The sequence below is a fragment of the Hippocampus guttulatus genome, chromosome 20, assembly GCF_054856545.1.
Source record: "Hippocampus guttulatus isolate MCC_2025c chromosome 20, RoL_Hgut_1.0, whole genome shotgun sequence".
In the NCBI taxonomy this organism is placed as follows: domain Eukaryota; kingdom Metazoa; phylum Chordata; class Actinopteri; order Syngnathiformes; family Syngnathidae; genus Hippocampus; species Hippocampus guttulatus.
In genome coordinates, this window is record NC_141280.1 from 11,225,466 (window position 1) to 11,297,554 (window position 72,089).

General features: G+C 43.8%; 1 protein-coding gene and 1 long non-coding RNA gene across 4 annotated transcripts in view; one reads left to right on the forward strand and one right to left on the reverse strand.

The window, feature by feature from the left end:
• LOC147188047 (uncharacterized) overlaps nucleotides 1–1,488 on the forward strand; it is a 2,489-nt gene extending 1,001 nt beyond the window's left edge. For both annotated transcript variants that reach the window (XR_015097676.1, XR_015097675.1), the window contains exon 2: nucleotides 198–1,488. This is a non-coding gene — a long non-coding RNA (uncharacterized LOC147188047). The remainder of the gene's footprint in view (nucleotides 1–197) is intronic.
• A 14,706-nt stretch (nucleotides 1,489–16,194) lies between these two features.
• Nucleotides 16,195–48,094, reverse strand: LOC147188048 (uncharacterized). 2 transcript variants are annotated; one of them, XR_015097672.1, is made up of 3 exons: nucleotides 47,665–48,094; nucleotides 18,650–21,438; nucleotides 16,195–18,330 (listed from the first exon to the last, which is right to left on the reverse strand). XR_015097672.1 is itself a non-coding variant. In XM_086100516.1 (2 exons), exons 1-2 carry the CDS (start codon nucleotides 47,789–47,791, stop codon nucleotides 20,414–20,416), a joined length of 1,152 nt encoding a protein of 383 aa, XP_085956642.1. In that variant the 5' UTR covers nucleotides 47,792–48,094; the 3' UTR covers nucleotides 16,195–20,413. The 2 variants fall into 2 exon arrangements, 1 of the variants encoding a protein (XP_085956642.1); XM_086100516.1 differs by having other exon boundaries at nucleotides 16,195–21,438.
• Between the last annotated feature and the right edge of the window lie 23,995 nt (nucleotides 48,095–72,089).

Genomic DNA, 72,089 nt, shown 5'->3' on the forward strand with positions numbered 1-72,089 from the left:
CCTCTCCTTATTTCAAAAGATTCTTGAAAATGAATTTTAGTGATCCCTCAATCAAACCAGATTTGCAGGACACTAGAGCACTGCAGGTGTCCCACAAGACCATTCGGATCTGATGTCGGCCTCTGAAAAGTGACAAGATGGCCTCCGTTCTGACATGACTTACATTCTAACATGTTGATCTTTTCGCCCATTTATAGAACATCCTAAAGGAATCCAGCACCCCGGCTCTCCACCCAGACCACCCTCGTCCGGATCGGAGTTTGCATTTTGAAACAAAAGGCTTCTGAAAACTGTCATGTTGACCTGATTTCTGACAAGTTGGCCTGAACGCCTAACATGTTGACATTTTCGACCGTTTTGAAAAAAAATCCTAAAAATTTAGTTTTCGTTATCCTGTGAGGGCTGTAGGTCTGGGGATAACTACAGCACTCCGGCTTTCCAACGCGACCACTCCCGTCCGAATCTGATGTTGCATTTGGGAATAAGAGGTCTCTGAAATGTGGCAAGATGAGTTTATTTCCGACAAGGTGGCCTGAACGCCTAACATGTTGACATTTTTGACCGTTTTGAAAAAAATCCTAAAAATTGAAACTTTGTTATCCCGTGAGGGCTGTAGGTCAGGGGATAACTACAGCACTTCGGCTATCCTACCCGACCACTTTCGTTTGAATCCGATGTTGCATTTGGGAATAAAAGGCCTCTCAAAAGAGAAAATATGACCTGGGTCCCGACAAGTTGGCCTATAACGCCTAACATGTGAACTACAATAAAGCCCACCAGAAATAAAAGATTAATTTGTCGCTAGTCATTTTCAACAAAGAGAGTGCCGCTAAGATGATGAGAAGAAGTCTCCAGTTCAACTCAGAACAGAATGAGAATTGAAAAATGCACCCACTGATGCCGACACCAAAAGATCGGTGATTGGCTCAATTCGCTGTCAATCAAAAAGAGATTCAGCCGCAGACAGATCATCAGAAAAGCTGAGCGTCTGGGTCAGCCGATTAACACCCACTGTCCATAGACTCCCAGAGACGCTTAGCGTCCAATGGGCAGGACAAAACCAGCATTTATCCAATGACTCGTCTCATTTCAATGCATTAGAACAACCTATGTGAACTCTCCCGACGCCCTGTGTCCGTGCGGTCGACGCTCAGCATCAACACGTTTTAAATCACAGTGAAGCTGCAGGAATGAATGAGAAGACAGTCGCATCGTAACCAGTAATAAGCGGCTTCGGAACAAAAGTTGAGTGCGTTGTAGCGCGTATTAAGTCAATGACATGGGCACACGATTGTATGTACACACGTATAGTTGATCACTTATTTTTAGACATTTTAGGGGAAGCTTTGTCCATTAAATATTGTCCGTATATTTGTCAGTTGTATGTTCAGTTACTTGATGTGCTTGTGTAACTGAGACACACATTGGATAGAGGGAATGGTGTATTTTATTGATTTTTTGTTCAGGAATAAAATCATTTTGACTGTGTTGGGGCTCAGTCGATTCCTTTTTTTGGATATGATTTCCCCTGCCTTTGAGAAAACCCTCTCGCAGTGTTGGGAGATATCTGTTCGAAATGCTCCCAAACTGGTGAAGTCCTTCGCTTTTTGGGTGGCTCCATTCTCAAGCAGTCGAAGGAGCGCAGCAATGATCCAAGACTCACGTCAGACGGTCATGCGGGGGACTCTTCCTGGGTTTTCCGCGCCTATTTATGGAGCGCGAATCACGAGGTGAGTCAGTCACGTGATCACTGAAAACGGGGTCTCGTTTGCCTTCGGTCACGTGATACGAGGAAAAAACGAGACGGGCCTCGATACGGGCTCCATTTAACCACGCCCCCTTTGTGCGGGTCATGACTCACGACTCCAGTTCCATTTGTAACATCAGTAGTGATTGGCTCATTTCGCTGTCAATCAAAAAGAGATTCCACCTCAGACAGATCATCCAAGCATCATTCAGAAAGGCTCAGCGTCCGGGCCAGCCCACAATTGAACGGTGTACATTGAAACTTATTTTGTGATTGCAAACACTTTTGTTTTTCTTTTTTCTTCTTTCTACCCACAATCTTGCTGCTGTAGACTGTAAATTTCCCCAGTGTGGAACAAATAAAGGATATCTTAAACGCCCACTGTCCATAGACTCCCAGAGACGCTGAGCGTCCATGGGCGAGACAAAACACAGCATTTATCCAATGACTCGTCTTGTTTCAATGTATTGGGACAACCTACCCTGAACTCTCTCGACGCTCAGCGTCCACACAGTTTAAAGCACAGTGAAGATGCGGGAATGAATGAGAAGAGAGTGGCGTTGTAACTAATAATAAAAAGTTGATTCGGAACAAAAGTTGAGCGCGTTGTAGCGCATATTTAGTCAATGACATGTACACACAATTGTATGTACATACAGTACATATATTTGATCACTTATCTTGTGACATTTTAGGGGAAGCTGAGCTTCCCTTGCAGTCTTAAAGCAATCGCCTCTGGTTCAAAGGAGTAGGAAGAAGTAAAAACATATATAGTCCGACCCCATGTTATGTATTTATATATAAATAGATCATATTTTATTGCCAAACAGAAAAGAAAAGGAAAGGTCTGCAGATTAAAAAATGCTTTTACACGTATCTGTGCTGTACTTATCTATTTTGACAACTTTTGGTTTGAACAGGGATTATATACATACACACTCGAGCACGTTTATATGTCAATTTTCTCTTGTAATTATAATGGAAATTGCATTACATTACTACATTTCTCAACCTAATTTTGATTTATTCTTAAATTGAATGAAAGTTTCAAATTCTTCACCTTAACTCTGATTGATGTAGTTTTTTGGACTATTCTCTTGAATTCGTTTTTGAGCTCAGCAAGCAATTTACTCATTTTCACGTCCAGAGCAAATTATTGTGTGCTTTGAACATTAACTGGGCGATTAAGGTGTTGTAATTTTCGTGTGAACATGTGCGCAAGAAGGACAGCAGAGTACGAGGAGGAACTATGTGCGGAAAAAGAGCACCATGAGCGATGTCAACGACTGGACGCCATTGGCAGGACGCAGCCAAGATTTGTTCAAAACAGAGCAGGTTGGGTTAGAGAGTAGACAAACACAATGTTCTCATGTTTTAAAGTTTCATTTTGCTACATGCTTGATTGGCCTCGAACGCATGTGTTCACACATATTGCACACAATGGAGCAAAGAGAATTAGGGGTCAATTTGAGGTGAAGGGACCCAAAGGTGCATGGTACCTGACCACATCTCAGAAAGGAAGATTTAACTCTCGTGAGTAAACACAGAGATGCCTGTTAACTGACAAAGATTGAACTTTGGATGAAAAGGAGTACTCGGTACTTCATGAGAAAGGGTCACTAGAGTCTTTGTCCGTCTCCGTGCCTTCTCTTCCGTTCAACTCGAGAGGTGTTCATGACCGCCTCCGAAAAATGCATTGGCATTTCCTTGATCATAGCTCTAACTACAGAACGATCAGATGTCAGTCGTGGTGATTTATTCCTTTGTTGTGTGTTCACAAATGATGAAATCACAATATAAATTCTGTAGGGGGGGGGGGCTATAGAATTTATTTTGTGATATCCTCGCTTGCTTTTCAGTTCTGATGTATTATTTTCAATTTTCGTAGTTTCATTGAAGTAATAGTGAGTTTACGTTTTTCGGAGGCGGTCTTGAACGCCTCTCGACTGAAGAACAGAAGGCACGGAGACGGACAAAGACTTACCTGCATTTGTTGAGACGGTTTAAAAAAAACCACCACAGCTCTCCTTTTCTCAGAGCCGCAACAAAAACGTATTTAATAAAGCAGCGACACAGTTCACTGAACCAACAGCAAGTTATAACATTGGAAGCATCTCTCCAAGAAGGAGCCATCTTGGAGTCGATGTATGACCGTAAGGACCATACACAAGGTGCACCGGATTTTAAGGCGCTCGGTGAGCTTTTAAGAAAATGGAAGACTTTTTGGTGCGCCCTATAGTGCGGAAAATACGGTACTTGTAATTTGCATACACAATCAATAAAAAAGCCGGCAGACTTCGTTGTAGTGAATGTCTTTGCGAGGCTGGAGCAGAGAAAATGATTTCGTATAACGCAACAGGGTTTCTTTTTCGTCGTATGGGGGGCAGGAGAATGGGAATGGTGTTAATGCATGAAGATTTTTTCACATTAGGGGGTATTTTCGCCCATGTAGGTTTCTTTCTAGAGGAGTTTCACTGTAGTGAATATTTAATTCGGCGCGGGTACGTAGCATTTTATTTTGAAAAACACATACCGGAACGTGATTGCGACTTCCTGTAAATTCCTGTGAATGCTTTTGGTCGTTGCTAGGCACCAACATGGAGATGCGGAAGTCTTCCCATCTCTGGCGACGAATTAAAACACACCAGACGGCAGCACGTCACGATGAAGAAGCATTTGTTGAAAAAACACGATTGGCTGAGATAGACTATCTAGGGCCGACACAGTTTGTGAAAAAATGGAAAAATGAATACGGATTTTCAGGCGATGTAAATGATTGTGATGAATTAGAAGTGTTGAAAGCAAATTGTCGCTGAAAAACAAAGAAAAGCGGAAAATTAATGAACACGGGAAACAATGGTTTAAGTGTAAAATCCTCATTGACAGGGCCAGACAAAAACAAGTTAATAAAACGGCAGGAAAAAACAAAAAGCTGGATGAGGATTCAATTACAGCCGCGACTGCAGCTTCGGCCGGATCTCTCGCGGGTCCCCCGCAGCTCCCGGCAGCTCCCCAGCCCCCTCCGAGAGGAGCGCTGTATCCAACTTTACCTCCGTATTCGCAAATAATGAAAGAACAAAATTAATTCTCCACTCCGTCTTGGGGAACAAGTCAAACCAATGTAACGTCCTCCGATCAGAATTCCGGAAATAATTTTAACACTACAATCATACGGCAAAAGACTGTAGGCAACTGAGGAAGGATAGGCGTGTGCGCAAGTGCACTGACGGTGGTGTGACCTCCTTGGATGATGAGGCATAACTAAAACGAAAGAACACAAAGGTGTCGCCCAGAGGGCGGAGTGCTTTTGAAGTCCACAGTTATCACGTCAAAGCATTTGGATGCAGCGATGGCTGTTTGAAAGTGCTCTATTTATACAGTTGAGTTAAATGTGCGGAGTCATTTGTTTAACTTTGTCCGAGATAAACTCTGACGAATTGTTACTTGAATCTAATGAGTGGGATATACTTGAAATATGAGCAGTGAAATTTACTCACTTAGAGTGAGTGCAAATACTTTTTTTTTTTTAAAGTAAATGTGACTAGTCGTTTTTTTCAGTGTAAGGTCAAATGCATATAGTCCTTGTACGATACTGCTGACTATACCAACTGCTATCAAGATAGCAAAAACAGGAACTTGGATACACCTTCCACATTGTAAGATCTTCTCGAAAAAGGCACCCAATGAGGAAGGTGTGCTCAAGTCTGGTGTCGAGATGGGCGCAGTATTTTAGTTCCTGAAGCATCATACGGCCAGCAGAAGACCTTACAAGACATCGACCCCACTGAGAGTGTGCTTCTGTCGACATGACAGCGTACAAATGGTTACGTGCCCCCATTTCCTGTTGCGCAGCTATAACCGTAACTGGACTGATTCTTCACCTCCTTTGGCACACGTGGGATCCTTTGGCACCAGAGGAAAAGAATGACTCTAAAAATGGGAACCTAAACGCTGAAGTTCACGTTAAGCGATCTTATTCAATGAACAAGATAAAAATAGACACAGACATATTGTAAGCTTAAGATTGGGTCAAGTACTCTACTCTCTGTTTGTCATGCCTTGTTAGTGGTGATGTAAGAAGAAGCTGACAAAGTGAAGGTTTGTTGTTGTCACGTGTTGGAACGGAAAAGTCAATAAACGGGCGGCGCTTCCAAGTCGGTTCAAAAATCTGATTATTGTTGGAGACATTTATAAAGCCTCTAAACTCGGACGTTCTAATATCATTGCATCCTGACCACAATTTCAAAACATGAACGCTGCCTTCTGCTAGTCAGAGTTGGTCATTGCAAACTTCTGCAAGAATACCATGATTTCTTCTTACCCTCGAAAAATAAGCGATAACATAAATATCCACTCTGTGAACATAAGCTGCACTCGAAACTAAAACCAAATACAGGTGAAAGCAAAAATAATCTAAATACACCAATTTTCAAGAGAATGAATGCTACCTCTCCATTACACTTTTTTTTGCATCGACACGGCTTGAAATCTGCCTCACATGATTGTTTTTTTTCTTAATTTGCAACTTTAGACAGTTATTTGGGGGGATATTGGGACAGATACATTATACAAAAACATGTATAATGTATTCACAATGTTCGCTCTTCAGCTATATTCATACCTGTCAACTTTTCGGAGCGCCAACCTGTATAAACTACCAAAAAAATCCTTATAAAGAGCAAAAAATCCTTATAACATACCAAAGCATTTTATATGTCAAAATAACGGCACAGAAAAAAACCCCACGAAATGTTCAATGATATTTATTGTAGATCTGCATAATACAATGTCTGGTTAATGTCTAATCATCATTCTACTTAGTGGCATTATTACTGTGTTCAGAGTTGTATTCCGGAAATGAAAGCATTCGAGTAGACGAGCACCATTCTGGGCAAAAGCAAACGGAACTACCTGTTAGTGGGGAAAAAAAACAAAAAACGGAAATTTTCAGAATCCGTATGATTTGTGCAATATGGCCATATACGTACGATTCACCACAAAATCCGTATGAACTATGGCTAAACCGTATGAGTTGACAGGTACGTATATTTCCACCTGATGGATGCGTCTCAGCTCTGCAATCGGCAATAGCTGACCTCTGCTGGTCAGCGTTGATCATTGCAACATTCTGAAAGAATCCCATACCTGTATTTCTTTTGACCCTCTAAAAATCAGCAATAACATATCGAGAACACCGTGTGAACATACGCTGCACTATAAACCAAAACATAATACCGGTGGAAGCAATAAAATTCCGAATAAACCAGTTGTGAAGATAAATGAACGCCGAAATAGTTTGTTGCGCAGGCATTTTCTTATTGTACGGGACCGAGTGCGAATGTTTACTTCTTTTCAGTTATGATGTAGCTAGTTGTTCATGTTGCTATTTTTCATTTAGTCGTTGTATTTTTAGTGGGAACCCGCTGTTCATCGTGGCCACCATTTACATTTGTCGTCTCGGCGGCGTGTGGTGTGTTCAAAGACACTTCGTAAATGAGTTTTTCTTTTTCTCTTTTGCTGGATATAGTTGTAAAATTTGATTACCGGGATTATCATTACAGTATTCTATCATCACAATTTAGTTCAAATTCAAAGTACAAATACACAAATTTTGAAGATAAATGAATGCCACGTTTCCATCACACTTGCATCTTTTTTTTTTTTTTTTTTTTGCATCGACATGGCTCAAAATTCGCCTCACGAGAGCGTTTTGTATTTCTTAATCTTAATCTTTTTTTTTTTTGGAACACAAAAACATTACTATGTACTGTATTCGCAACGTTGGCTCTTCAGCTCAGTTTCCACCTGGTGGATGCCTCAACTTGGCTCTGAAATACGAGAGTCTTCTTTGGTCGAGCACGGCAATCGGCAATAGCTGCCCTCAAGTATATATTCAAGTACAGTATATATATATTTTTGTCTGATATATGATGATCACAACAAACTATATGAATGATGATGATGTGATATATGATGATAATGTTGTCCTTTTTGAAGGGATTTTCATTCACAGTACAGGCTTTCATATGGCTGTATTGCGGGTTTTCATACAGTGACAAAATACTTGCGTTTGTTTCAGTGTGGCCTTTCATGGTTATAGATGATTCGGGTGAAGGTTTGGAATGAGTGACTACAAATAATGATGTTTTTCTGAGTGTAAATGAGAGACTTTTTGCATTTGGGTGTGATTAAGGAAGGGGGGGTGCCAAGGTGCCACGAGCAAGGGGGGACGCCGGCCGAACCCCTGGACTGGAGATCACAATCGGCACTGAAAAAGGCCCCCACAGCAGGACGGTCACTTCCAACAACAAAAGATGGCCAAATGTGTAAGACCATATCCACATCAAAGGAAGATTCACCATACAAGGACAAGTCACACCTAATCTGACAGGTCTCCATGGCGCCTGAATACCTGGTCAGTCTCACCTTGCACACGGTATGACACTGGTCCAGTCTGTTGTGTCACTACTCCAGGGATCCATTTGGGGTGCTCTCCTGCTGTGTTGCGTAGATAGACGGGGTCATCCACATCAAACTGTCTTTCGGCAGCCTGACGATCATGTTCCTCCTTCTGCTGATACTGTCTCCTCCTCACCGTCTCAGAGATGCTCGGTTTAAGGATATCCAACCGTGTTCACACGTGTCTCTTTAAGAACAAGTCTTCTGGCGACTCTCCAGTTGTACTGCTTGGTGTTGTGCGATAACGCAGCAAGAAGTGTGAAATCTTATCCTCAACACTCAGGATCTCTCTTGCGAGCTTCCTCGTGCCTGCCTTGAAGGTCGGAATGCATCACTCAGCTAGTCCATTCGTAGCAGGATGTTTCGGTGCTCCAGTCGTGTGTAAGATTCCGTTCCTTTTCATGAAGAGTTGGAACTCATCCGACGTGAAGGTTGTGGCGTTGTCAGTGACGATTTGTTCTGGTACTCCTTGTGCTGCAAACAGTCTTTTAAGCCTTGTGATGGTGGCTGCTGAGGTTATCTGTGACATTTTGAAGACCTCTAGCCACTTGGAGTACGCATCAACCACTATCAGCCGCAGGTCCATTCATGTGACTCATGAATGGACCTGCAAAATCAATGGGAATCCTTCTCCGCACCCCTCCAGGAAACTCCCATGGGTGCAGTGGGACATGGGTGCATGTGCTGTTCTAGCTGGCACGTCTCACACTGCCTGCAGACCTTCTCGATGTTCATGTAAATATTTGGCCACCAGACATATTGTCGTGTAATTGTCTTCATTTTCACTATAACAGGGTGTCCTTCGTGGATCTCTTTTAACACTGCTCTTCTCATTTTCTCTGGCAGCACTGCTCTTGTTCCCCACAGAACACATCCCTGTTCTATAGAAAGTTCGTCTTTCTTTTTGTGATATACCCTGAAATTTTCGAGAATTTCTGTTGGCCACCCTATCTGGATGTATCTGTGTCGGAGTGAGAGCTCGGTGTCTTTGCGTGTTGCCTTTGATATTTGTTTTGCACTTAATGGCGCCTCCTCCAGTTGCTCACAAATCAGTGCGTTTAGACATGCTGATGACACACAATGTTCCATTGTCTGTCATCTCAGGCAGGAGGACACGGGACAGTCCATCTGCATTACCGTGCTCCTCTGATTGCCTGTAGGTTATGCCCTAATCATAGGCAGACAATATGATTGCCCATCTTTGTACGTGTGCTGCTGCCATTGTTGGTAGTCCCTTGTGTTCAACGAACAGCGCAAGCAGAGGCTTGTGGTCGGTCACCAATTCGAACTTCCGCCCCCAAAGGTATTGGTGGAATTTCTTTACTCCGTACACCAGACTCAAAGCCTCCTTTTCTATCTGTGAGTAGTTCTTTTCCGCTGGGGAGAGCGTTAGAGAAGCAAAAGCGATGGGATGTTCTTTCCCATCAGGTGTTGTGTGCTGAATGACAGCTCCGATCACATGCGAGTGTTAAGTGGCAGGCGCGGGTTGTAGGGTGAATACATTGTTACTTGTCAACAGTTCTTTAGATTTGTCAAACGTGCTCTGCTCCTCCTTACTCCATTTCCATGTTGATTTCTCCTTCAGCAGTCTATAAAGTGAGGCTAAAACTGTACTTTGGCGTGATACAAAGCGTCCATAGTAGTTCACGAGACCTAAGAAGGCTCTTAGCTCTTTAGCGTTTGTGGGTGCTGGAGCATCATGAATGGCCCTGACCTTATGTTTGGACGGGTAGACTCCTTTTCCATCCAGCACGTGCCCCAGGTACTCGATCTGCATCTTACCAAAGTCACACTTGGTCTTCTTCACTCTCAGAATATTCTCTTTCAGCCGCTGAAGAACTCTGTCCAGGTTCGTTAGGTGCTCTGATTCATCTCGGCCCATAATGAGAAAGTCATCTAGGTAGACCACCACGTTGAGGTCATTCATCAGGTTCTCCATGACCCATTGAAAAATTCAGATGGCAGAATTGAGACCAAAACAAAGCCGATTGTACGCAAACAGTCCTTTGTGTGTATTGATTGTAGTATACTTTTTTGAGACGTCATCGAGAAGAATTTGTTGATAAGCTGCAGCCAAATCTATTTTTGAGAATATTTTCTCACCACATAGTGTGGCTAACACCTCCTCGATGCGTGGTAGTGGATATGTCTCTGTGTTAGCTTGTCATAGCTTCACTGTTATCTTGTCACGTTTCGGTTTTGCGGTCTGGCCAGCAGGTGGCATGAGCGGACTTTCTGGCGCACCTGCTGCCAATCTGTAATTAATAGATTCAGTATTTAAGGACTCCTCCGCCATACACCTGTTGTGGGAGTATTGTCTATTGCATTGCTGTTTCGCTGTTCTTTGACTAGTTGGCTTTTGACCTCGTCGTGATTTCGCGTTGTATTTCTCGGTAACCATTATAGAGTAAGTACTGGTTTGTTTTGGTGATTTGGCTTTCGTGCGTGTATTTGTGATACATTGTTTTTCGTTTGTATTTACGGTCTTTATTTTTCTTCCTTGCTCTTTTTTGCAAGCGCTTTTTGTTACTCGTTTGGATTTGCCTTCTGGTCCTTATTGTGGACCAGCGCTTTATGTTCTCGCCTTATTCGGTGCGATTGATACATTAAACGTAATTTTTTTCCTACGGAGACCTTGTTTTCGTCTACGCTTTTTGGATCCCCCTAAACTCGGGTTATCCGAGACGTAACATATCTTGGGCAAAACACGGGCTTTGTGGAATTTAGGGACTGCATCAGGCTTTACGGATATTGTTGCCTTAATGTCCTTTAATGTCCCTAACTCATCTTTGAAAACATCATTATGTTTTGCGAGTACTTCTTGGATTGACTTGGCTCTTGGAGGTGCTTGCATTTTGTTTTCCATGACTGTTTTGATCATTTCCCAGTTTCATTTTATCTAGCCACTCTCGTCCACAGAGTGATGGTCCCTCAACTCCCACAACTGTCAGTGGTAAATCAGCTGTCTGATTTTCATACTTCACTTTAGCCATGAACTGTCCTTTTACAGCAGGGGTATCAAAGTCAAATGGACGGAGGGCCAAATAAATAAAATTGCTGCAACCCGAGGGCCGGACTGATTGAATGTTCATTGAAAAATGTTAAAATAACCACTTATAGTTTATTGAACCAAATTTAACCGACTGAAAACCTAACAAATACATTCCAATATGATCAGATAAATAAAGCAACATTTTCTCATGGCTTTGTGTTAGAGGAATCTATGAGCAAAATTGTATCATGTTTAAAGTTTCATTTTAATTTGGGTACATCGAAACGTTTGGGTTTCGATGCACCCCCAAATCCTGTGCATAAAGGCGGAGGGCTGTTGAAGTCCACAATTAGCACGTCAATGCAGGTGGGCGATCACGGGGGAGAGGGCGAAACTCGGTCACAAAAGGGGAATGAATAATTCGGGAACAGCGGTTGAACAACAAAAGACGAGTTGAGAACACCCGTCGCGCCCAGGCGACATTGGCCATCCGCAAAGTCTGCAACATGTTAATTCAATGTAGACCAGACAGAAAAGGCGCCAACGTACTGGTGGTTCAATGTTTAAAACAGGTAACCAATCACTATCGGGGGGCAGTGTTTTCCTTGTATGTTACAATAAAAGTCTGAATTGGCGGGAAGGGAGCTCGAGTGTGATCACGGAGCAACTAACCGTCGTTTGCTCTCAGAGATCCGCTTCCGCCGATATTGAAGACAATTTTCCTGTGTGCCGAGTCATTTCTTTAACTTTGTCCGAGAAAATCTCTGACACTTTGTCAGTAAACTTTAATTTTCAACAGGCACAAAAGACAAATTTGCTTTGTATAAAAATACCCATAAAATGAATGAAAGAAGTCGATATTATTCAAGGCACCATCAATAGCCAATATTTTCGTTTTTAGCAAAAGTAGGCTAAATTTACTTCAAAGAAAAACAAATAATAGCAATTTTCGATCATTGACTCAAATAAAATATTTTAAAAACATAATTGGTTTGAAATACAAAAAAATAAAGTGCAAACATTTATGAACCAAAAACAACACTTTCTTCAATAAGTAACGTGCAGTGAAAGCAAATATTTGAACAGAGTAAAAACTCTTAATATGTGACTGCACAGTAATATTCACTTCTTTGGGGCTGAGGATGATACTTGGTGGTGTCTCATCTTTTCTAAAAGTTCATCAATATTTGGGGTCAGGCTCTGAGCTGAGCAAATTCTCAAAATGGAGTGAAGGTGTTCAGCAGTACGTCGACTTCTGTGTGATATTTTATTATGCTTCAAAGAAAATAGTTGTTCACGCAGGTAAGTGCTGCCAAACATCGACAACGTTTGAGCAGCCTGGACCATTGTGTCGGGGAGGAAACGGGCAAACTCCGCAGCACCCACAGTGGCATGTTTTGCCCTCAGTCCATCATTGCATTGGAGGTCTATCATCTCCATTTGGAGGTTAGGTGGTGAGCTTTCTACGTCAACAGCAGATGGACGTCGGAAGTCAGCGGCGGGCATCCTAATTTTATAAGCAAACTGTGCCTTGGGGAACACACAGGTAGAGAGCTTCTCTTTAATTGTCTGGTAGCTAGGAAAGTGTCCCGAGTTTTCTTCCTGCATCTGTGCCTCCCACAGAGTCATTTTGGTTTTAAACACCTTAACTGTAAAGTACATGTCAGAGATGAGACGAACCCGACCCTGCAGCTGCAAGTTCATTGCATTCAGATGAAATGAAAGCCATTCCACACAAAAACCTTTCATCTCTGAGTTGTGTTGTGTCTTTCCCCTTGCTGTCAAAGAACAGACAAATCTCACCTTTCCCTGGCTTAGCCCTCGCACCTCAGTGTGATAGGGCAAATCACCATGCTCAGTTTCGAACTCTGTCAGAAATGCCTTGAACTGGCGGTGATTTAAACCATGGGCTCTGATAAAGTTAACGGCGCACGTGATGGTGGTCATTGCATGTTCCATTTTCAAGGCTTAACCACACAACGATTCCTGGTGTACGATGCAATGGTAAGCTGTCAATTCACATGTGGCGTTTTCCTCCAGCATTTTTTCCCCGTGTCCTTGCCACCAGTCCGCTCCTCTGTCCACACATCGCAGGGGCTCAGTCAGTTGTCAAACTCTCGAGTTTTTCCCAAGGCAGCCCCATCTCATTGACACATCTTGACACCACTTCAAATAAATCATGCCCTGTAGTTGTGCCATGCATAGGACGTAAAGCCAAAAACTCCTCTGTCACGCTTAGGCTGGAATCCACTCCGCGGATGAAAATTGACAATTGGGCAACTTCAGAAATGTCGGTGCTCTCATCCACAGCCAAGGAGTATGCGATGAAATGTTTTCCCCTTTTCACAAGCTGCTCTTTTAGATAAATGGTCAACTGCTCTACTCGCTCGCCAATGGTGTTTTAATGAAATTCCACTCCATAAATGGCCGGGCTGATTTAGCGATCTCTTCTTTTTTGAACAGAGCTGTCATGATTTGGTTTGGGACCAACAGGTGGCAGTGTAGGGCTCCCCTGCAGTTGCAAACCTGTTGGTCATTCTGTAATTATTAGTTGTATAAAAGGACTCCTGCCCGAACACTCAGTGTCGGGTCATTTTTGCTTTTTGCTGCTGTCATGTTTGTTTGTGGCTATTGGTATGCTACTGTCATGTTTGTTTCAGTCATGTTTTTGTTATTGAGAGTTTTTAGTTTCTGCCATGGTTTTTGTTTGTTACTTTGTATTCGTTTTGTTTTGGATTTAGTTTTCTGTGTTTTATCAATACACTTCTTCAAATAAGTTATTTGGGTCCATGAGGCCTCATGAGGTGTGTCGACACAATGACACACTGTGTTGATACTGTGTTGCTGACCACTGCCACCTGCTGGACCTTCAAAATCCCTGCAGCCAACCCACTTGACAGGCTGAACAAACTGATTTGATGATGAAGTGTATACAATGCACTACCTCACTCTACCCACAATAGCCACAAGCACCATTGCTTATGTTGTTGTTTATGCCGTTTATATTGTTTATATTGTCTGTACTGTTCAGATTACATGTCTTTTTTATACAGTGTAGCTGCTATCCTTTCTTAGCTGTGTGTGTTTAATGCACAGCATGTTTGCATGCATATATGCACTGAGGATTGAGAGGAAGAAATATCTTAAAAAAACATATATTTTTATTCAAGCGAGGGTGAGGTCTGGCTTGTTTCGGCAGTCGGCATCGTGTCACCAGATGCACTTCCTATTTAGAGACACTGTGCGGGCTTTTGATGCGTCAACGCCCCCTGCACTGAGTCGACGCACCCTGGACTAAGTGGCGCAAACTGGACTGTGCCAAGCAGCCGATGCAGTCTAAACTGCGCCGTCTTCTCAGATTATACTCTTGCAATACTGCCACACTTTCTCCGCACAGAAGACACACAGGTTTTCCAGCTATGTCCATGAACATGTACTCCCACCTTGTTTGAAACCCCCGGTTGTCGGTGTCCACCTTCCGTTTTGCCATTTTTGATGGGTATCTGAAAGTTAACGTCACAGTTATGCGAACGACTGCTGCACTTATACATATTGAAATAAGGCGCGTCACCGTTGCATTGTGAGAAATTATGCGTGTAAAAGATTTGCGGGCTACCTGCTTGCTGCTGTCAGCGGGCCGATTATAAAATAAATCAATATCATCCCAGGGGCCGCTGAAAACCTTCTCGCGTGCCGTATCTGGCCTGCAGGCCGGGACTGTCACGTTTGCGTGGTGGTGGTGGACCCCAAAAAGCAGGCAGGAGGGAGGAGCAGGGTGTACTTGAAAGATTGTATTAAAACTCAGAAAAAATATCCAAAACAAAGTCCAAAGTATCAAACAAAACACATGACTGAAGATAAAACATAATGACCAAAACCTAACTGAAACAAACATGACAGCAGCCAACAAACAAAAAATGACCCGACCATGAGTGCTCGGGCTGGGAGTCCTTTTAAAGCACGAATTACATAACAACCAACAGGTGTGCAGCTGCAGGGAGAGCCCTACAGTGCCACCTGTTGGTCCCAAACCAATAACATGACAGTACCCCTACCACAAGGGACGGATCCCAGATGTCCCAAAGTTGTCCAAAAGGCTTGCCTCGTCGGGGAACAGGAACTAAAAGCGACGGCGACCTTCGCCTCGCTGGAGAACAGGAACAAAAGCGACAGCGACCTTTTGGCTGGGCTTGACCTGATGTGGACGGAGCTTGACGTAGCGGGGGACATGGGACAGCCGGACGTGAATAGGGGCTCGGCCTGACATGGGCGTGGACGTGGCACGGCTCGTCGTGGACGTGAATGTAACTCAGTTCGAACAGACACGTGACGAGCCTCGGCTCAACGTGGACGCGGACGGGGCTCGGCCCACGGTTGACGTGGCTTGATGAGACGAAAACATGGGACAGCCGCATCACCCGCGCTGCCTGAAGGGGGAACATGGGACAGCCGCATCACCAGCTCCGCCAGGCACATGGTGGAATAGGGACCAGTCCTTAGTACCTGCGGGATTCGGGTGGTCAGGTCATTCTGTCACGTTTGCGTGGTGGTGGTGGACCCCAAAAATCAGACAGGAGGGAGGAGCAGGGTGTACTTAAAAGATTGTATTAAAACTCAGAAAACTAAATCCAAAACAAAGTCCAAAGTAGTGAGTGATGGGTCCAGTGACACCGACGCGTTGACGCATGCGCCGGGCTCACAGAGCAAACCACGTGCATATGCTGCTTCATTACGTCACGTGATTGACACGTGAACTGCACCGGCGCAGTTTAGACTGCATCTGAGCTTGGACCTCCCAGTTCAAAGGGGCGTTAAAAAATTCCATTCTGACCATATTTGAGACATGTTATAATGAAGGTCAACATTTAATTACAGTAAATCCTTTTATTTTTGGGCTATTGTTTTTATATCTCACTGCAAGGAAATGGTGCCTCACCAGTCATGAACCGCACCAATATTGAGGTAGAGATTTAAAGAAGACTCGGCTGATCCAAGCTTTTTGAGCAGAGAACTTTATTGGCCAGCAAGCAACACACAACAATCAAACAATACAACTGGCTCCATCACACATTTCATGACAAAATGGAAAATGTCCATTTTATTCAGGATCACATCCAATAAAAGGCAACACCTCGCAACACGCGGGTTGCTGTATAGTCAAGGACGTTTCAGTAAAAAAAACAAAAAACTAAGAACTAAATCAAACAACCAAACCGCCTCTGAAAATGAGTTAAAACAAACTCATTTTTTCGACCAAATCGGCTTTCGACCAAAAATTGAGTTTTTTATGCCTCGAATTATGACTGAAATTTGGTTCTCAACCAAACTGAGTGCACTTGAATGCACCACTCGACTTCCTTACACGAGGAAGTGACGCTTCCTCGGGTGGACGAAGAAGCAACGCCTCCGTAGTGAGCAGACCTATTCAATAAAGTAGGGGTCCCCAACCTTTTTTGCCCCACGGACCGGTTTATGTCAGACAATATTTTCAGGGACCGGCATTTAAGGTGTGGCGGAAATAATACGACAAAATAATATAGTATGAGCTGCATGAAATCGGTGCTGTTTTCGAACAATAATAATAAACACAAGGAGCGTCTAATCTGGCCGCAACACTCTGATCGTCCGGCAGAGGAAAGCCGCGAGGGCGAGGCCGCGACGAGTAGGAAGGCCGCCGCGGTGAGCACGGAAGCCTCGGGCGCGTGGAGCCGCCGCGGGTGCAGATCTTGGTGGTAGTAGCAAATATTCAAATGAGAGCTTTGAAGGCCGAAGTGGAGAAGGGTTCCATGTGAACAGCAGTTGAACATGGGTCAGTCGGTCCTAAGGGATGGGCGATGGCCTACGTCGCCCCCGGTCGATCGAAAGGGAGTCGGGTTCAGATCCCCGAAGCTGGAGGGGCGGAGAGGGGCGCGCGGCTGCGGCGCCGTCGGTCCGGCGCTTATCCCTGCCCACCCGCGAGCTCCCCGCTTGATTTTCTGCAACCAGACGGTCCCATCTCGTGGTAATAGGAGACAATGACACCTCAAGTGTGGGTTTTATGTCCAGTCTACTTCGTAATTTTGTTTTAGTCGCCGTTGCTGCAGAAAACCCCGCCTGACACAGGTAGCATGTCTGAAATAGCAACAGTGCTATTGTGGCGATCTCAGAATATTCAGCCATAACTTTAATCCAGTTGTCTTGAACGTACTTTTAAGGTCGCCGTCATTTTCGATCTCCAGCAGTTTTTAACTCATTGTGTTTTTAGCGTAATCGGTCACGTGACGCAGAAGCGTGGCTTGACGTGTGTCAAGCGTGACACAGAAGGATGTAACGGAGAATCCGGTAATTTTTCAAAATAAAACATCTTTCGTATTCCGAAATAAATAAAACGGAATTAAGGCAAGTTCTTTCTGTGCAGCCCGGTACCAAATGCCCTGCGGACCGGTACCGGTTAGGGACCCCTGCAATAAAGATTTAAAAAAAAAAAAAAAAATGAAGCGCATCTATTGTGAGCAGATGTGTTCAAACATTAAAAAAAAAAAGAGCGTCCATTGTGAGCAGACGTGTTCAAGTCTCTATCTTTGGGCTTTTGTGTCCTGAATTGGTTTTCAGTCCTCTCCAGACACCAGTAACATTTCTGGTCTGTAGCTAGTCCTCCATTTTCAACCTGTAGGCCTTTTTTCCTTCTCTGATTCTTCTCCTCAGCTGGGTCCTTCAGCTACTCTCTATTTTTTGACACAAAAGCCCTCTTTTTCTGCTTCAGGAGGCCCTTTATGTCGGGAGTACTCCACGGTTTGTTGCTGGAAAAACACTGCACAGTCCTGGTGGGGACAGTGTTCTCCTCACAAAAGTTTATGTCGTCTGTGATGGTGGCGGTGAGTGAATCAATGTCCTCCCCATGAACCTCACTGAAGAGCTCCCACCTGGTTTAGTCGAAGGAGTCTAGCAGAGCCTCTTCAGCCTCCGTGCACCATTAATGACCATGCTGGTCATAGATGGCTACCTGTGTTCAAGGGGTTTGTACACAGGCTGGAGATGCACCATGATGTGGTCTGCTCTTCCAAGAGGGGGCAGGGGGTGGTGTGTATGCCTCCTTGGTGTTGGCATAATACAAGTCCAAAATGTTATTGTCTCTGGTGGCACAGGTTACATACTTGGCGAAGGTAGAGAAAACGACAGAAGTCACGTTTGTGAGCGGGGTCTCCAGACACAGTAAATGTAAGAGTTCAGTGAAACTCCTCTACAACAAAATCATGATTGCAGCAAGAAATTTTTCACAACAGGGGACTTTTCACGATAGCAAATTACCTCGGATGTAAACACACACACACAAACGTATGTGTACTCTTTTTATTCCAATAGTGCATAAGTATGAGCCTACACTTATTTGACACTTCATATAGCTAGCGTAGAAAAGAAAAAAAATGGGAGAGAAATTGCTAAATTTATGATCAGCATTCACTTTCACTTACCGTATTTTCACGACCATTCGGCGCACCGTATGGTTGGGCGCAGTCTCATTAATGGGTGCTATTTCTGTATTTGACACATAGACAAAGCGCACTGTATTATTGGGCGCAGTTTTACAGTGGTAAAACATACGGCAGCTTAAACATACGGCATGCATGCGCGAGGCAAATCAGAATTGATCAATTGTGCAAGTACCGGTAATCCGTGTTCCCTTTCGTTGTCAGAGTCACTCTCATTGCCATGTGGCTCCACAGAAATGATGAGTTTTTGCCAAAAACTCGAACAACAGTGCAAGCAGACACGTTCGTCCAAGCAGCCACAATCCATTCGCAAATTGTGGCGTAACTCGCCCGGCGCTGCCTCTCACTCTTTGTAAAGTTGTGTTTGCCATCGATCATCCATTGTTCCCATGCCGCTCGCAACTTTACTTTGAACGCCCGATTGATGCCGATGTCCAGCGGTTGGAGTTCTTTAGTCAAGCCTCCGGGAATAACGGCAAGCTCAGAGTTCATTTGCTTGACTCGGTTTTTCACTGCTGCTGTGAGATGCACGCATGCCAAAAGCATAACCGATGGCTTGAAGTTTGAACTGAGCTTCATAGGCGTGTCTCTTTGTAGAATTTATTTTCGGGGGTTCTTAGAAACCAAAACCGAAGTTGTTTTGCAACAATGCACATAGGCACACTCTATACAGGTGTTGGTACCTGCTTTAGCGTCCACTTACACACCCACCCTTCACTCATTGGCGGACTTCTTCGCCGCATGCCTGTCCTCACTCACGTCTGCCTTTTCTCTCTCTCTCCATATATGTATATATATATATACACGCCCACCCTTCACTGATTGGCCGACTTCTTTGCCGCATGCCTGTCCACAGTCACTTCCGCCGTTTCTCTATATAAACAGCGTGTCGGCTGTCAGTCAGGTTTGGAACTCAGCGCATAGACAAGACGCTCCGCATCATAAGTCGTCCGTCCATTTTGGAGAAAATTTGAGACTTTCAATGGCGCCTTATAGTCGTAAAAATACGGTACATCAATTTCCTGCGTAATGTCTTTTACTTTGCTCCCTCCATCTTTCATTTTTACTATTTTTATCATGTCTTCAAGCTTTAGAGCTTATCTTTTCTTCACCTCTTGGTCTGTAAAGGTCTGTCTTTGTAGCCATTTTAACAATGCAACGTTCGTGCTATGTCTGAAACGAACAATAACAAATACTTCCTGTACCACTGCACATGTGTAAACCACTGTGTGTTTGCTGTTGCCATTTCCGAGCGAAGCAGTAGGTAGGAGTCACTGTCAGCTGAGGTTGGATTAGACTTTTGCAGAAGGCTTGTTTTCATTGTAGTGAATATCGTTCCGAGGCAAGGTCAGAGGAAAAGATTTGGTATAACGCAACAGGGGGATTTTTCATTGTAGGGGGAGCAAAAGAGTGGGAATAGTTTTAATGCATGAAGATTTATTCACACTAGGGGATATTTTCACCCATGTAGGTTTCGTTGTAGAAGAGTTTAATTGTAAAAGAAAATAGAAAAAGATTCCCATGTCGCCCCCCCCACGATTTAGGGTACAAAAGGACACAAAACTAAATCGGAAGAGTAAATGAAAAAAATTAAATGACGAAAAGACACTCAAGCGGGGATAGGCGCTGCTGTACAGGCAGCCATTCTTGCAGGTCCATCTTGAAAAAAGAAAACATCAGCATCCCAAGAAGGTACATAAAACACAATCAAGGTGATGAAGCCTGCTCAGATAAGAGGTGAAAATTTCATTGATAAATATTCATCTCATTATGACACTTGTGATTCTTAATTTGATAATTCCACAAGAATCTATGGCCACATTCTGAGCAGGAAAAAGGTTTCTCACCGGTGTGGGTTCTTTCATGCATTTTTAAGTGTACCTTCTGAGAGAATCTTTGGCCACAATCTGAACAGGCAAAAGGTTTCTCCCCTGTGTGTATTCTTGTGTGTGTTTTTAAGTTTGCTCCCTGAGAGAATCTTTGGCCACAATCTAAACAGGCAAACGGTTTCTCACCTGTGTGTATTCTCATGTGACTTTTTAAGGGTCCCTTCCCTGAGAAACTTTGGCCACAATCTGAACAGGCAAAAGGTTTCTCACCAATGTGGGTTCTTACATGCCTTTTTAAGCATCCCTTCCAAGAGAATCTTTGACCACAATCTAAACAGACAAAAGGTTTCTCACCAGTATGGGTTCTTTGGTGCGCATTTAAGTTACTCTTACGAGAGAATCTTTGGCCACAAGCTAAGCAGGCAAATGGTTTCTCACCAGTGTGTATTCTCATGTGAATTTTTAAGTGCCCCTTCTCTGAGAAACTTTGGCTACAATCTGAACAGGAGAAAGGTTTCTCACCAGTGTGATTTCTGGAGTGTAATTTTAAGTGATACTTCCGAGAGAATCTTTGGCCACAAACTAAGCAGGAAAAAGATTTCTCCCCAGTGTGGGTTCTCGCATGTCTTTTCAAAGCCCTCCTACAAGTAAACATCATCCAACACTGAGAACATTTCCAGGGTTTGTTGTCAGTGTGACATGTCAGATCACCATCAGACTCTTCATCCTCGTCCTCCTCATCAGCAACATCATTCACAACGTTCGATGACATGTTGTCACTATCTTTCGTGCAAGGGTGCACTGGCTCCTCCTCTTTTTGAATGTGGAGGACCTGCTCCTCCTCTTCCTCCTTAAAGTGGGAGACTTCTTTGTTCTCCACTTCCTCTTTAAAGTGAGAGGGGTCTGCAACAAGTCGCTCAGGAGAAGCATCTTTGCTGATGTCTACAAGACACAAGGAGACAAACACACTTGGAATTCTGGTTTATAATTACAATGAAGGTTACTCAGAGAGCAAGATGAGTTCAGATTACAACTCAACTACAACTCACACTGTAGTGGTGAATGTTTCTTTCTTGGATTATTTTTATCCATTGGTGGTTGGTTATTTAATTATTTTTTTATCCTTGGTTATTTGTGAAAAGACTTGTACAGAGTATGACATTGCACATTTTAGAGTGGTGGATAAATCCAGAGCGCAAATTCTACCTCGTGCTGTTTGCGCAGCATTTCTGAACCGCGAAAAAAGTGAGAGATACAGTGATCCCTCGCGATATGGCGCTTCATTGATCGTGGTTTCAGTACATTGCATTTTTTTTTTCCAAAGTAATGGGTTCAGAAAAAAATGCTTAACGACTCAGAGGTTTTGTCCATGCCTGGACTGAATCGGCAACAAGCACTCATTCAAGGCGCATGATTGGTTTCGGGTACGACGTCGACCAATGACAGTACGAGTGGATTTATCCTGTGAGCTGATTGGTTGTGCATCTTTGCAGCCCCACCCAGCACGACGAGAAAGTCTTGTCTCACGTCACGCTGTTGATTCTCTGGCACACTGTCTCTTCTATTTGCTCCGTGCGCAGCCGTGTGTGTGTGTGTATATGTATATAGACAGTAAGTATTCCCATCTACGGATTTCTTTCAATTCAGAAATACAGAGGCACCTGGCTGCTCAGGAGCATGCCCGGAGCTCCTGAGCCATAGAGGCCCAGATATACCACACCAGACAAGACCCAAGGTGTAGGTTGTGCAAAGAGGCACCTGAGACGATCCAACACAAAACTGCAAGGTGTAAGATGCTGGCAGGAAAAGCCTACATGGAGCGCCATAACCAGGTGGCTGGCATAGTCTCCCAAAACATCTGTGCGGAGTAGGGACTGGAAACCCCAAGGTCAAAATGGGAAACACCTCCAAAAGTGGTGGACAAAGACCGAGCGAAGATCCCGTGGGACTTCCAGATACAGACTGACAAGATGGTAATGGCGAACCAACCAGATATCATGATCAGAGGAAAGAGGAAAGCCGTGATCGTGGATGTAGCGTCCCAAGTTATGTAAACATCAGAAAGAAGGAACACGAGAAACTAGAGAAATACCAAGGGCTCAGAGAGGAGCTGGAGAGAGCCTGGAAGGTAAAGGTGACAGTCGTGCCTGTGGTGATCACAGCACTTGGGGCAGTGACCCCCAAACTGGATGAATGGTTGCAACAGATCCCGGGAACTACATCGGACATCTCAGTCCAGAAAAGCGCAGTGCTGGGAACAGCGAGGATACTGCGCAGAACCCACAAGCCTCCTGGCCTCTGCAAGAGGACCTGAGCTGAATATATATATATATGACATCGTGATCATAGATAAAGGGCAGAGGAAAGCCGTTGTAGTGGATGTAGCGGTCCCAAGTTATGTAAACATCAGAAAGAAGGAACACGAGAAACTAGAGAAATACCAAGGGCTCAGAGAGGAGCTGGAGAGAGCCTGGAAGGTAAAGGTGACAGTCGTGCCTGTGGTGGTCGGAGCACTCGGGGCAGTGACCCCCAAACTAGGTGAGTGGTTGCAACAGATCCCGGGAACAACATCGGACATCTCAGTCCAGAAATGTGCAGTGCTGGGAACAGCAAGGATACTGTGCAGAACCCTCAAGCTTCCTGGCCTCTGGTAGAGGACCCGAGCTGAATGAGGGACGGACACCACCCGAGGGTGGGTGAGACGAGGAATTTTATTTTTTGGGTCAAACCTCGGTTTTCAAACATCTCTGTTCTCGACCAAATCGGTTTTCGACAAAAAATTGAATTTTTTATGCCTCGGATTACGACCGGTTCTCAACCAAACTGAGCGCGCTTGAATGTGCCACTTGACTTCTCTCGACTTCCTTACACGAGGAAGTGACGCTTCCTTGGGTTGACGAAGAAGTGACGCCTCCGTTGTGAGCAGGCGTGTTCAAAGATTTTTTAAAAAAGAGCGTCCATTCTGAGCAGACGTGTTCAATAGCGATTTTTAAAAAAGTAGACGTGTTTGTTGAGATGGACGCAAATTGGACTGTTATTTCTGCATGGCACCAAAGAAAGCAAGTGGAAGTCGTAAAGCTGCTGAAAAAAATAAGAAAATAGTGCGCAAAACTATTGAATTTAAGAAAGATTTGATCGTAAAATATGAATCAGGTGTGCATGTGTCTGTGTTGGCTAAGGAGTTTGGCATGCCGAAATCAGCAACATCCTAAAAAAGAAAGACCATCATAAAGTCAGTGATGTGGCTAAAGGATCTCGTGTGTTAGTGAACAAAGGCCACAAATCTTAGAGGAAGTAGAGAAATGTTTGCTTATCTTCATAAATGCGAAACAGCTAGCAGGGGACAGTCTTACCCAAGATGCGATTTGTGGCAAAACAAGACAATTGTATGGAGATTTGAAGAAAAAAAAAAGGATCCTCGCATTGCTCCTGAAGAGTTTGATTTTAAAGCAAGCAGGGGATGGTTTGAAACGTTGAGGAAAAGAAGCGATTCGGCATGGGCAGGCAGCCAGTTCAGACAAAGAAGCTGCCGAAAAGTTTAAAGTTGAATTTGAAAATCTCATCAAGGCCGAGGAATGTCTTCCCCAGTAAACTTTTAATATGGACGAGACTGGACTTGTGTGGATAAAGCGGTTCAGAAAATGGATGGAGGGATGTTACCTCGTACTGTAGTGTAGGATTGCAGACAGAGCGTCCATAGTTACAGCCATTAATTTAGGGTTTATAAATTCAAGGTGTAAAAGAATGCAATCTACAATTGTCACGATGACAGAGCGAGAGAGAGAGAGAGAGAGAGGTTCCATTTTTATGTTACAATGTCAATGTTTACATTAAAATTGGTAAAAATAAAACGAACAAAATGTTTGGAGTTTGTTGTTGCCTGCTCTCTTATTGTGTATACAATTTATGGTGTAAAATAGTTGAAAAATGCTTTTTAAAAAGTTGTTTTCTAGACTTGGAACGGATTCAATGTATTTACATTGATTCCAATGGGAAACATGGTTTCGGTTTTCGAACAGCCTTCTGGAACAGATTATGGTCGAAAACCGAGGTTTGACTTTATGTGTGTGTGTGTGTAGATATATATATATATATCTATATATATATCTATATAGATAGATAGATAGATAGATAGACAGACAGTATATATATTTTTTTCATTCATTCATTTTCCAAACCACTTGGCGGGTGCTGGAGCCTATCCAAGCTGTCTTCCGGCAGTCGGCGGGGGACACCCTGAATCAGTTGCCAGCCAATCGCAGGGCACACAGAGGTGAACAATCACCCGCGCTCAGACTCACACCTAAGGACAATTTGGAGTGTTCAATCAGCCTGACATGCATGTGTTTGGAATGTGGGAGGAAACTTGAGTACCCGGAGGAAACCCACGTAGGCCCGGGGAGAACATGCAAACTCCACACAGGGAGGCCGGAGCAGGGATTGAAACCACGACCTCTGCACTGTGAGGTCGACGCGCCGCTGGACCACCGGGCCACCCTCTCCCTCTCTCTGTGTATATACAGTATATATATATACAGTATATATGTAAATACACACACACATACAGGGTGTTCCAAACGTCTTGGGCACATTTTGACATAGAATATATCGCAAACTATTTTGAATATAAAAACGCATATGGTAAATTCAGAAAACTTGTAATCTCAATGTTTACATAGAATGTTCAAATTAGTTCAATGTGAGCGCCATTGGTCACATGACACACATCAAGCCAAAAGTCAAATTCTTGCCAAACGTGTGCCAGAATTGCATTGTCAATGGTTGCAACAGCTTCTGTTATTTGTGCCTTCAGCTTAAAGCATAAGCACCCATCTGTGATGAATTTCGAATGCCATCTCACTATGAACAAAGGCCTCTCTGGTGGCTCCTTTCCGAATTTTCTGCGAAATGCACATTGAACAACAGTCCATGATTCAGTTTTTGCAAATTCAAGCACACAAAACGCCTTTTCTGGTTGAGCCTTTTCTTTTCAGACCCATTAACTCATTGAATACCACCCCTTTTCACTGGAGCAACCCCCTTAATCCCTCACATTTTACTGAATTTTGACTGATTTGCAAGGCCCACAGAATTTTCTGTTCTATGGCTATATATACATGCAACCTGTCAAAAGAAAGGTGAGACTCTCTTCTTTCAGTAGAAAAAAAAATTTGTTTCTAGCTTTCTCCGTTCGTTGGCAATCAGCATTAGAAAACTGCTAAGTTTTATGGAAAAGGCAGATTTTCTGCAGAAATCCACCCGAAAATGAGCTTTTTGTAAAAGCATGCATTTCAAGCATCATTTCAAGTTTTAGACTATTTTTTGCTTTTGTGGCAGCTCAAATACCTCGATAATGTGTTCCTCCTAAAAAAGAACATTACAAATAATGTTTTTGTAGCAAAATAATTTATTTGCACACAACAAAACTATTGAACTATGAGCAAAAGTGCAGCTGTGGAGATGGTTTTTGGCTTCCATCCAGTTTGTCACCACATCAGTCAGGTTTCAAGACGATGCATAGCACGGAGTCAGCTCTGTTACGCGTTTCTAATGACATCCTCCTGGCAAATGACTCTGGAGACCACGTGTGTCTAGTTTTATTGGACTTAACTGCAGCATTTGATACAGTGGATCACAGTATTCTGCTGACTCGTTTGCAGCACTTGGTGGGCATTGGCGGCAGTGCTCTTGAGTGGTTTAGGTCCTATTTAGCTGACAGAACCTTCTGTGTCAGCCTTGGCTGCTCTGAGTCACGCACTGCTCCCCTGTTATGTGGTGTTCCACAGGGCTCAATTCTGGGGCCTCTGCTGTTCTCGCTGTATGTGCTCCCATTGGGTTCCATCTTAAGGAAACATGGTATTCCCTTCCACTGCTATGCAGATGACTGCCAGATCTATGTCCCACTGAGCAAGAAAGACGCCTTCTCATTAAGGCCACTCCTATCCTGTCTGGAAGAAATCAAAACCTGGATGGCACAAAATTTCTTGAGATTCAATGAAAAGAAGACAGAGGTGATATTGACTTGGAGAAGGCGTTTGACCGTGTCCCTCGGGGAGTTCTGTGGGGGGTGCTTCGTGGGTATGGGGTACCGAACCCCCTGATACGGGCGGTTCGGTCACTATACCACCGATGTCAGAGTTTGGTTCGCATTGCCGGCAGTAAGTCAGAATCGTTTCCAGTGGGGGTAGGACTCCGCCAAGGCTGCCCTTTGTCGCCGATTCTGTTCATAACCTTTATGGACAGAATTTCTAGGCGCAGCCGAAGCGTTGAGGGGGTCCGTTTTGGGGGCCTCAGTATTGCATCCCTGCTTTTTGCAGATGATGTGGTGCTGTTGGCTCCTTCAAACAGGGCTCTCCAACTCTCACTGGAGCGTTTCGCAGCCGAGTGTGAAGCGGCTGGGAGGAAGATCAGCACCTCCAAATCTGAAACCATGATCCTCAGTCGGAAAAGTGTGGAGTGCCCCCTCCGGGTCGGGGAGGAGATCTTGCCCCAAGTGGAGGAGTTCAAGTATCTTGGGGTCTTGTTCACGAGTGGGGGCAGGAGGGAGCGAGAGATCGACAGGCGGATCGGTGCAGCGTCTGCTGTGATGCGGACGTTGTATCGGTCTGTCGTGGTGAAAAAGGAGCTGAGCCAAAGGGCGAAGCTCTCAATTTACCGGTCGATTTACGTTCCAACCCTCATCTATGGTCACGAGCTATGGGTCGTGACCGAAAGAACGAGATCCCGGTTACAAGCGGCCGAAATGAGTTTTCTCCGCAGGGTGTCCGGGCTCTCCCTTAGAGATAAGGTGAGAAGCTCGGTCATCCGGGAGGGGCTCAGAGTCGAGCCGCTTCTCCTCCACATCGAGAGGAGCCAGATGAGGTGGCTTGGGCATCTGATTCGGATGCCTCCTGAGCGCCTCCCTGGTGAGGTGTTCCGGGCATGTCCCACCGGGAGGAGACCCAGAGGAAGACCCAGGACACGCTGGAGAGACTATGTCACCCAGCTGGCCTGGGAACGTCTCGGGATTCCCCGGGGAGAGCTGGAAGAAGTAGCTAGGGAGAGGGAAGTCTGGGCTTCCCTGCTAAAGCTGTTGCCCCCGCGACCCGGCCCCGGATAAGCGGTAGATGATGGATGGATGGATGGAATAGCCTTTCGAAAAACTCAATGTAATTAGCTTTAAAATGGCACGACTTTAATCTTACTACCACTCATAGTTAAGGAGATATGGCGACTTCAAATGTGCCCAAAACCATTGGAACACACTGTGTACAGAACCCAAAATTAGTTACCGTGGTTTCCCATTGGGTAATCCGACGGAGCCGAAAAACGGTTACCATGAATTCCCGAAATCCTCAGGCCTGCTACTGCATTATTTACATTTTTGCAGCGTTTATTTATAATTGTATGTATATGTTGTTGTTTGTGTTATTATCATATGATATGAATTGAATAAGTAGACCATTTCAGAATTCGAAATTTGGGACTCTCAAAATGCAAAATGGGACTCGTACTTTTCTGATCAGCGAATCCCTGGGACTCGCTGGTGGTAAACTGTAAAATTATCACTGTAGATACATACTGTATACAGTAAATATTCTCTAATACGGACTTGTGTTTGCGCCGTCCAATTTGTCCTGATAACAGAAATTCCTCATTTGGGAAATGAGCATGGTACATGTCCTTCATGAACCTGCAAGTATGTTGACAAAATGCACGTGTAAAAACACAATCAATAAAATACAAAAGTATTCTGTCCAAAAACTGTTTGGATAACAAAAACTGCAATATAGGTGTATCCAAAAAAATCACAACAGTAAAATACGTATAGTATTTTAATGTTTATTTTTTTCTGTCTTGGGAAAAAAAATGTGTCTATTTTGGATTGTTTTGTTGGATGCATTCTTTGGTTTATGACAATGTTTGCCTGCGTGTCATACAGTTTTCTTGCTAGTTGCAAGTAACTGTCCTGTTGATCACCAATATCTGGTAATATTTGTAGAAAAGGAAGAATTTTTGTTGCCATTTGCATAGCTTCCTTGCTGGATGGTGGCTTGTCATCAGGAGTTGAATCTATGCCTTGTTTTTTAAAGTTTCGTAGATTTGCGTCTTTCAGACTCCAAGTGTCTGCTGGATGTTTTTTACTTTGTGTCCAGCCTCGCTCAAACGGATGCATTTCACTCGCTCCGCAACGGTTCTGTCCCCAACTAACAGTTAGTCTAAGTTTGAATGTTGTATTTAAGTTACACTGAAGTAACGTTAATATTGTTGTTTTATTTTTAGTAATAACCTTTACAATATTAGAATGCTAGGGTGGCAGTGTTGCCTTGAGGAAGGGGGTACATAGCACGGGTTTTGTGGAGTGTGGGGAGTGATCCTTCTGTGGGTTAAGGTGGACGGTCGCAAAATAAAGAGTTCTACGACCATCAGACCATCATACAAGTGGAGTTATTATTCGGATTAACACTGGTAGCAGAGGATGGTTAGCAACTACAGAATCCCGCCACCTTTTGAGGAGGGAAAACCCTACGAGAGCTGGAAAAATGAAGTCAGAATTTGGACAAGAGTCACCGACTTGGAGAAGAAAAAGCAAGCCCTCGCGGTGGCTTTGGCGCTTTCAGGTAGGGCACGAGAGACAGCGATGAAAATTCCCGCTGATGACTTAAATCAGGACACGGGAATGGACACTTTATTCGGCAAACTTGATGGATTGTTCCTAAAAGAAGAAAAGGACAGAACGTATGAGGCTTACTCCAATTTTGACCGGATTGTGAAAGACGTGAACGGGTCCACGGCGGACTATATTATTGAATTTGAACAGCGATATTCACGTATGCGGAAATACAAAATGGAGCTGCCCGACGCTGTTTTAGCTTTCAAGCTGTTGCATACGGCGTGCCTGGATACGACAGACAGACAACTGGCTTTAACAGCATGCAGTGACTTAACATTCGCTAATATGAAGTCGGCGCTGAAGAGGATATTTGGCGCGAGTGCGGGGACGGAGGGCATCAAACAGGAAACAGTGTATGCTACGGAGCAGCGAAGAAAAAAGAGCAGTGACTGGCAAAAAAAAAACCTTGACAGAAAACCCCGCAGATCGGCACTAATCCGCTTAACAAGTATGGACGGCGATCGAAATGTGCAGTATGCCAAAGCACGTTTCATTGGGCAAAAGACTGCCCACACAAAACTAAGATATAAGATATCCTTTATTTGTCCCACACTGGGGAAATTTACAGCCTCCAGCAGCAAGAATGTAGGCAGAAAGAAGAGAGAAAAAAAACAAACAAACACGGTTCAATTAAGTGCAATATAAATACAAAATGGATAAATCGCAGTGCTATTTACAGTTGTTTTCCACCTCATTTAATTATTATTAATATTATTGTTGCTATTTTTTATTTTTTTAATTTTAATTTTTTAAAAGTGAGAATGTAAGAATAACGGAGGATGATCAAACGGAAATTGATGAGTGTAATGTTACACTGCTCACCAAGGAATTGCCTACAGATGCAGAAATACTAATGACAGAATGTTTTGGCATCGCTATAATAGACACTGCTTGTACTAGAACAGTGTGTGGACAACAGTGGCTTGAACACTATCGTACAGCGTTGGGAAAGAACAATGCAAACACTATGAGAGAGACAGAAAAGCCAAGTCACAGGCCATTTAAGTTTGGAGATGGACAAGTGGTCTATTCTTTCAAATGTAATGTTCAGTCCTGCTTTTACTTGTTGAATCGAGCAGTACATATTTTATTTGTTAAAGAAGAGACTGAGATTGTTGTTTTATTTTTAGTAATAACCTTTACAATATTAGAATGCTAGGGGGCAGTGTTGCCTTGAGGAAGGGGGAACATAGCACGGGTTTTGTGGAGTGTGGGGAGTGATCCTTCTGTGGGTTAATAATAATAATAATAATAATACATTTTATTTATAAGCGCCTTTCAAGACACCCAAGGACACTTTACAATAACAAAAAACACAAAACAATACGGGTTGAGCAGCGGCAGGCAAAACGCGCCAGCGTTCACTCAACCCGAAGGTCAGAAAGAAACCACAGGGGAGGGAGAGAGGGAGAAAAAAACCCACGCTCGAACTACCCTCATTTTGAGGATAATTTGAGAGAGGCAAAAAAACTCCTGCACAAGCATATGACAGTTACAACAGGCCACAAGACATAAACAATGAAGACGGTGAATCAAGGGAATGTATGAGGGAGGGGGTGATGGTGGGGGACTAGCTTCCGTGCATATTTTCATCAGGGGAAAGTCGAGATAGCAGATGTTTTGGTAGCAGGCTGCCCAAAAATTTAAGACAGCCTTGAGTCCGTGGCTTATGTCTCTTTAGTGGCGTCGATCAGCCAAATCCATGATTTCAGTCAGTAATTGAACACGGATTCCAGTTTTCTTCAAGTTGTTGTCCATTCTGCTGTGACGCTCCAAACCCACAAGAGTTTGTGGTTGAGCACAGTCTGAGTCTGAGTGTTGGACATCCGCGTTATGCCATCCTTAGACCGGCAGCCTCGTCTAATAGAGCCGCTCCCATCGGTTTAATTTTCGATAGATCAGGAAACTGCTCACACCAAACAGCAGCACACCTGTTATCGGAAGGCCGAAAATGTAGATGTCGTCCAAATCCTCAACGGACAGTGTTGACAGGCACACCATTCTCCGCTTCCTCCAAGGATCTAGGGTGTACCCAGCAGCAAAAGTCCCAGAGGGGCAAGTAGGCTCCCCACTGCCTGCTCTTCTCATCGAGAACATTTTGTCGATGGCATCGAGAGACCAGCCAACCAATTCCATGTTTGTTTTTAGGATGAAAATACGACAGGAGGCTAGGAAAAGTCAGACAAAAGACAGCACAAGGACTGAGTGGCGAGCAGGGAAGGGTGGGGGTGGGGTGGGGGACAGCGCAGAAAGCAAAAACGTCCGCCTTCGCCGAGAGCCAAGCAAGAAGTTAAGTTAAGGTGGACGGTCGCAAAATAAAGAGTTCTACGACCATCATACAAGTGGAGTTATAATACGGATTAACAAATATTTCTATGCATAGTTAAGAGTATTTTTCTTTATGCAACACCTTTGGTAGCATCGTGGGTATGTACAAGTTTGTTTTGTTATTGGTGAACAGGTCTGTGGCACTTTATGTTAGAAATGCTGATTGGCAATGTGCAAAAAGAACATGTTAGGATTTGAGCTAGCGCTTGCTAATTGCATTAGCACCATGACATTTCGCTAATGTCGCGGTTGAGGTAATGTTATTTTATTCCGTTGGTTGTGATTTCAAAGTAATATTGCCTTGTATTTTATGTTACAGTTTCACTTTTTTCTCCATCATTAAACCTGTGGACTAAGAATAACGTCGTGGTGGAGAAGATGAGTTGAGCTGACTGTCCAAATCTGGCCGAGACAGTAGGCTACAGTCATTACAGTTCTTCTACGTTTCGATGCCATGATCTACACGACATAAGTGAATAAAGTTAAAATCCTTCGCAATTACAGGAAAACGCACGCCAATAAAAAGTCACTTACACCTCATCGTTTCGAATCTGATGAATGAAAACGGCGAAGCGAACACGTTTCTTCTGTCATGTCGAGTGGGTGCTGCTTTTAAGCTAGTGCCGTGTTCTACAGGACGTAAGTGAATAAAGTTAAAATCATTCACAATTGCAGTAAAACGCACGCCAATAAAACTCACTTACATGTCGTCGTTTCGAATCTGATGATCGAAAAACGCAAAGTGAAAACGTGTCTCAGCGTCGTGTTTTTTCCGTCGCATCGGGTGGGCGTTGCGTGTATTTAAGCTCCCGCGGCATGACGGCTCCATCCGGGTTACGACTAGTGGAATTTCCACTTACATAAGTTCCGGTAACACATATTGTAGTCAAAATGTTCATGCATAGGTTTTTATTACGGGTGAAGGACATTCCTTTTCATAGAATTGCGGGGATTGGAATATTTACTGTATATATTACACACACACACACACACACACACACATATATACAAATACATATATATCTACACACACAAACACACACATATACATATATATATACACACACATATATATACTGTATATATATATATATATATACACACACATATATAGACACACATATGTATATATATATATATTAGCGCTGTCAAACGATTAAAATAATCTAATTAAAAATGTAACTGTCATAACTCAAATTCAGTAAAAATTAATTGTGATTACTCACGCATTTTTTTTATAGTTTCTGAATTTCCTTTTATAGTTTTAGTGTCCTATTTTTCCCCATTTTAATGCTCTCATCAACATGGAATCATGAATCAAGACTGTAGAATGATCGTGGACTTCAGGAAACATCCTTCTCCACAGTTGCCCCTCACACTATCCAACTGCCCTGTGTCAACTGTCGAGACCTTCACGTTCCTGGGAATCACAGTCTCCCAGGACATGAAGTGGGAAGTCAACACCATCTCCACCCTGAAAAGGGCCCAGCAGAGGATGTACTTCCTGAGGCTGCTGAGGAAGCATGGCCTGCCACAGGAGGTGCTACGTCAGTTCTACACGGCAGTCATCGAATCAATCCTGTGTTCTTACATCACTGTTTGGTTTGCGGCCGCCACAAAAAAGGACAAAATCCGACTTCAACGGACAGTTAGGACGGCGGAAAAAATCATTGGCACCCCCCTACCCACTCTTGAGGACTTGCACAATGCAAAAATCAAGACAAGGGCACGGAAAATCCTCCTGGATCCCCCGCACCCTGCCCACCACCTATTCCAGCTACTCCCCTCAGGCAGGCGCTACAGATCCATGCGCACCAAATCCAGCAGACACTTAAACAGCTTCTTGCCTCTTGCAATTAACTCCCTAAGTAGTCACTGACATAGTCACTCTTCTTGTACAACAAATACTGCTACTGGTCACTCTAAAATGGTTCAATGATTTTCTGCACCAACTGTACAAACTGTCATAGTATTGTATTCTACCACTGATCACTTGAGCTCTGCTTGATACTTTGCACATTGTCTCACAGTTGTCACTGGGTGGTACCACCGCACTACGGTTCACTTACATTATGAAATGTCATGTCCTTGTTTTTGTTATTTTGACTTCAAAATGGCGCCGCATGAGTGGCTGCCTTTCCAACAGCTCCTATATTTTGTTGTTCTACTTCTTCCTTTCATAACTTTGCTGCTGTGAATCGGGAATTTCTCCATTGCGAGACTAATAAAGGTTTTCTTATCTTATCTTATTATGATACTAATGCAGCGTGTTATACCGGAGACAAATTCCTTGTGTGTTCTACATACTTGGCCATTAAAGATTATTCTGATTCTGATCATTTCTATCAATTCTATGTGCAAAATGCAAATATTTACTGAAATCACAATTTCGATTTTCAATTTCACATGAACATTTTTCACTTGGAGCAGTTATTCACACATAATCTCTCACACAATATTACTGTCCATCAACAACAGTGAAAAAATATTTTGTCACACAACAGCTGCTTTCACAGTTCTTTTTCTGGAATCAAAAGAGAGCAATATAACATTATAAAGTGCACATCGAAGGTAAACTAGGACTCAGCCTATAGTGGATTTAAGCTATGGTTGCAAACTTCATTTTTCTCAAGTTTGCTTTGAACACAGCAGTCAGGCTGTGTTGATTCTGTTGGTCCTTCTTGCGCGGAAGTTTCTCTATGGTTTTGTGTCGACATCATTTCGGATGACTACACTTGGTTCGATGACAACACTGGAGACGTTTTATTTTCATTGTGGTCGCTAGGTCGCTACCACTGCACCGCTGATCTCTCGCTCAGCGCACCACTGTCAGACGAACACATACAAGCCCCACCCGCTTTATTTATATGGACACGGAACATTGTAACCTTCCACACAGAATAGTTCCAAACAAGTAACAATCGCGTTAGTGGCATACATCGTATTTGACATGCAACCGGCTCTTTTCTTCTTATTTCTCTCCCGAGAGAGTCTTCTCCCGCTTGGTGTACCTTAACCTTCTCCGCTACGTACAATCTCTATACACAGCTTGTAATGGAGGCTCTCGCTGGCAATCCGTTGTGGAGTCGTTCGATGCAATGCGAATGATTTCAGCTTGAGTCGAGCTGTGGACAATGTTGACAGGCTTGCATGCAGTAGCCATACATTTAGCTATGGCTTCAGCAAATTTGTTCTTCGTCGTGTCATCCATTTTCTTCGCTTTGAAATGATCCATAGCTGTCTGTCTGAGACGAGGGGGCGGAGTACTCACGTCAGCTGTGTGCTTGGCCATTAAGTGGTATTTCAGACTTGATGTGCTATGATGATAGTTCAGTTTACGACTGCAAAACATACAGGTAACTTTGGTCTTGTCAGTGGAACAATCTGGCAACTTTTTAAAAGTAAACTTTCCATTCATAAACTCTTTAAAAGTATCAGTTTTCGGTGTCTTGCGCTGCCGTGGCTGGCAAAACAAACGTGCGTGGACCTGTGCAGCGTGCTTGTTGTTTTGTTTCTGGTTTATTTATAGAGCAACGTAACATCCGCTGTGATGTCTGCCGCATTAATCTCGCGAGAAAAAATTTAATCCCGTTAAAATTCATTTAAATTACCGTATTTTCACGACTATAAGGCGCCATTAAAAGTCTAAAATTTTCTCCAAAATGGACAGGACGCCTTATGATGCGGAGCGTCTTGTCTATGCGCTGAGTTCCAAAACCTGACTGACAGCCGACACGCTGTTTATAAAGAGAAAAGGCGGAAGTGACTGTGGACAGGCATGCGGCAAAGAAGTCGGCCAATCAGTGAAGGGTGGGCGTGTATATATACATATATGGAGAGAGAGAGAGAGAGAGAGAGAGAAAGGCAGACGTGAGTGACAGGCATGCGGGGAAGCAGTCCGCCAATGAGTGAAGGGTGGGCGTGTAAGTGGACGCTAAAGGGACGCTACAAACAGGTACCAACACCTGTATAGAGTGTGGCTATGTGCATTGTTGCAAAACAACTTCGGTTTTGGTTTCTAAGAACCCCCGAAAATAAATTCTACAAAGAGACACGCCTACGAAGCTCAGTTCAAACTTCAAGCCATCGGTTATGCATGGCATGCGTGCCCATCTCACAGCAGCGGTGAAAAACCAAGTCAAGCAAATGAACTCTGAGCTTGCCGTTATTCCCGGAGGCTTAACTAAAGAACTCCAACCGCTGGACATCGGCATCAACCGGGCGTTCAAAGTAAAGTTGCGAGCGGCATGGGAACAATGAATGATCGATGGCAAACACAACTTTACAAAGAGTGAGAGGCAGCGCCGGGTGAGTTACGCCACAATTTGCGAATGGATTGTGGCTGCTTGGACGAACGTGTCTGCTTGCACTGTTGTTCGAGTTTTTGGCAAAGCCGGCATCATTTCTGTGGAGCCACATGGCAATGAGAGTGACTGACAACGAGAGGGAAAACGGCGTTTTTGATGGATTACCGGTACTTGCACAATTGTTCAATTCTGATACAGAGGATGAGCACTTTGATGGATTTCTGGGTGATGATTGATCGAAAAACGTGAGTACATTGTACGATGGCTAAATAAAATACAACGGAACTCCGTTTTGCTTCGTTGCCTTTTTAAAAACGTGTTTTTAGCTTGTATCTGTATGTCTTGGCATGCTACCGTATGCTTCAAGCTAACGTGTTTTTAGCGTGCGCGCATGCATGCCGTATGTTTAAGCTGGCGTATGTTTTACCACTTTAAAATTGCGCCCAATAATACAGTGCGTTTTTTCTATGTGTAAAATACAGAAATAGCACCCATTAATGAGACTGCGCCCAACCATACCGTGCGTCGAATGGTCGTGAAAATACAGTAATGCCAATAGAAACGCGCTAAACTGACAGTATATATATATATATATATAGATACACACACACACATATATATATATACACACACACACACTGTATATATATATACACATGTACATTATATATACTGTATATACACACACACACACATATATATATGTACACACACATACATATATATATATATACACACACAAATACATATATATATACACACACATATATATACACATTATATATATATATACATATATATTACAGCTGTCAAACAATTAAAATATTTAATCTAATTAAAAATGCAACTGTCATAATTAACTAATTCACTAAAAATTAATCGTGATTCCTCACATATTTTTTATCATTTCTGAATTTCCTTTGATATTTTTTGTCCTATTTTTCCCCATTTTAATGCTCTCATCAACATGGAATCATGAATTAGTTTTCTATGTGCAAAATGCAAATATTTACTGAAATAACAATTTCGATTTTCAATTTTAGATGAACATTTTTCACTTGGAGCAGTTACTCACACAATATTACTGTCCATCAATAACAGTGAAAAAAATATTTTGTCACACAACAGCTGCTTTAACAGCTCTTTTTATGGAATCAAAACAGAGCAATATAACATTATAAAGTGCACATCTAAGGTAAACTAGTACTCAGCCTATAGTGGATTTAAGCCAGGTTGCATACTTCGTTTTTCACAAGTTTGCTTTGCACAGCAGTCAGGCAATGTTGATTCTGTTGGTCCTTCTTGCGCGGAAGTCTCTCTACGGTTTTGTGTCTACATCATTTCGGATGACTACACTTGGTTCGATGACAACACTGGAGACGTTTTATTTTCGCTAGGTCGCTACCACTGCACCGCTGAACTTCACCGTCACCGTCAGACGAACACAGAGAAGCTCCACCCGCTCTATTTATATGGACACGGAACACTGTAACCTTCCACACAAAATAGTTCCAAACAAGTAACAATCGCGTCAGTGGCATACATCGTTTACCTGTAGGATACAGGTAACTTTGGTCTTGTCAGTGGAGCAATCTGGCAACTTTTTAAAAGTAAACTTTCCATTCATAAACTCTAAGTATCCGTTTTCGGTGTCTCGCGCTGCTGTGGCTGGCAAAAAAAATGTGTGTGGACCTATGCAGCGCGCTTGTTGTTTTGTTTCTGGTTTATTTATTGAGCAACGTAACATCCGCTGTGACGTGTGCCACGTTAATCTCGCGAGAAAACATTTAATCCCGTTAAAATTCATTTAAATTAATGCCAATAAAAACGCTCTAATATATATATAATATATATATATATATATACACACCAGTGTTGTGTCCAAGGACTGGAAAGCCGAGGCCGAGGCCACTCTTTTATTCAAAGAGTAGAACAGTCAGGGTACGTGTTATTTATACTGAGAAAAAAAATCATAAGGTATACATTTATGAATTAATGTTTTAGTGCAGTAGTTTCTTAATATGAAGCAAATCAACACTCAACAGGCATGACGTGGCACGGAACACAAGTTGAGAAATGACTTTGCATAGAAGTCAATCACTGGCTGCAGAAAAAGCGGTAATCTCTCAGTGATAATTTTACAGTTTACCGACAGCGAGTCCCAGGGACTCGCTGATCAGAAAAGTACGAGTGCCATTATGGATTGAGAGAGTCCCAAATTTCGAATTCTGAAAGGGTCTACTTATTCAATTGCATATAATAACACAAACAACAACATATACATACAATGATAAACAAATGCTGCAAAAATTTAAATAATTCAGGAGCAGGCCTGAGGATTTCGGAAATTCATGGTAACCGTTTTTCGGTTCCGTCGGATTACCCAATGGGAAACCACGATAACAAATGTTGGGTTCCGTAAACGTTCATCATGGGAACCCATTTTTCTATTTTGACTGATATTGATAATCAAGAATTCCGAAACTCAAAAGTATAATGTTTCAAGGGTCAATGTTTGAAAACTATGCATTAACAATGAACATTACATCAGCAGCTGTGTACTCCAGGTTTATTCCAAAAAATAAATGGATCAAAAACTGGTGTACTCATGTGGCATCATCAGAGTATTTTTTCCAATCTCACACTGCAAAGATTAATTTACTGGTAATCATTAATACAGGTAAGTATTGATGTGGCTTGACATCTCTTTATATGGAATCAAAACAGAGCAATATAACATTATAAAGTGCACACATCTAAGGTAAACTAGTCTCTGTCGTCCTCCCTTTCAACCTTCACGCAATATGTAACCTGTGCCACTAGAGACAATAAAATTTTGGACTTGTTTTATGCCAATACCAAGGAGGCATATAAACCCCTCCCCCTCCCCCCTCTTGGAAGAGCAGACCACAACTTGGTATTTCTCGAGCCTGTGTACAAACCACTGGTGCACAGGCAGCCAACTGTGACCAGAATGGTCAGGAAATGGTCCACGGAAGCTGAAGATGCTCTGCGGGACTGCTTCGACACGACCAGGTGGGAACTCTTCAGCGAGGCTCACGGGGAGGACATTGATGCACTCACTGACACCATCACAGACTACATAAACTTCTGTGAGGAGAACACCGTACCCACCAGAACTGTGCGGTGTTTTTCCAACAGCAAACCATGGATTAATCCCGACATAAAGGCCCTCCTGAAGGAGAAGAAGAGAGCTTTTATGTCGAGAGACAGAGAGGAGCTGAAGGCCGTGCAGATTCGGCTGAGAAGAAAGATCAGGGAGGGGAAGAAGATATACAGGATGAAATTGGAGGACCAGTTGCAGGCCAACAATGTCGCTGGTGTCTGGAGGGGCCTAAAACCCATCTCAGGCCATGACAGCCCAAAGACATTGACTGAGAAGGACAAGAACTGGGCAGATGGACTGAACCGTTTTTTCAACCGTTTCGACCAGTCGTCTGTCCCTTCCCCCAACTGCAACCACTCTCACTGAGGACTTCTTCTCCTTCCCCTCCTCTTTCGACCAGCTCTCATCAACCCAGTCTGTCACCTGGTTTCTGCCTGTCCGTCACAACAGAGCAGGTGAGGAACCAACTGAGGAAGATGAATGTGAGGAAGGCAGCAGGTCCAGACAAGATCAGTTCCCGGCTCCTCAGGACCTGCTCTGACCAGCTGTGTGACATTGTCCAGCACATGTTCAACCTGAGCCTGAAGCTGGGCAGAACTCCACAGCTGTGGAAAACTTCGTGCCTGGTCCCAGTGCCCAAGACCCCCCACCCTAAGGAGCTGAACAGCTACAGACCGGTGGCGCTGACGTCTCACCTGATGAAGACGCTGGAGAGACTCGTCCTCGCCCACCTTCGACTGCTGGTTAGCCCGGCACTGGACCCGCTGCAGTTTGCCTATCAGCCTGGCATCGGCGTGGAAGACGCCATTATCTACCTCCTCCACTCAGTGCTGTCACACTTGGAGAAGGCTGGGAGCACTGTGAGAATCACGTTCTTTGATTTCTCCAGTGCCTTCAACACCATCCAGCCCAACTTGCTGGGAGGCAAACTGCAGGACGCCGGAGTGGACCACCATCTCACAGCATGGATCACTGACTACCTCACAAATCGGCCGCAGTACGTGAGGTTGCAGAGCTGTGAGTCGGACAGGCTTCTCTGCAGCACTGGAGCGCCGCAGGGGACTGTTCTGGCTCCATTCCTGTTCATCCTCTACATTACAGAGCCTCATTACAGAGGGGGACGATCGGGAGTACAGGGGAATGACGAAGGACTTTGTGGACTGGTGCCAGCAGAATCTCCTCCAGATCAACCCTAGGAAAACTAAGGAGTTGGTTGTGGATTTCTGCAGGAAACAGTCCTCACCGGCACCGATGAACATCCAGGGTATGGACATAGAGAGGGTGACCTCCTACAGGTACCTAGGTGTTCTTCTGAACAACAAACTGGACTGGTCTACAAACACGGACAACCTGATTAGGAAAGGACAGAGCCGACTCTTCCTACTCAGGAAACTGAGGTCTTTTGGGGTTCAGGGGTCGCTCCTTAAGACTTTCTATAACTCGGTGGTGGCCTCGGCCATCCATTATGGCATTGTCTGCTGGTCAGGCAGCATCTCAGCCCGGGACAGAAAGAGACTGGAGCGACTGGTCAGGAAGGCCAGTTCTGTCCTGGGTTGCTCCCTTGACACTCTGGAGGAGGTGGGCAACAGAAGGATGCTAACTAAGCTAAAAGCTATGATGGACAGTCCCTCCCACCCTCTCCAGACCGCCCTGACAGCACTAGGTAGCTCCTTCAGCCAGAGACTGTTACACCCGCGCTGCAAGAAGGAGAGATACAGACGCTCGTTCCTACCAACTGCTGTCAGGCTGCTGAATAAAAAATAGCAACAATAATATTTAATAATTGAATGATGTGGAAAACAACTGTAAATAGCACTGCGATTTATCCATTTTGTATTTATATTGCACTTAATTGGACGGTGTTTGTTTGTTTTTTCTTCTTCTTTCTGCCTACATTCTTGCTGCTGGAGGCTGTAAATTTCCCCAGTGTGGGACTAATAAAGGATATCTTATCTTATCTTATCTTATCTTATCCTCTTCCCAAGACGATGCATGTGTAATCTATGATCAATTTGACGAAAGAATTTAACACACGTCATCATTAATTCTACCAACAGTTAACATTAGCATTACTACACCTTGTGACGAATGTTTTATTCATAGTTACCATGCTACAACCAGTAAATTATAGAATAACCAATACTGTTTCATAATATTTTTCACAGCGATTAGCCTACAAATCGAATGACCAATTTGCCTCGTAATCGTGCCTCGCGTCGTATTTCGCTCTCGCGTTCTGTGCATATGTCACAGGTGAGTTTAGTGATACGCCCTTTGGACGATTCATACGAAAAATCAGACAAGCATTCCCATTTCTTAAATATCGTAATCAGTAGACCTTGGTGAGTTTTTTTCGCCGCCATCTCAAACTTTCATCCGCGCGATTCCTCAGTTTGCGGACTAAAATAACAACCCGCCTGCGCACATAACGTCATCTGTTGTGTCCCCCCCCCCACTGAAAACAAAAGAAAACGAAAGTAAATTAGAAGAAACACACTCACACACCACACCACATCACAAACACACATACAGGTGCAGTGAAATCGCGTTGATCACACAGTCAACTCGTGTGCGGTGACCTTTATAGTTCAACTATTTTTCGGTACCGTGAAAATGACGCCACGGAAACGACACGCTACCGGTAACGATTGTTACTGTGAAATCCTCAGGCTTGGCGTAGTTTTTTTGTTTGTTTGTTTGTTTTGACTGAGAAATTTCCTTGCGTCCCAAAAACGCACATTGTTTGGAACTGTGCGTCCCGTGAGAAAATTATTATCGAGGACGCGGGACGCAGAGGCAACGAGATGGCTGAATCTCTAACCATTCTGAGTACGACTATTATTACCACTACCACTAATACTACATTAATTAATACCTTCAACTTCACAATAATAATAATAAATAATTAAATCAACCATGATTTTAAACGATGTATTATCAATATTCATTATTCCAAACATGAGAAAGCATTCAGCAAACATAACTGGAATCAAGCAAAAGGACTACAAATCCCAACGGCCAAACCCGGAAGTGAAGTGCCGACATTATTGACTCCAGCTGGAACGCAAATTACTTGGTTCAAACAAACATTCTAGTGCGACCGCACAAACGTGACGACTGTGCAAAAATAACTAAATAAAAGACACCACTGTAACAGAAAGGCTTTACATGCTATTTAAACTGCAGATCGCGAACGCAACAAACCGTGATTGAAACTAACTGTGATGCCGCTCTTTATACGTTGCACTAACTGTTACCTGTCAGCGGCAGCTCCGTCCCTCTTAAAGCGCCAGAATTAATCCATCAATATGGGTTTCCTTGGATGGAATTTATTCGATTCCTTCGTGATTTTTACGGTCCTCATAAAAGGGATTCGAGGCTCTAATCCCCCATTGTGTCCGAGGACCGGCAATCCGAGGCCAAGGCCAAGGCCAAGGACTTGACTCCCGAGGCCAAGGCCAAGGACCAAGGACTTGACTCCCGAGGCCAAGGCCGAGGACCGCCCCTCGGTCCTCGAGGCCAAGGACCGGCTCGAGGAACACATCTCTGATACACACACACATATATATACGTATAAATAAATAAATATATATAAATATATATATATATATATTTATGTATATATCTCCGAGGCGATTGCTCTCAGACTGCAAGGGAAGCTTAGCTTCCCCTAAAATGGACGCTCAGCTTTTCTGCATGGTTGGATGATCTGTCTGAGGCGGAATCTCTTTTGATTGACAGCGAAATGAGCCAATCACCGATCTTTTGGTGTCATCATCCGTGGGAGCATTTTTCAATTCTCATTCTGTTCTGAGTTGAACTGGAGATTTCTTCCAATCATCTTCGCGACACAGTTAAAAACCTCACGACAAATTAATCTTTTATTTCTGGGGGGTTTTATTGTAATTGCTTGTGTTCGCAGACTGACTTCTTTCACCACAGTTTAGTCCCTGGAAAAGCCGCCTTATTAAAAATAAATGGCCACATTTTATGATGTAGGCCGAAATTGAGCTTCCCCCCCTTGACAGACCAGCATCCGCCACTGATAGATATAAAGGTAAATATTCCCATCCCCGGAATTCTATGGAAAGGAATATCCTTCACTCGGAATAAAATCCTATGCATTAACATTTTGACTACGATATTACGTGTTACCGGAACTTGCGTAAGCGGATATTCCACTACCCGTAACCCGGATGGAGGTGTAATGCCGCGGGAGCTTAAATACACGCAACGCCCACCCGATGCGACGGAAAAGACAACGCTAAAACAAGTTTTCACTTCGCGTTTTTCGATCATCAGATTCTAAACGACGACGTGTAAGTGAGTTTTTATTGCCGTGCGTTTTACTGTAGTTGTGAATGATTTTAACTTTATTCACTTCCGTCCTGGAGAACGCGGCACGAGCTTAAAAGCAGCACCCACTCGACATGACCGAAGAAACGTGTTCGCTTCGCCGTTTTCATTCATCAGATTCGAAACGAAGACGTGTAAGTGCCTTTTTATTGGCGTGCGTTTTACTGTAATTGCAAAAGATTTTAACTTTATTCAATTACGTCGTGTAGATCATCGCATCGAAACGTAGAAGAACTGTAACGACTGGAGCGGAGTGGGTGAAATGCATCCGTTTGAGCGAGGCTGGACACAAAGTTAAAAAGATCCAGTCGACACTTGGAGTCGGAAAGACGCAAATCTACGAAACTTTAAAAAACAAGGGATCGATTCAACTCCTAATGACAAGCCACCATCCAGCAAGGAAGCAATGCAAATGGCAACAAAAATCCTTCAGTATGCACAAGAATTACCAGACATCGGTGATCAACGGGACAGTTACTTGCAACTAGCAAGAAAACTGTATGACACGCAGGCAAACCAGAATCAGAATCATCTTTATTGGCCAAGTATGTAGAACGCACAAGGAATTTGTCTCCGGTATAACACGCTGCATTAGTATCATCGTACACAACAAATCATTGAACCATTTTACAGTAACCAGTAGCAGTATTTGTAGTACAAGAAGAGTGACTACGTCAGTGACTGTTTAAGGAGTTAATGGCTAGAGGGAAGAAGCTGTTTAAGTGTCTACTGGATTTGGTGCGCATGGATCTGTAGCGTCTGCCTGAGGGGAGTAGCTGGAAAAGGTCCACCACCTTTTCCAGCTACTCCCCTCAGGCAGGGTGCGGGGGATCCAGGAGGATTTTCCGTGCCCTTGTCTTGATTCTTGCAGTGTGCAAGTCCTCAAGAGTGGGTAGGGCGGTGCCAATGATTTTTTCCGCCGTCCTAACTGTCCGTTGAAGTTGGATTTTGTCCTTTTTTGTGGCGGCCCCAAACCAAACCGGGATGGAAGAACACAGGATTGATTCGATGACTGCCGTGTAGAACTGTCGTAGCACCTCCTGTGGCAGGCCATGCTTCCTCAGCAGCCTCAGGAAGTACATCCTCTGCCGGGCCCTTTTCAGGATGGAGATGGTGTTGACTTCCCACTTCATGTCCTGGTAGACTGTGATTCCCAGGAACTTGAAGGTCTCGACGGTTGACACAGGGCAGTTGGATAGTGTGAGGGGCAACTGTGGAGAAGAATGTTTCCTGAAGTCCACGATCATCTCTACAGTCTTGAGCGTGTTCAGCCCGAGGTTGTGTCGGCTGCAGCAGAGCTCCAGCTGCTCCACTTGTTGGCAGTACGCAGACTCGTCGCCGTCTTTGATGAGACCGATGACCGTGGTGTCGTCTGCGAACTTTATGAGTTTGACAGCTGGATCTGTTGAGGTGCAATCGTTTGTGTAGAGAGAGAAGAGCAGTGGAGAGAGGACACATCCCTGTGGGGCTCCAGTGCTGGTGGTGCGTAGTGATGATGTTGTTGCTCCCAGCCTCACCTGTTGTGTCCGTCCCGTCAGGAAGCTGAGGATCCACTGGCAGATCGTAGGGGACACACCGAGGTGGAGAAGTTTGGGGGTGAGGAGTTCCGGGATGATGGTGTTGAACGCAGAGCTGAAATCCACAAACAGAATCCTTGCGTAGGTCCCTGTGCTGTCGAGGTGCTCGAGGATGTAGTGCAGCCCTATGTTGACTGCGTCTTCCACAGACCTGTTTGCCCGGTAGGCAAACTGGAGAGGGTCCAGCAGGGGTCCGGTGACGTTCTTTAGGTGGTTCAGCACAAGGCGTTCAAAGGACTTCATGACCACAGACGTCAGGGCGACAGGCCTAGTCGTTCAGTTCCGATGTTGCCGATTTCTTGGGAACTGGGATGATGGTAGACTGTTTGAAGCAGGATGGGACCCCACACAGCTCCAGGGATCTGTTGAAGATCGGAGCCAGCTGGTCAGCGCAGACTTTCAGGCAGGAGGGGGACACTTTGTCTGGCCTCGCAGCTTTCTTGATCTTCTGCTGCTTGTAGTGGAGAAAAACAGGGTGGGGGGGGGGGGGGGGTAGGTAGAGTGGTTTCTGGTAGAGGTGGGTGTGTGTGGGGAAATGGGGGTAACCTTTTCAAATCGGCAGAAAAACATGTTTAGTTCATTAGCAAGACCCTTATTGTTCACTGTTAGGGGGGTGGCATTCTATAGTTAGTGATTGCTTTCAGGCCATTCCATACAGATGCAGAGTCGTTAGCAGAGAACTGGTTTTTCAGCCCCTCTGCATAGCTTCTCTTAGCGATGTTAATTTCCTTTGTCAATTGGTTTCGGGCGTGTTTGTACAGTGCCCGATCTCCACTTCTAAATGCGGCCTCTTTCTCTTTCCTGAGTTGCCTGAGTTTGGGAGTAAACCATGGCTTGTTGTTGTTGAAGGAGCGGAAGGACTTCGTTGGTACACACATGTCCTCACAGAAACTGATGTATGATGTTACAGTGTCTGTGTATTCATCCAGTGTGCCCGTTGAAGTTTCAAAGACGCCCCAATCAGTGCAGTCTAAGCATTCTTGTAGCGCTAGCTTTGCTCCATCTGTCTATTTTTTCACAGTCTTAACAACCGGTTTAACACATTTGAGTTTCTGTCTGTATGTAGGTATTAAGTGGATTAAATTGTGGTCAGAAAGACCCAATGCTGCACGGGCGACCAATCGGTATGAATTTTTGATTGTTGTATAGCAGTGGTCTAGAATGTTGCCTTCTCTGGTGAAACAGTCGATGTGCTGCTTATATCTGGGAAGTTCACGGTTAAGATGTGCTCTATTAAAATCGCCCAAAATTATTAGGGGTGACTGGGTATTTTAGTTCGAGTTTGTTTACTTGTTCGGCTAGCGTTTGTATCGCCATGTTAGCGTTAGCTTGTGGCGCAATGTAAACACCGACTAGTAAAAAGGAGGTGAACTCACGTGGCGAGTAGAATGGCTTGCAGTTTAAAGACAGCGACTCCAGGTCCGGGCTGCAGTGTGCGTCGAGCTTCGTGACATCAGTGCACCATTCTTCGTTGATATAGAAGCAAATCCCGCCACCTTTCGATTTCCCTGATAGCTCCGTGTCGCGGTCGGTTCGGAGAAGGCGGAAGCCGGGTAGATCTAGCGCGGAATCCAGGTGGCGGTCACTGAGCCAGGGTTCAGTGAAGCAGAGCGCAGCAGAACGTGCAAAGGTTTTGTTGGTCTTTGTGAGGAGAAGAAGTTCATCCATTTTGTTTGGCAGAGATCGTAGATTAGCAAGATGGATCGATGGGAGCGGGGTTCGAAATCCGCGCTGCCGGAGCTTGACGAGCACGCCGGCTCTCTTCCCCCTCCTCCGGTGGCGTTTCCATGCTCCGTACAGCGCAGCCGCTCCGCTCGCGATTAGCTCCGAAAAACCTTGTGGATTTTCGTGTGCTGGTGAAAAAAGACCGAGCGTAGACTTCCCAATGCGCAGCAACTTTTCCCTCGTGTAAGGGAAAAGTCGCCAGACAGGGTCGCAAACAGGGTCGCCAAAAACTAACGAAAATGACAAAAACAGGGATAATACTAGGGAGCGTGTGACCGAGGCTGCCATACCTGTCGGCGCCCGATGATGACGCATTGGATGCATTGTCATAAACCAAAGAATGCATCCAACAAAACAATCCAAAATACACATTTTTTCCCAAGACAGGAAAAAATAAACATTAAAATACTGTATGTATTTTACTGCTGTGTTTTTTGGGGGGGATACACCTATATTGCAGTTTTTGTTATATAGTCTCTGATCCACTGGTGAAAGGACACTTTGATCCTCTCCTCTTTCATCTATAACTGCTTCAAACAACAAAATGTATGCAGAAAAGTGGTGAAGATTGCACGACTGTCTGTGTCCTATGTGTTGTGTTATTTTTGTTATTTTGACTTCAAAATGGCGCTGCGAGAGTGGCTGCCTTTCCAGCAGCTCCTATATTTCGTTGTTCTACTTCTTCCTTTCATAACTTTGCTGCTGTGAATTGGGAATTTCTCCATTGCGAGACTAATAAAGGTTTTCTTATCTTATCTTAAACAGTTTTTGGACAGTATATTTTTGTATTTTATTGATTGTGTTGTTACACGTGCATTTTGTCAACATACTTGCAGGTTCATAAAGGACATGTACCATGCTCACTTCCCAAATTAGGAATTTCTGTTATCAGGACAAATTGGACAGGACTAGAGAATATTTACTGTATACCTGTGTGTGTGTTTGTGTCTGTGTATATGTACCTGTGTGTGTGTGTATTTAAATAATAAATATATACATATATACACACAAACACACACTGCGTCCAACAAAGACAGCATCTGAAGGCTGTTATTAAAGCATACGAAACAAGTGAGACGAACACTGTGACCCAACCTAATCTGTGAAGATCCATTTCTGGCTGCATCCTGCCAATGGCGTCCAGCAGTTGACGTTGTCCCTTGTAGTCCTCTTTTTCTCCACAAAGTTCCTCCTCAAACTCTGCTCTTCTTCTTGCGCACATTGTTCACACGAAAATTACAGCAACACTTTACGCTTATGATCTCTGCGGAGCGATGTGTTGAGCACGAGGGACTCTTTGTTAGCGGCTAGGAAGCTAACTGAAGCTAAACTAGGCCGAGAAATATCAACGTACACCGAGACGACTTCCATCGGACACAAAGCTTCAACGAAAGATATTTTGATCCAGCGAGATGATGGTGGGCGCCCCGAGTGGAGGTTTGAGCACGTTGACTACAAATTCAGGAGAATTTGGTAAAGAGCGTCAATCCCTCCTCGCGCCCCAGTCCCGCACTGCGGTCAAACCAGTGATTGTTCACGCTCTGCATCACGGAAATCTGCCGACAGCGAAAGCCGTGACCACCTTCAAAATAAAAGCATTACAAACTGTCAGCGGTTTGGATTTAGCATGTTTTAAAATAATTTCTTGGCGGTCAGGGTACGATGAGTTCACCCAGAGAGAATGAAAACTCTCTCAGAATAGCACCGAAAAGGTTTCTGAAGTTGAGACAGAAAATAAAGTCAATGTTAACTCTCCATCAATCACTAAAATATCACCTCATTAAAAAATAAATAAATGTTTTCCCGCAACCACACCAAGTCTAGGGCAGACTGTGCCACCCCAAGTATCTAACCACAGTACTTTCATTATGATCTGATGTTTCATTTCAAAATAAAAGGCCTCATAAATCGGCAATTTTTACCTTTGTACTGCTAATTTATTTGGGTGAAATTAACAGTTTGGTTTGTTGGGTTAACCTTAAATTTGCTGTGATTTTATTTTATTCGAAAGCAGTGATTTCAGCTTGAGTTTTCTTTTTATGATCTCTAATTCAAGGGTTTGGACGCAAATACTACTTTTAAATTCAGTTTATTTTTTTCCACACAAATTTCAATAAAATTGCGTGAAACAATGATGTGCTGATTAAATACGCATTTATTTTATGTCAATTGGTACGATCCAAATCAAGATAATGACGAAACACAATGCGCTGATGCGACTCAGGGGATCACTCCACTCTTCACAGCAATAATGTAAATTTCCCCAGTGTGGGTCTTATTGTACACGACTTCTGTTGTGTGTGATGTCACCGCTTCAGAACAGCCCCGCCCCCTCAGCGACAAGTCAGCGTCCTTGCAGACGGCGAGTGCAGAGTCGGGCGCTTGAATGTGTGTGTGGGTTTTTTTTACAATCTTTATTGAACAAGTCAGGATACAATTCTCAGTAAACACAAAACAAAACGAACAGGTTTTTAATACATGCACATATTCCAAACATTTAAACAGAAAGAAGCCAGGGGACTTTTAAACAAAAAATTCAAATAATGAGCATATAGCCAGAGTCTTAACAGCTTTCTTGTTTTTGGAATCTATAATAGAACCCAGGTACTGCTTTGTTTCTGTTTCAAAAATTAAGAAAAGAGGTTTTGCATTACTCCATCTGGATTTGTGGATATGGAACTTAGCGAGAATGATCATTAAATTTATAATGAAGGTTTGTTTAGTGTCTTTTTCCTTATTTTTGTAGAACCCAAATAGTACATTTTTCCAGTGCAGCATAAAGTCAGAATCAATACATTCAACAATAAATCTGGATACAGCTTTCCAAAATGTGTTGGTGTACGGGCATTGCCAGAACAAGTGAACCATCGTTTCAGGGTACATTCCACAAAATGAGCAATCAACAGAGATGTCTTTCTTGAACCTAAGAAGATAATGTTTGGTGGGATAGTATTTGTGTATCATTTCAAAAGATATTTCCCTTACTTTATTTGTCAGGAGGTATTTGTATGGGAGAGACCAGATTTTTCCCCAGTGTAGATTATCAACAAAACCAGACCAGTAAGTAATAATATGTCGGGTTGTTGAATATCTTTGAAACAGGGAACGTATGTTACAGTGTTATTTCTGACTGATGTTGACGTAAAACAGGATTTGCCGATAGCAGTCATTTTTGGGTCCAGGGTTGGTGTGGAGGTTGTTCTGTCCACCCCTTTCAAGAGGGTCAAGATTCCAGATGGAATAGCATCCACGACTGTAGCAAATTCCTTTGGGGTGACAGGTAGATTAAATTTATTTAAAAATTCTGAGTAATTTAAAAGGAAACCTTGATTATTGATTTGTTGACTGACCAGGATTATTTTATTACTGAACCAATTATGGAGAAATAATGATCTATTCTTGTCTAAGATGTAACAATTATTCCAGATAAAGCATTTATGAGGGGGGAAATTAAATTTATATATCAAGGACCAAGCCAAAAGTATTTGTTTGTGGAAATTGGATAAAGCCAAGGAAATTTTTTCTACCCCTCCGTGAGCCGTCACCTTACCGTGGTGGAGGGGTTTGTGTGTCCCAATGATCCTAGGAGCTAAGTTGTCTTGGGCTTTATGCCCCTGGCAGGGTCACCCATGGCAAACAGGTCCTCGGTGAGGGACCAGACAAAGCACGGCTCACAAGCCCCTTATGATGAATAAAATAAATGGCACTCAGTTTCCCTTGCCCGGACGCGGGTCACCTGGGCCCCCCTCTGGAGCCAGGCCTGGAGGTGGGGCTCGTTGGCGAGTGCCTGGTGGCCGGGCCTACACCCATGGGGCCCGGCCGGGCTCAGCCCGAAGAGGCAACGTGGGTCCCCCTTCTCATGGTCTCACCACGCATGGGAGGGGCCAAAGGGGTCAGGTGCAATGTGACCTGGGCAGCAGCCAAAGGCGGGGACCCTGGCGGTCCGATCCTCGGCTGCAAAAGCTAGCTCTAGGGACGTGTAATGTCACCTCTCTTGCAGGGAAGGAGACCAAGCTGGTGTGTGAGGCAGACAAGTTCCGACTGGATATAGTCGGACTTGCCTCCACACACAGCCTGGGTTCTGGTACCATTTCTCTCGAGAGGGGTTGGGCTCTCTTCTACTCTGGAGTTGCTCACGGTGAGAGGCGGAGAGCAGGTGTGGGCATACTCATTGCCCCCCGGCTCAGTGCCTGTACATTGGGGTTCAAACCGGTAGACGAGAGGGTTGCCTCCCTCCGCCTTTGGGTGGGGGGACGGGTCCTGACTGTTGTTTGTGCATATGCACCAAACAGCAGCTAAGCGTACCCGCCCTTTTTGGAGTCCTTGGAGGGTGTGCTGGAGAGTACTCCTGCTGGGGACTCCCTTGTTCTGCTGGAGGACTTCAATGCTCACGTGGGCAATGACAGTGACACCTGGAAGGGCGTGATTGGGAGGAACGCCCCCCACCCCCCCGCCCGATCAGAACTCAAGTGGAGTTTTGTTATTGGACTTCTGTGCTCAGTCGGAAAAGGGTGGAGGGCCCCCTCCGGGTCGGGGAGGAGATCTTGCCCCAAGTGGAGGAGTTTAAGTATCTTGGGGTCTTGTTCACGAATGAGGGCAGAAGCGAGCGAGAGATCGACAGGCGGATCGATGCAGCGTCTGCTGTGATGCGGACGTTGTATCGTCTGTCGTGAGCTGAGCCAAAGGGCGAAGCTCTCAATTTACCAGTCGATCTACGTTCCAACCCTCATCTATGGTCACGAGCTATGGGTCGTGACCGAAAGAACGAGATCCCGGATACAAGCGGCGAAAATTAGTTTTCTCCGCAGGGTGTCCGGACTCTCCCTTAGAGATAAGGTGAGAAGCTCGGTCATTTGGGAGGGGCTCAGAGTCGAGCCGCTTCTCCTCCACATCGATAGGAGCCAGATGAGGTGGCTTGGGTATCTGATTCGGATGCCTCCTGAATGCCTCCCTGGTGAGGTGTTCTGGGCAGGAGACCCCGAGGAAGACCCAGTCTGGGCTTCCCTGCTAAAGCTGCTGCTCCCGCGACCAGGTAAGCGGTAGAAGATGGATGGATGGATGGATGGATGATTTTTTTTCTATTTTGTAGTCACATAAAAGTACAAAGTTAAGACCACCAAGTTGGGAAAATATATAGTTAGGTATAAAGTTCCAAATAGATGAGGGATTACCTAAAAATTGTTTGATCCAATTTGTCATGATTCGGTTTAGGGACCAACAGGTGGCACTGTAGGGCTCCCCCGGCAGCTGCACACCTGTTGGTCATTTGGTAATTAGTTGTATAAAAGGACTCCTGCCCGAACACTCGGTGTCGGGTCATTGTTGCTTCTTGCTACTGTCATGTGTGTTGCTTTTGCTACTGTTTGCGCTTAGTTTCTGTCATGTTTAGTTCATTATGTTTTAGCTTTAGTCATGGTTTTTTTGTTTGATACTTTGGACTTTGTGTGTTTGGGATTTAGTTTTCTTTGTTTTAATACAATTCTTCAAATACACCCTGCTCCTCCCTCCTGCCTGCTTTTTGGGGTCCACCACCACCTCGCATATGTGACACAATTGATGTTAAACGTATTATTGAGGGTAGAGAAATCCAGGAAGTTCAATCCACCAGTTTCGTAGGTATTCATTACAACAGACGTTTTCACATAGTGAGTCTTGTTCCTCCACAAGAAGTCGAAAAGCATCTTATTGATATTCTTCCAAATGTTCTCATTCAGGGTGCTTGAATGTGTGCTGGCGGCTGCTTGGAGCCTTGGTGATGTCAACATGTGAAGTCACTGCCGCTTTCCACTGATGTCTGATCGCTTTTGTTGCCTTTTCGTTACAGGAACCAACAGCCAGACGGTGCACCAGCCAGAATGGGACATCCGCACCATGGAGGGTGCAGCAGTGACGCTGGACTGCAGCTCCGACAGTTTGGCGGACATCTTGTAGGACAAACAAGAGGTGAACTCATTGCCTGACTTCATCCTCAGCAAAGATCAGTTCGGTCAGGGCAAGAAGGTGAAAAAGTACAGTGAAAGATTTCACTCCAGCATGGATGCCAGCGCTCGGCAAGCTTTTCTGCATATTGAAGGCGTGAATCCCAGCGACTCGGGAGTCTTCTACTGCGCCCAACAACTCGAGGGTTTTTGATTGCACCCTGGAGCCCACGCTGACACATCCACTGGTGTGCCTGCACCAAAAACACCTGCATGTTGTCAGTGACTTTGGGGCGTGGCCTCACAGGAATACATGGATCGCACTGTCGCAGAGCTGCAACTCTTCCGTGCTCGAGGATGCTGTTGTCTCGTTATTATTTTTTTAACTTTTCTCTGCTCTGTCGTGGGCATCATAACTATTTTTTTCTCGAATTTATTTAATCCAATACATGTACTCCATGTAGATCAGGGGTGGCCAACCCGCGGCTCGCGAGCCGCATGTGGCTCTTTGGCTGGTTCAATGTGGCTCCCGGGCTTTCACACAAGCGTTGAAAACGCCTCGGCAGTGGCGAAGCCATTCAAACAAGGCGCTAACTACACAAAACGTACTACGTCAGCCTATCATCAATCCCGTTACTTGATTGACATGAGGGCAACCAATCAGATGACGGCATCACTGCTCAAGCGTAAACAACGGCGGTAAGCTTGCTAAGCAGCTCCTATATTTTGTTGTTCTACTTCTTCCTTTCATAACTTTGCTGCTGTGAATTGGGAATTTCTCCATTGCGAGACTAATAAAGGTTTTTCTTATCTTATCGTATTCAGCGAATTACCTCTGATTTTAAGGCAGGGGTGCCCAATACGTCGATCAGAATCGACTGGGAGCCAGCGAACTGGTCCCAAGTCGACCGCAAGGGGTGGGAGGAGGAAATGTGTGAGGAAAAAAAAGATTTGTTTGTTTGTATCTTTAGCTTGCATTCATTTTCGGCCCGTTCCGACTGTTGCTCATCGTGGTGTGCATGCATATGTGCGCGAGTGCACTGGTGGGCACCCACGTGAGTGCGTGAGTGCGTGCGTGCAAGCGCGTGTGTGTGTGTGTGTGTGTGTGTATATGCATGCACGTGCGCGATCGGGTCGTTCGTGAGAAGTTGGTCGCTTCAAAAGTCGATCTTTGGCCAAAAAAGTGTGCGTGTGTGTGTGTGTGTGTACACGCGCATGCGCGAGGAAGGGTATGATGTGGCTCTTTGTAGTAACACAGTAATAAAATTGGCTCTTTGTCTCTGACTGGTTGGCCACCCCTGATGTAGATGTTGCTTTCTCGTTTCTCTTAACTTATGTTGGCAGTGCAGCTCAGACATCAATTAGGAGGCCGATGTTGAACAAGCTGCTTGATAAATGTGGCAGGCTAAACTACAATAAAATGATGAAAGTAGCTAAACCACACATGTACGCTCCAAATGCATAGTACTATCTACATGAATCTCACAGGCATGCTGGAGCCTATCCCAGTCGTCTTTGGGCCGTAGGTGGGGGGTGGGTTTTCTAAAAAAAGTCGCTACTTCTTTTCTAAAGGCTAGATAACGACTTGTTTTCTCTCGTAATATACAGTGAAACTCCTCTACAACGAAATCATGTTTGCAGCAAGAAAACACAACAGGGTTTTTTTTCACTCTAGCAAATTTGATCTCAGATGTAAGCACACACACACACACACACAAAAACACTGTTTTGCCTTTTGCTCCTCCTTCGACTTTTGGACTCTGTGTGCTCTCTTGGGTGTCAGCAGGTCTTCCAACACTGGTAGGTTGGAACGAATGCGCCGACCCATCAGCATTTGAGCTGGTGACAGTCCATTTTGTAGAGGTGCACTCCGGTACACCAGCAGATTCTTTTGAAAGTCATCTCTGTCTTGTGATTTTTTCATCACAGTTTTAATTTTTTTTTACAGAGGACTCCGCCAAGCCGTTGGCCCTTGGATACATAGGGCTTGATGTGGAGTGATGGAAACCCCATTCTTTGGCAAAAGCAGCAAACTCGTGGCTGGTAAACTGAGGTCCATTGTCTGAAAACAGTTCACATGGGACACCATGTCTGGCGAAGACTGCCTTCAGATAGCCGATGATTGCCTTGCTTGATGTTGACTGCAGAGCACCAACTTCCAGGTAGTTGGAAAAGTAATCGGTGACTACTATGTAGCTCTTTCCATCAAGGTCAAACAGATCAATTCCTACCTTGTAGTAAGGTCTGTGGGGTACTGGATGGTTCATCAGCGGCTCAGCTTGTTGTTTCGGCCTGTAGTTGCGACACAATTCACATGCTGCTGTTGTCTGGCTAATATCTTGGTTGATTCTTGGCCAGTACATCACTTCTCTCGCCCTACGTTTACACTTGACTTCTGCAAGGTGACCTTCATGTATCTTATGGAGCATTTGTTTGCGTAGTGAGGATGGAATTACAAATTTGCTTCCTTTCAGCACTAGGTCATCCACCACCGTAAACTCTGCTCTGCAATTCCAATAATCTTATATTTTCTCGGGACAATTCTTTTTGTTGTCCGGCCACCCTTTCAGTATTGTGCTCTTGAGTTCTTTCATGGTGTTATCTGCGATTGTCTCTTTCCGTATTTGTTCTGTTCTGTCTGTAGTCACAGGCAAAGATGACACGACCATGTCCACATATGCCTGTATTTTTGTGCTTTTCTCATTGTCTGCATGTTCTTCTTTTGTCTACTGCTCGAGACAAGGTGTCGGCGGCGTACATGTATTTTCCTGGTGTGTATATCATGTGCACGTCGTACTTTTGTAGCCTGATTAGCATACGCTGTACGTGTACCGGACAGTCATTCAAGGGTTTGTTCATGATGGACACTAAGGGTTTATGATCAGTTTCCACTTCAAACCTCTGACCGTAGACATACTGATGGAAATGCTCACATGCATACAAACTCGCCAACAGTTCTTTCTCAATCTGAGCGTACCTGGACTCGGCGCTTGTCAAGGCTCTCGATGCATACGCGACAGGTGACCACTGCCCATCATGTTGCTGCAGCAGCACTGCTCCCAGACCAAACTGTGATGCATCTGCCGAAATCCTGGTGCTGTTCTCCGGGTCGTAGAACTTTAACACGGGCTCCCTTGTCAGAATCTTTTTCAGTTTTAGGAAGCATTGTTCATGCTCATGGGACCACATACACTCGTTCTTTTGTTCAAGAAGACTCCTGAGAGGTGCTGACTGTGTGGACAGTTGAGGGACAAATTTGGCGAGATATGTCACCATTCCGAGGAACCTTCTCACCTCATCTTTGTTGGTTGGTTTGTCCATGTTGTTGATTGCTGAAGTTTTTCTCGGGTCTGGCTTCACCCCCTCTTCGCCCACGAAGGTAAGTGATTTCACTGCAAACTCACATTTTTCTTTGTTAAGTTTCAGGTTCACCTCCCTCGTGTTGTCTAGCACTTGTCTCAGTCTTTCGTCATGTTCTTCTTGAGTTGAGCCCCATGTCATCCATCATGGTCTCTACTCCAGGTATGTGCTCAAAAATCATGTGAATAGCCTTATGATAGACTTCTGGTGCTGACAAGATACAATACGGCAAACGAAGAAACCTGTATCTCCCGTCTGGGGTGTTGAACGTGCACAGTCGGGAACTCTCCTCATCTAGCCTCAATTGCCAGAAGCCAGACGAAGCGTCTAATTTACTGAACCATTCGGCTCCAGCAAATTGTGCCATGATTTCTTCTCTGGTTGGTAACTTGAAATGTTCTCTCATGATGGCTTTGTTTAGGTCCCTAGGATCCAGGCATGGTCTCAGCGCACCTGTTTTCTTTTGTACAACAACCAAAGTGAGCTGACCCATTCAGTTGGTTCATCAATTTTCTTGATGACTCCAAGTTTTTCCATGCGCGCTAATTCATCTTTCAGCTTTTATCGCAGCGCAAATTGAACTTTCCTACAAGGATGTACAACAGGTGTCACATTTTGATTGAGACGTATTTTATGTAGTCCAGGAAGACATCCAAGTCCTTCAAAACAGTCCTTATACTCTTCCATGAGTACATTCTGAGCATTTTCCGCATCTGAAGATGTCACAACAAACACTCATTTGACCAGATTGAGCTTTGTGCATGCACTGAGTCCCAGGATTGGTTGTACACTCATATCCACAATCAGCAGCTGTGATCTAATCTGCCGATCTTTGTGTTTGAAGGTTGCAATGCATCCGAACAGGAACACATTCTCCAGTGTATCCACTCACTCTAGTTTTTACAGGACGAATTTTGCTCTTTGTCTTCAGTGTTTTGTAGTCTTCCATAGATATTACGAAAACCTTTATTAGTCTCGCAATGGAGAAAATTGCAATTCACAGCAGCAAAGTTATGAAAGGAAGAAGTCGAACAACAAAATATCGGAGCTGCTGGAAAGGCAGCCACTCTCACAGCGCCATTTTGAAGTCAAAATAACAAAAATAACACAACACAACACATAGGACACAGACAGTCGTGCAATCTTCACCACTTTTCTGCATACACTTTGTTGTCTGAAGCAGTTATAGATGAAAGAGGAGAGGATCAAAGTGTCCTTTCACCAGTGGGTCAGAGATGTCATCCTGAAAATGTGCACACGTCTGCTACAAGCTAAGGTTTGAAAGCAAACACGAAGCTGTGGCGTCCATTGACGAAAAGAGATTAGTTCACTTCTCGTGTCCCACGTAATCCGCTTCGAACTCCAAGCCGCGACTCCCAGTTCCAAATCCGCATCGGCGCTCCGCACTAACGCTCCTTTCTTCTCATCGTCGGCTCCTAGAGCCTTAGATCCATCCAGCCGCAGACTGTTCAACAGCACCGATCTCTCCGCTGAACAAAACGAGGCTGTGAAAAATGCTGCCCATTACATGCGCAAGACACAAGCGCCCCGGGACTGTCCAGCAACGACAGTCAAATGGCGACGACATTCCTCCCAGTCAAAAACAGTGCTGGTATACCCATGCTGCCGAGAAGGCGCAACCACCAAGCACAGAGTCTCCTCCTTGATGAATGTCGTGGCCAAAAAATGCTGAAAAAAGTCCACATCAGGTCCACACGACGTAACAACAAACACAAAGTGACAAAACAAACACAAAAACAACCATAAAATGTATCCAACTTGAACAGTACAATTGTCTCATTCACTGTTATTATCACGATCCATTCTTCTTTTTCTGCTGTACAAGCTTGTACCACATCCACGATAAACTCCTCGTTATCGTCATCTTCTTCAATTGTGTGAACTTTCTGTTTTGATGTGGCTTTGCAACATTTTGCATAATGGTTATTCTTTCCACAGTTGTTACAGGATTTTTCAAATGCTGGACAAGATTTTGTCTTGTGGCTGCCTCCACATCGACCACATGTAAATTCTGTAGATTTTTCGTTGTGGTCTTTTTGTTTGGAAAATGTCTTTTTCTTTCGTTGTTCTTTATTTATCGCATGCACTGTTGTTTCTCCTCTTCGTAGCTCTTTAGCTTGTGCTTTAGTGGTCTCTGCTGCTCTGCACATACTGAAACACTTATCCAATGTAAGTTCAGTTTCTCTAAACCAGGGGTGGGCAAACTACGGCCTGCGGGCCGGTCCGGCCCGTTGGTCTTTTTAATCCGGCCCGTCGAAGATTGGTGCACAATTAAGGTTTGATTGCATTCATTTCGTTTGGACTTGTAATGACAGGTATTTCAACACCAGGTGGCACAGTTACTTCAAGTTGCAGAGCACAGGGAGGGAGGGGAAGACGAAGAAAGAGGGAGAGAGTAATGACCATGGAAGGGAAAGTGATATGTATCTGATTAAACGAAGCGGGTAACAAAGTACGAAACATTCAGGAGACGCCTGGAGTCGGCAAGACTCAAATCTACGAGACTTTGAAAAACAAGGAAGCGATTCTTACTCAGTACGATTCTGGCAATTTCCATGCTCAGAGTGAATTGCTTGTGGCTCGAGTAAATGAACATTTCCTAGAATGGTTTGATTGTTATCATGTTTAAAACATTCCGCAAACTGGACCGCTAATAAGAGTCGGAGAGCAGTCAAATGTGTAGAGCGTGAACAACAGGGGGCTCAGTACACATCCTTGAGGAGAACCGGTGCTGAGTGTGATGGTGGAGGAGAATGTTACATTATTGCTGGCATACAAAGACATTGTGCTATCTTCTTTGTTTTCTATTTCTATTTCTAACTTTTGGCCCGGCCCTCCACAATATTTTCTGCTTCTCATTTGGCCCCCCCGGGAAAATAATTGCCCACCCCTGGGTTAGCAGGTTAAGCTAAACTAAAATAGGCCAAGCAACATCAAAGTAGACCGAGGCACAAAGGTTCAACGAAAGATGTCTTAGCCCAGCGAAATGATGGTGAGCGCCCCGGGTTGAGGTTTAAGCACGTTGACTACAAATTCAAGAAAATTTGGTGTGGGGTGTCTCTCGCTCCTCGCGCCCCAGTGCGGTCAGGCCAGCCACCACAGCGATTGTTGATACTGTGCATTACGGTAATCTATCGCCAATTCGTGGCATTGGCCACCTTCAAAATAAAAGCTCTCCAACTCATCCATGCACGTCAGTAGCTTGGATTTAAAATAATGTTATAAAATTATTTCTTCGCGGTCAAGCAATGATTAGTTCACCCAGGGAGAATGAAATGGTCTCAGAATAGCACCAAGAAGCGTTCCAAAGTTGAGATATCTCGAAATATGTTTTTATGCGTTTTTTATTTTCTTAATCTTGCAACATTTTACTGCTTTTTGGGGATCGTGGGACAGAAAATAATTATCGTGTATTCACAACGTTTGCTCTTCAGCTTTGTTTGGACCTGGTGGATGTCTCTTCTTGGCTCTGAAATGGGAGAGCCTCCTTTGGCCTAGTACGGCAATCACCAATTGCTGTCTTGTGCTGGTCAGAGTTGGTCATTGCAACCTTCTGAAAGAATATTTTTTACGACCCTCAAAAAATCAACAATAACATATCGAGACCACCGTGTGAACACAAGCTGCACTAGAAACCAAAACCAAATAACAGTGGAAGCAAAAAATAATAATTCGAAAAAACAGTTCTTGTGAAGATAAATGAACCCCAAAATCAAGTACATATGTATTTTTTTGTCTTAAAAAAAGCAAATTTAAATGTGAAACGTTTGCAGTCAGCAACACAGTCCTACTTCACTTCAAATACTGTAAGAAAACGATCGAGTATCTGGTCTTTACAAACTGAGGAGGTACAGTAAAGGATTTGTAAACCGAGTGTATGGTTTTCAAAACCAGCCTTTATCTCTTGTCTAAAAATTCACCTCACGTGGACTTTTTCATCTTATCTTGTGACATTTGACGGGGTTTGATTTCGTTTCTGGAACACGAAGAAAACAATGTATTTTTTGAAAGTAGAATGTCACGATATCGTCTTTAGGGGTCACGTTTGTGATGTTATGAGTAGAATAACAAAAACGTCATTACCCAGCATGCCACGGTAGTTAGTGGTGGAGAGTGCAAGCTTGAACTAAAAGGTCCTCGAGTTCTATCCAACACGCCTCGTCTCCTTTATTATATATTACGAGAGACAACACATGGTGTCAGAAGTGGACGTGAGCAGCCTCGGAGTGGAAAGGTGTGCCACGCAAGAGCTACGAAAGCACAAGCGAGAGAGGATTTGGAGTCCCCGGCCGTGTGAGTGACCGCGTGATTGGCGAAGCTACATGCTAGCGGAGTTAGCTACTGCATGCGTTGGCTCTGAACTGGAAGTGAAACGAAGGACGCGGGACAGATTAAAGGCCAAGTGTGAAGTAATTTCATGAAATGCCAAATAGGGTCACAATGAAAGTACTTAAACATTGTCCACCAAATAAAGCATGAAAAAATAATTTATATGTTGTATATTTGACAAAATAATCGATTTTCCGAAGTAACAGCCTGAAAGGGGCAGAACCCGGAAGTGACACGTCACATGGAGAACAGCGATGGCAGAGCTCCATACGGCCACATGCAAAGCATTTCAAACAATGATTCAAACAGCGATACAAGCGATCGATCGAGCGCAAGTGAGGATATCCAAGTTTTTGAAGAGTTGGATGAAGAAGAGGAGGTTGGAATTTTACATGTTGGACCTTACATGTACGAGCCAGACGCTAATCAGGATGCAAACAATGTGCCCAGACGACCTGACATGGAATGGAGACAAGCTATCAAGATTGGTAAGATATAGGCTGGTATTATTTTTAGGATTTGAAGATGCAGGCATGTGCACATATTTTGAGGTTTTTGTCTATCTGATGACATTGTTTAAAAAAAATAATCAGACTTCATGTTCAAGCAGTTAGCCTACTCGGTACTTGAGCATTCTTTTTAGCAAATCATTTTTTGACTTGTACATGAGAGATTTTTGGAATGACTTTTTTAAATTTGTACAGTGTTCCATCCATATACTTGTATATTTTGAATCAAATGTTTTCATAAACAACAGAATTATTGATTGATGGGTATAGAATCAGAATCAGAATAGTCTTTGTTGGCCAAGTATGTAGAACACACAAGGAATTTGTCTCCGGTATAACACGCTGCATTTGTATCATCATAAACAAGTACATGACAAATAAGTATGGCAGGACATTCCGTAATGTAAGTGAACCGTAGTGCGGTGCTACCACACAGTGACAACTGTGAGCAATACACTTGTTCAATAAAATTTATGCTCATGGTGCCATCGCTCAGTATTTTACTTTTGTAATTTTTTTTTTTTCAGGTGTACTTGTGGTAAATGCCAGCAATTGCCTACAGCAGTCGAATGTGTTTGCTGCCATGAAATTCAAGAAGGAGTGACTGTACGTCGACAAGGACAGGAACACTTCAATCAGGTGCTGGACTGCATCACCGACCATCCTGGACTCAATGCTGTGTGCCTAGACCAATATGGATTACAGGTGGCATGGATGACCTACAAGCAGCAGTACAAAGGCAAGGCATTTGATGGGCCACAGGATGCGCTGATGCTGGAAGTTTCTTGGTCAGGACAACCGTGTTGTGCTCCCAGCATGCGCCGTGTCTTGTATCAGGGCACATTTTCCACCACCAGGACAAAGGTCAGCTGTGTTTCTCTGTGTTTCACAGAGAAATGTTCCAGAACTGTGATTTGGACTGGTTTTAGAGTGGTTAATGTGGAAATGTTGTCTATCACAACAAAATACTGGAATAAAAATAAACAAATGAGGACAACTGAATACAGGGAATGTAATTTTTTTTTATTTCCTGAGGAATCTAGTCTGGTGCTCGGCAATAACGGTTGACTTGTCCGGTCTGGTTTGTTCATTGCTGCTGTCAGAAATTGCAGGTCGACACACACATCACCAGTTCTATACTTATTTTGTCACTTTCTGTGGTCTGCTAGCATTTTTATTATAATGCATAGCAGCAAGAATTATTGTGGAATAGAACAAAAAATGCCTTATCTTATTTTTTAAAAATTGTCAAATTTTGATGAAATAACTTTATATCTCAAATTTTTACATTTCACTATAGTCTACATTTCATGCATATCAGTTTTCTTTAACACACCTGCTATTCATTCCTTTGTACGAGAAGTGGTACATCTTTGGGGCAAAGTGATTCACCACACTGTGAAAAGCTTCCACGCCACTGCTCTGTCCGAGGTGAGACATCTTCATGACATCGTTGACAAACATGGTCTTTGTCAGGAGTTCCACCACTGCGACATTGACTTCAGTACCTTTAAATGAATTTACAAGGTATGACAATATTTCTATTTATTTAGGGTTAACACGTAATAGCCACGCTTTTTCTCTAGTAATTGGAGGATGTAAACAACTATCGTGCACGTTCTGCTGGTGGTCCACACATGCCAGCCACTTCTGCTTCTTTTCCTCCGGTGTCTGGGAGGAAAGTGCACACCAGTACAAATGGCACTTCAAACTTTGTACCCAATCCTTCAGGATCGACATGCTCTTCTTTTTGGCCAAGGAGTCCAGTTTCTTGCACATACCTGTATATTTAATATGATATGAAAACTCGTGAAGTGACGTGCATGATATATGACATAATCCCAAAACTAGCATATTTATAAACATTGAAACATTGACGAACGTCATGAGACTAAAATAATTGGCATGTAATTATGCCGCATATAATCTACAAAGCAGTTCACTGCCTATGGGCTAGTCGCACAGTTTTCCAAGAGGACGTGTCATGTTCATTCGTCAACAAAGCAGTGCTGCCAACCTATTGAAATGTACTTACAGAACAATTTGTCTGACTGCCATTATTACTCATCGCTGATATGAATAGCATCGGTCGGGGTTTGCCTCGAGCCGAAAACTAACGTCGCTATCGCTAGCTTCTCCTGTTCAACGTTGCTAGCTTCTCGAGTTAGCTTTCGGCTAACGTCGCTACCTTCTACTGTTCATTCCACAAGAGTTGGCAGCTATGCTACTTTTCATTCCACAAGAGTTGGCAGCAATGGTTTGACAAAATCATAATCCTCTATCCAAAACTCACACTTACGTTTTTGCAAATCCTTGATCATAAGCAGACCGGTTGAGAAAGCAGTCATCTTTGAAGTGGAGATGGCAGAGAACACTCGTCGATGATGGCGTGAAATTCATTTGCTTCGTGCGAATAAAAGATGTCCATTTAAGTGCCCTGCTATCCTTTGGCCACTGGCACAATTTTTCTGTCGATTGCGAACAACACATCGCCACACACCGCCGTGGGATCTTACCAACAAGCAATGCAACGATGCTGTTCAATGGAAGGACTTCCCTCGCATCTCTCCATGTGACGTCATTTCCGAAGATTGCCGAAGAAAAGCATTTTCGTTGTCAAGGGCGTTGCTACGGGTTAAACAAAGAATCTGGAAGGGTTGCGTTAAAAAAAATCACGGAAATATGCTTATAATTGTTCAGCCATTGATATTACTCAAAAACATGGTTGGCCAACTTTACTTCACACTTGGCCTTTAAACCAGCAAAAGAGAATTTTGTGCCCGACGTGGAGGATAACCAACAACAGAAAGCTGACTTTTACCCCATTGTGCTGTCATGCAGAAGTTAAGTCCACCTACTTCCATGCAACTGACTGGTAATCTTGCTGATAACTGGAAGCGTTTCAAGCAAAGATTTGCTATATATTTAGCAGTGAGTGGAGCAGGAGGTGATGATGAAAAACTGAAGGCTCACATTCTTTTGCATGTCATTGGAGAAGATGCTTTGGACATCTACAACAGTTTTCGTTGGGATGAATCTAATTTGACTTTGGCAGAACTGCTGTAGAAGTTTGAAGAGTACTTTGTGCCCAAACAAAATGTGACCTTTGAAAGGTACAAGTTTTTCATGCATGACCAGCAGCAAGGAGTATTTTTTGATCAGTACTTGGCAGAGCTACACACACTGAGCAAAACGCGAATTTGACACTCTGAGAGACTCATTAGTGCGAGACAGGATTGTTTGTGGAACAGCGGATAATGCACTGAGAGAAAGACTGCTTAGAGCAGGGGTGGGCAATTATTTTCCTGGGGGGGCCAAATGAGAAGCAGAAAATATTGTGTAAAAGTCAGCTTTCTATTGCCAAAAGTTAGAAATAGAAATAGAAAACAAAGAAGATAGCACAATGTCTTTGTATGCCAGTAATAATGTAACATTCTCCTCCACCATCACACTCAGCACCGGTTCTCCTCAAGGATGTGTACTGAGCCCCCTGTTGTTCACGCTCTACACATTTGACTGCTCTCCGACTCTTATTAGCGGTCCAGTTTGCGGAAAGTTTTAAACAGGATAACAATCAAACCATTCTAGGAAATGTTCATTTACTCGAGCCACAAGCAATTCACTCTGAGCATGGAAATTGCCAGAATCGGACTGAGTAAGAATCGCTTCCTTGTTTTTCAAAGTCTCGTAGATTTGAGTCTTTCCGACTCCAGGCGTCTCCTGAATGTTTCGTACTTTGTTACCCGCTTCGTTTAATCAGATACATATCAATTTCCCTTCCATGGTCATTACTCTCTCCCTCTTTCTTCAGGGAGGAAGTGTGTCGAGCGACGGGATGCCGCCTGCCGAAACAAGCCAGACCTCACCTTCGCTCGAATAAAAATATATATTTGGGCAAAAAGGAAAACACACATATTATCAAAAAAAAGTGTCCGTCTTACTCAGAGCGTCGTGTCGGCTAGGCAAACTTAGCTGTTGTCATAGTTCAAAGCTTCTTTGATATGTTACGTGGGTTGCATCGGCGCCATGAGTACATGCTCGCGCTCATGCACGCACATCAGAAAGCAGCGGATTATCGACTGCTGAGGTGCGCTTCACTCGAGTGACGTTGCTGCAGTACGAGCATATTATGGAGCAGCTCCCAGAGAAATGTAAAATGTCCGCCGTGTCAAGCCATTTTGATCTCCTTTTGGAGAATAAGGTATTTATTCAAATCTCCTTGTCTCACCAAGTGCCTCTCGGATCTTTGACATGTCTTATTCCATTCTAATTCAAATTAATTTCATGGTAACTCTCAGTTTGCTATTCACATATTTTATTGCAGGTGAAATGTCGAATTTGCCAAACAGAAATATCATATACCAACAAAAGCACCTCTGCAACTACATCGAGCACGTTACTCATCATTATTAGTTTGTTTTTCGACAACTGTTCTGTGTGCCAAATTTGTTAGGTTTGGTTTTTTAGAAGACCCGTGGCAACATTTGGATAATGAGTGAGGGTACCTGAGGTCCAGCGATACCTGGCAGAGGGGAAAATTGCACGCAGTCAAGACCCGCTGTTATAATTGAAGGACCAACACACTACTTTTCCACCTCGCAAAGCAGTTTCTCTATACACCGGCATCACCAGTGCCATGCGAGCGTGTGTTCTCCACAGCAGGGGAAATAGCATGCAAGAAACGCAACAGACTGAAATTCAAAACACTAGAGTAACTTATTTTTCTGAATAAAAATTTGAGAAGACAAAGCCCACAAGCATCCTCATTTACATAATTTTCACCTTATTCAAACATATTGAATAATACAATATGAATGCATAGTTGTGAATGATATTGAACACACTTCAACATCAAATCAGTAAGTTCAGTCAAGTGGGAAGCCTGCAGGGATTTTGAAAGTCCAGCAGGTGTCAGTGGTCAGCGACACTGTATCAACACAGTGTGTCATTGTGTCAACACGCTTCTTGAGGCCTCATGGACCCATCACTAGCTGTCTCCCATCTTGTACGCAGCGTGTGTGCGCGTGTGTGTATATATATATATATATTAGAGCTGTCAAACGATTAAAATATTTAATCTAATTAAAATTGCAACTGTCATTATTAACTCAAATGAACAAAAAAATTAATCGTGATTACTCACGCATTTTTTATCGTTCCTGAATTTCCTTTTATATATTTTTTGTCCTATTTTTCCCCATTTTAATGCTCTCATCAACATGGAATCATGAATCAGTGTTTTCTATGTGCAAAATGCAAATATTTACTGAAATAACAATTTCAATTTTCAATTTTACACGAACATTTTTCACTTGGAGCAGTTATTCACACATAATCTCTCACACAATATTACTGTCCATCAACAACAGTGAATTTTTTTTTTGTCACAAAACAGCTGCTTTAACAGCTCTTTTTATGGAATCAAAACAGAGCAATATAACATTATAAAGTGCATATCTAAGGTAAACTCGTACTCAGCCTATCGTGGATTTAAACCATGGTTGCATACTTCGTTTTTCTCAAGTTTGCTTTGAACACAGCAGTCAGGCTATGTTGATTCTGTTGGTCCTTCTTGCGCGGAAGTCTCTCTACGTTTTTGTGGAGACATCATTTCGGATGACTACACTTGGTTCGTAGGCTTTCTTGTAATCAATCCAGGCTGTGCACAGATTGGTACGTTGGGACCTGCAGTCTTGTGCGACTGTTCTGTCAACCAGGAGCTGATGTTTGGCTCCTCTGGTATCTCTACCAATGCCCTTCTGTGCTTCGCTCATGTATTGATCCATGTGTGCACTTATCTTAGCCGCAATGATGCCTGACATGAGCTTCCATGTTGTGGAGAGACAGGTTATTGGCCGATAGTTGGATGGGACTGCACCCTTTGAGGGATCCTTAATGATCAGGATCGTTCGCCCATCAGTTAGCCATCCTGGGTGAGTCCCATCCCTCAGCAGCTGGTTCATTTGTGCTGCTAGGCGCTCATGGAGTGCTGTGAGTTTCTTTAGCCAGTAGGTGTGGACCATGTCTGGGCCTGGTGCTGTCCAGTTCTTCATATCTGAGACTCTTTCCTGTATGTCTGCCAATGTTATGGTAACTGGGTTCTGTTCAGGGAGGTGTCTGTGCTCCTCTCGCAGGTTCACCAGCCATTGTGCACTGCTGTTATGTGCAACCTCCTCTCCCATATGCCTTTCCAGTACCTTTCAGTTTCCAGTCTTGGTGGGTCAGCTCTGTTGTTTGGACCCTGCCACTGAGCGTACACTTTCGCAGGTTGTGTTGCGAACAGCCTGTTTATTCGTCTGGCCTCATTCTCTTTCGTGTACCGCTTTAGGCAGCTGGACAAGGCTTGGAGCCGTTGTTTGGCAGTTTCGAGTGCTTCAGGTATGGTCATCTGCATGTACCTCTCGGGTATCGGCCTTTTCATCACACCTCTCTGGGCCTCCGTCAATTGACTCACATCTTTCCGAGCCGCCTTGATCTTAGCCTCCAACCGTCTTTTCCATGGTGGATAACGTATCTCATGGCTTCCATGGTTGCTCTTATAGCCAAGCATCTCTAGGATCACTGATGCTGAAGCGTATATCAGCTCATTGGTTTCCGTGATCGTTACGGTAGGGATCGCCCTCAGTGCTGCATTCACACTTTCCATGAGACTTTCAGGTGGTACTTCACATAGCCGTTGTAATCGGTTTCTAGGTTGCCCAGCTTTCATTCTCGCCATGATCTTAGATTTCAGGTCAGTTGCTGCCTCGCTCAGCATTTCATTCATTGGGGCTGGCCTCCCAATCTCATCATCTGCATTCATTGGGGCTTGCCTCCCAATCTCTGGTATGACCTCCTCCTCTGATCTGGCAGCCTGGGGCCCTTCACCATGGAACCTGCGTTGTACCTCATCAATCTCAAGTTGTGACAGCAGTTGCCGTTTGCGGATGTTGGAACACTGAGCTACTAGTTGTTTCGTGGTCAACCGTGACTGTGGGTTTCGAAGTAACCATTTAGCCCACATTCTCTGCATGTAACACCCCTTTCACTAGGGTTGCTTGAGTAGTAGCATTCCAACAGAGCCATGTTGTCGCATCTCGCCCATCTCCGCTTTGTTCCAGTCGCCCATTTTTCATCAAGGTGCTCTGGTTCCCCAGCACCTGACGCAGACCTTGTTTGGCCGGGCGACGTCTGAGCCGGCATGTCATTCGTTTTATTGTCTCTCATCATTGTATGAGGTAGGCATTAGCGTGAAGGATCTTGCCCAAGGACACGCACTGGATGGTGTTATGTGCTCATTTTTTTGCCCCAAGCAGGATTCGAACCACCGTCTCCCGTACGCCAAACCGATGCCTTACCATATACAGTAAATATTCCCATCCCCGGAATTCTATGAAAAGGAATATCCTTCACCCGTAATAAAAACCTATGCATTAACATTTTGACTACGATATTACGTGTTACCGGAACTTGCGTAAGCGGAAATTCCACTATCCGTAACCCGGATGGAGGCGTCATGCCGCGGGAGCTTAAATACACGCAACGCCCACCCGATGCGACGGAAAAGACACAACGCTTTTCACTTCGCGTTTTTGGATCATCAGATTCTAAACGACGACGTGTAAGTGAGTTTTTATTGCCGTGCGTTTTAATGTAATTGTGAATGATTTTAACTTTATTCACTTCCGTCCTGGAGAATGCGGCACGAGCTTAAAAGCAGCACCCACTCGACATGACCAAAGAAACGTGTTCGCTTCGCCGTTTTCATTCATCAGATTTGAAACGAAGACGTCTCAGTGACTTTTTATTGGCGTGCGTTTTACTGTAATTGTGAAGGATTTTAACTTTATTCACTTACATCGTGTAGATCATGGCATCGAAACGTAGAAGAACTGTAATGACTGGAGCGGAGCGGGTGAAATGCATCCGTTTGAGCGAGGCTGGACACAAAGTTAAAAACATCCAGCAGACACTTGTAGTCGGAAAGACGCAAATCTACGAAACTTTAAAAAACAAGATATCGATTCAACTCCTGATTACAAGCCACCATCCAGCAAGGAAGCAATGCAAATGGCAACAAAAATCCTTCAGTATGCACAAGAATTACCAGACATCGGTGATCAACGGGACAGTTACTTGCAACTAGCAAGAAAACTGTATGACACGCAGGCAAACATTGTCGTAAACCAAAGAATGCAACAAAACTTTCCAAAATACACATTGTTTTCCCAAGAAAGAAAAAAATAAACATTATAATACTGTACGTATTTTACTGTTGTGATTTTTTTTGGATACACCTGTATTGCAGTTTTTGTTATATAAACAGTTTTTGGACAGTATATTTTTGTATTTTATTGATTGTGTTGTTACACGTGCATTTTGTCAACATACTTGCAGGTTCATAAAGGACATGTACCATGCTCATTTCCCAAATGAGGAATTTCTGTTATCAGGACAAATTGGACAGCGCAAACACGAGTCCGTACTAGAGAATATTTAGTGTATAGGAGAAGAGGGCCAATCTTTTTTTCGCAGTGGTGACCGTCAGGGCCAGCAAGGACTTCTCTGCTGGCCTAAACATTCACTAAGTAAATTTATGAAATTTACTTTTCTGAGAATAACAAATTTAATTTGTTATTGTATTTTCATAAATATGTCAACAAAATTATTCTCTGTATTCTTTACGTCATATTATTTCCACGTAGTCGAGTGGCTTTCAATGTTATTTCAAATAACATTTCAATGTTATTTTCAAGACGGGCCTTCCACGAAAAGCTGGATATTGTGCGAAGAGGTCGCCCAACTCCTGCGCGAGCTAGCCTGTCCCAGCAAAGAAAAGGGTTTGTCCGTCATTTTCAGACGAGCAATTATGAACGGCACCCGTGGCTCACAGCCTCAGAGAAACGCTGCAAATTGTACTGCTGGGAATGCCTATTGCTTGCAACTGACCGATTTGGTGTTTGGAGGCACACTGGATTTACCAATTTAAGTTGTTTTACCAAGGCAGCAAGGAAACATCAGAGCAAAAAACTCAATTGAGATAGAAAGAGCATATGAAACCAAGTTTCTCGGATTAGTAATAGACTCAAAACTATGTTGGAAGCCACATATCGGTAACGTAAAAAGAAAAATAGCCAAAACCATAGGGATCCTCTACAAAACCAAGTTTGTGCTAAATAAGAGATCTTTGTACACATTATACTCTTCATTATTATTACCATGTATGACCTACTGTGTGGAAATATGGGGAAATGCCTGTAAAACAAACACACTCCCTGTTCTAAAACTACAAAAAAAAGCGCAGTCTGAATTATTAATAGATCAAAACATACGGAACCCACAAATCCACTATTGATCAAATTAAACACGATGAAATTTTATGACCTGGTTGATTTTAAAATCGCCCAATTAATGTACAAAGCACACAATAACCTGCTCTGCCAAAACATTCTGAAGTTTTTCGAAATTCGAGAAAGCAGCTATGATTTAAGAGGTACCAACTTATTCAAAAAACTTAAAACGAGAACAAACATCAAGCAAAGAAGTGTATCTATCAAAGGTCTTAATCTGTGGAATAACTTCGAAACGGACCTGAAAATGAGTAAATCGCTTGCTGAGTTCAAAAACAAATTCAAAAAAATAGTACAAACAACCTACATCTATCAGAGTTAAAATGATAAATTCTAAACATTAAATATAATGATAAATCAGAACTAAGTTGATAAATAGAGAAAGGTACCGTATTTTCACGACCATTCGGCGCACCGTATGATTGGGCGCAGTCTCATTAATGGGTGCTATTTCTGTATTTTACACATAGACAAAACGCACTGTATTATTGGGCGCAATTTTAAAGTGGTAAAACATACGCCAGCTTAAACATACGGCATGCATGTGCGCACGCTAAAAACACGTTAGCTTGTAGCATACGGTAGCATGCCAAGACATACAGATACAAGCTAAAAACACGTTTTTAAAAAGGCAACGGAAGCAAAACTGAGTTCCCTTGTATTTTATTTAGCCATTGTACAATGTATTCACGTTTTTCGATCAATCATCACCCAGAAATCCATCAAAGTCCTCATCCTCTGTATCAGAATTGAACAATTGTGCAAGTACCGGTAATCCATCAAAAACGCCGTGTTCCCTCTCGTTGTCAGTCACTCTCATTGCCATGTGGCTCCACAGAAATGATGCCGGCTTTGCCAAAAACTCGAACAACAGTGCAAGCAGACACGTTCGTCCAAGCAGCCACAATCCATTCGCAAATTGTGGCGTAACTCGCCCGGCGCTGCCTCTCACTCTTTGTAAAGTTGTGTTTGCCATCGATCATTCATTGTTCCCATGCCGTTCGCAACTTTACTTTGAACGCCCGGTTGATGCCGATGTCCAGCGGTTGGAGTTCTTTAGTCAAGCCTCCGGGAATAAGGGCAAGCTCAGAGTTCATTTGCTTGACTTGGTTTTTCACCGCTGCTGTGAGATGGGCACGCATGCCAAAAGCATAACCGATGGCTTGAAGTTTGAACTGAGCTTCGTAGGCGTGTCTCTTTGTAGAATTTATTTTCGGGGGTTCTTAGAAACCAAAACTGAAGTTGTTTTGCAACAATGCACATAGCCACACTCTATACAGGTGTTGGTACCTGCTTGTAGCGTCCCTTTAGCATCCACTTACACGCCCACCCTTCACTCATTGGCGGACTTCTTCCCCGCATGCCTGTCACTCACGTCTGCCTTTTCTCTCTCTCTCTCTCCATATATGTATATATACACACCCACCCTTCACTGATTGGCCGACTTCTTTGCCGCATGCCTGTCCACAGTCACTTCCGCCTTTTCTCTATAAAAACAGCGTGTCGGCTGTCAGTCAGGTTTTGGAACTCAGCGCATACACAAGACGCTCTGCATCATAAGGCGTCCTGTCCATTTTGGAGAAAATTTAAGACTTTTAATGCCGCCTTATAGTCGTGAAAATACGGTACTACAATATCCATCATAAATACAAGAGAAAATTGACACAAGAGAGCCAGGGTGTGTATGTATAAAATCCCGATACAAACCAAAAGTTGTAAAAATATCACTGTTCAGGGTAAAAGCATGAGCCTTTATGGAGACTTCTTCCTTCTTTCTTTTCTGATTGATATAAAAATGATCTATTTATAAATAAATACATAACTTGGGGTAGGACTAGATAGGTTTTTTAACTTTTTCCTACTCCTTTGAACATAATAATTGTGTTGTATGATGACTGATTTCTCTTTCCTTTGTACTATTTTACTTACCTTACTGTCAATTTATTCCTGTACTGTATATGTTTTTATGTTCAATAAACAAAACAAACAAACAATGAATGCTACAGCTTATTTTTGCTTTCAAGCTTAGCTTGTAGCAGACGTGTGCACATTCC

Coding starts and splice junctions, on each gene's coding strand:
- LOC147188048 (XM_086100516.1), bottom strand. CDS start 47,791: ATGTGCGCAAGAAGAAGAGCAGAGTTTGAGGAGGAACTTTGTGGAGAA. Junction 21,439..47,664: donor AATGGATCTTCACAGATTAG/GTTGGGTCACAG, acceptor TGTGTCTTGTAG/ACATCAGCAAAGATGCTTCT.